Consider the following 57,500-nt stretch of genomic DNA (forward strand, 5'->3'; position numbering starts at 1 on the left):
TCTTTCATCCTCCCCTTCCGACGTACAGTTTGGTGTGCCACAAGGCTCCGCGCTTGGGCCCATTCTGTTTGTTCTCTATACACTACCGATTTCTACCATTGTGAATCATCATTCGTTGTCCCACCATAGCTTTTCTGATGACAACCAGCTGTATCTGTCGGGACCTCCGTCTCTCCTTCACTCTCTCGTTGACTCTGCTCAGGCCTGCATCTCCGATCTGAAGACATGGATGACTGAAAACAAGCTTAAATTAAATGAGGGTAAAACTGAAATCATGATTATCACCCCACAAAGACTTTGCCACTCAGTCTCTCTCAGTGGCACTGACATTCCTCTTTCGTCCGCAATCTTGGTGTCATACTCGACCAGTCCCTTTTCTATCAGCAGTATGTTGCAAATATATGCAGCAAACTGTTTTACTTTGAAATTCTCAGAATTGCGTCCATTTGTCACACCAAAACTATGTGTCTTTGTGCTGTCCCGCCTGGATTATTGTAATTCGCTACTTGTTGGTTCACCCAGCTACCTCATTGCTATAGGCTTCAGAAAGTCCAGAGCTATGCTGCTCATCTTGTCTTTCGTTCCTCTAAATTTGATCACGTCTCTCCTCTCCTTCATGATTTACACTGGCTCCCAGTACATGAAAGAATTATTTACAAAGTCGTCTCTCTTTGTTTCGTCCATTGAGGCTTCTGGTCCACAGTATCTTTCTGATGTCATTCATCCTTAAATACCCTCACGCCAACTCTGCTCTTCTTCTGACACTCGCCTGCTCAGGATCCCCCCTGCTCGGACCAAATCGTATGGCCAACACAGTTTTTCATACCAAGCCCCCTTTCTTTGGAATAAACTTCCTCAGCCTGTCCGTCACTCATCTTCGCTGCAATCTTTTAAATCCAGTCTGAAGACCCACCTTTTCCCCTCCTGAATAATTCTCAACAGCTCATCCCTTTCCAGTATGACTGTTGGTGAGCGAGTGAGTTTTGATAGTTTCAGTATTAGTTGGTTGTTTTTGATTGTGTAATATTTACGGCTGTGTGCTATGACGTGTGTGTGTGTGCGCGCGCGTACGCTTGTGTGTATTGTGGGTGTGTATGTGTGTGTGTGTGGGGGGGGGGGGGGGTATAATTTTTAATAATGTTTATCTTGTGTTCAATTTTTCCTTTTTGATAATTAGGCTGCATATAAATGCCTTGAGCGTATTTTCAAGATCAGGCGTAAATGCTCATAATAATAATGTGCATGTACAGGCCAAGTTAAAAGTGCCTCAGTTAATTATTTTTTGTTTTATTTCATTTCAGAGAAAGAGAGAATCTGTCTGGCTCATAAAAATAATGGGGGCTGCATGGCGCTAGCTGCGCGGCCATTGGTTTGGTCCATTCTATTTTAAGCATATAGTTGCTGCCTTGGTACAATCAAGGGGGGTTACGCTGTTATTCCTTCCATTACCTCACGAGTAATCGTCCCCTACACAGGCTATAATTTTTATAGTCGATTGAAGGTTGAAAAAGTGAACAGGAATTAATTTTTATTACGCCCGTTCTCACGACCGAAGGACTGAGTAAAGGATTTTTTTTTTAATGGTCTCAGTTAATTGTTAAGTCGGCGTGTGTTTGTGTGTGTTCTGTGGTTGTTTGGGAAAGAGAGAGACAGACTCCGAGAGAGAGACTGGGTGCAATCAGTGGAAGGTGTGCGTGTTTTGTTGTGTTACAGGTCTAATTACAGAGCTCACACATAATGAAGCGCGCGCACGCACACACACTCATGCTGAACACATCGTTTCTTTTTTCTCAAGTTTTATTAGTAGTTAATAAGATTTGAACTGCACTGGTTGCACAATGTGGTCCATCTTTGTAAATCAGTTCTGGTGGGATCGTTCCCTAAATTTGAAAAAAAAAAAAAAAAAAAAAAAAAAAATCGGAGAAAAAAAAAAAAGCACCATAATAATGGAATTCCCAGGAAGGCACCTTGCAATTTCAGCTTTGACCAATTGATTCCCTCCCCTGGATACATCACTATGGAAGAACTGATTTCTTTTTTTCCCCCCTTTTTTACATTGTCAAGGTATCTAACATTGATGCATCCGTCTAGTCATAACTTTGAAAAAAAAAAAAAAAATTCTTTTTTTTTCTGGAAAAATGTACCTTATTTCTTGGAATGTAGAGAAACACTTCTCAATCCAGCCATAATAACTGCTCTGAATATATATAATCAGACGTACAACTTTTCACCTATCAAACAAGATCTACGTGTACGATACAAAAATAGATGGTCCTCTGATTTGTGGTGTCAGCCCAGGATGTTGGCTGCAAAAGCTCCATCCTGACAACTTCACCCAACTAGTTACCTGTGAGGTGAACACAGGTAGTCACCGACTCATACTAGCCACCTGCCAGGTCAACACAGGTAATGATTGTCACCAACTCGGCAGGGAGCATGTTCACAATATCAACTTGTCTGTGTGTTATTTCAACACAGATTTCTTCCCAAATTAAACCAACGAAAAATGTTGCTACATAAGGCAGACTCCCCAGCCTGCCTAACCCTTTAACTCGTTTAAGGAATGGCCCGGAATCAGGCCTGGTGCTACAGCTTTATACTGTTTACTATAATTATATAGCTGCAATACAGATTTTCCTCTTGGGCACACCAACATAGCTGCAGCTGCCATACAGATACCTTTTGAGGGCGCACCCACGTGGCTGCAGCTGTGATATTCTCTTCATGGGCACACCAACATAGCTACAGCTGCTACAGATTTCTTCATGGGCACACCCAGATAGCTACAGCAGTAACAGATTGGCACACTCATATAGCTACAGCGATGACAGATTTTCTTCATGGGCACACCCATATCGCTACAGCTGCAATACAGATCCTCTTCATGGGCATACCCACAACGCCACAGCAGTAACAGACTGGCACACCCACATAGCTACAGCTGCTATTGATTCTCCTCATGGACACACCCATAACGCTACAGCTGCGACAGATTCTCTTCATGGACACACCCATAACGCTACAGCTGCAATAGATTCTCTTCATGGACACACCCATAACGCTACAGCTGCTATAGATTCTCTTCATGGACACACCCATAATGCTACAGCTGCTATAGATTCTCTTCATGGACACACCCATAACACTACAGCTGCTATAGATTCTCTTCATGGACACACCCATAACGCTACAGCTACGACACAGAATGTCTGTGACTGGAACCCATCCAGCAGTGCCATTCCAAGCTGCAACCAGAAGGATGCAACGAGCAGATGGAATGTCCGTCCAAAGGCACCACCCACACGACACACAAAAAAACATTACCATCAAAGGAGGACGTGCAGCAGGTGAATGGAAACGTCTCTGACCCACACCACCTTCCTCCCCATTTCCACTTGTCACTGACAAAAAAAACGTTTCCTTCACAACCGCTGTGGTGATGGCCACACCTCTCGGGTGTAGCCCACAAGAGACCCCCACCCCAAGCCCCGTCCCAGTAAAAAATTTCTGCCCTAACCACCTTACAACGCTTAACCTTTTTCCCCCCCCAACAAATATGTACACAGATATCACCCCCACCCCACCTAACCTCCCCAACTCCCCGAAACCTCCAAGGGGGTTGGTGGCTGCTATTTGTGAAGTGCAAAATGTTATGTTCCACAATCACCCTCCTCCCACACACCCAAATCATTTCTCGGGTCAACACACCAATGTTCAGCTCTTCCACAATAAGTGTCAGCGTTGTGTGTGTGTGTGTGTGTGTGTGTGTGTGTGTGTGTGTGTGAGGTTTGTGGGGCAGGGGTGGGTCAGTCGGACAGGCATCCATACTGGTCCCAAGATGTGGGATGTTGTTTGGGGGATATTTCGGTGATCAGTCTGGAGACTCCCAGTCCTTGTGTACAAGTTGTATATACAGACAAAACAGTAATGCTGCATCTGTACCACCTTTTTTTTTTTTTAAGTGTTCACAAAAAAAATACCAAAAAAAACAGCAATGCGCCCACCAAGTGATCTGCATCCTTTTTCTCTCGTTGTAGCAGATTGAGGATTAAAAAAAAAATTTTTTTTTTTTTTTTTTTTTTAAAAGAACTGTTATGTGTTCAAGGCATCCAATACAAATATAAATAAATCGTCTTTCCTTCCTTTCCACACACCGGAATATTCAAAGATAAACAAATTTATGCGACGGATGCCATTAACATTGATGGAAAGACGAGATATTGGTTTTCTCAACTCTCCCATACCTAGAGCCGTAACTCTGAAACCCTCCCCACCCCACCCCTCTCAAAACAAAACAAAAAACAAAAAAAAATCCCCACCTCTGGTAAAACCTGTGACCCAAAAACAAACTTGCACTTCACCACACAGATCCACTGAAGCACACCGCTTAATGGGAGATTCGCAATCAACTCTTGCGATAAAAGCAATGTGCACTTGAATGAAAGCTCCCTTTTGTTTTGTTTAGCTCAAGTGTATATTACATTATATCCTACTCTGGTTAGTTTTTACCATTTAAAAATAAACCAAACATTTTCAACTGTTAGCATTCGAAGGGGGGGAAAATGCCCAGTATTTCCCAATTCTCTGAATACTGCACAGTTACTGACCTCTTCTATGAAAAAAAAAACACACACACACACACGCTAAAAAAAAACCCAACAAAACCATATACAAATATAAACCCGATTATTGCTGTATTTCAAAACAAATGCTACCTGAAGTTTCCCTCCCAGCTTTCATAAAGGAACCTTCCAAATTCAGTTCATGGGAAAAAAACAAAAAAAAAAAAACCTTGTTTTAATTTTTTTTAACGATCCACATTTTTTTTCCAGCCAAGAACTGCCCAAGACCACATCTTGCAACTCAGAGCAAGCAAGAAGAAGGAGGAGAAAAAAAAAAAAAGAAAAGAAAAGAAAAAGGACAAAAGACAGTTACAACTTCACTGTGCATGCCGTCCCAATGGATATAAACATTCAAAGTCACATTTCAGAACCTTAAACCTGTACAAACCACTTCCAAAGACCTACTTTTTCACAGAGCCAAATCCATTCACAGGTCCAAGGTTGTATTATTCCTTTTAAATATTTATCCACGCTAACAACAAAAAAATATAATAATAATAATAATCGCTCATGGCATCTTGTATTATTTTAAAGGCTGTGTCAGCCTTTCACTAATCAACTCATGCATGCATCATCTGCATGTATCTAAAAAAAAAAAAAAAAAAAAAAAAAAGTTTTAGTCATCATCTTCCGCTGCAAGAAATGTCCCCCCCCCCCCAACCCCCCCACCCCAAAAACGAGCCTCCAGACTCTTGCAGAAGAAACAGACAGCATGCATCCCTGCTGTACTGTTCCCAAACATCTGCACGGAAACATAACTGATACATTACACATGTAACTGATATAGATCACCCTACCCCATACCACACGTTTTTACATCACTTATCACAATCACACATTTCACAATGTCACCATACCCCCTAAATAAAAAAAATCTCCACCACACAAATGCAAAAAAAAAACAAACAAAATACTTACCAAAACTGGTTCTGAAACTTATTGCCCTAAATCTGGCAGTGGCAAATTGAAGAATAATACGTATAAAAACCAAAAAGTATGATTGTTCAATTCCATCTAACACCATAGCTGTGATGATGATACAAAAAAAAAAAAAAAAACGAAAAAAGAAAGAAAAAAAATAAGACTTGTACCATACTCCACTGTTTCTTGTGAACAAGCAAACCCTTCCTGAACTGCTTCTAGGAGATAAAAATTTTTAAAAAATAAAATAAAACAAACAAAAGATTCTCATACGAATACTGATTATATGTTTATCATTTTCTACACAATTCAATTATTAGCACACCCTACTAAGCCACTGCCAGAGAGCAATTTTCAACCTTGCAGTCATGTACATCAACAACAACAAAAAGATTACCATGGAATTTTTCTCTTTCCAAGAGAAACCAACCACATCTATCATTGGAAACTAAGTAAATTAATCATACGTAACACTCCCAAAGGTTTCATTCTTTTTCTTCTCACAGCGCAAGACAACCAACCGCATGCCTCTCCAGCACCTCTCCCACAACATTTTCATGCAGGTTTTCTATGCACCATTTGCACATCACCACATCTAATCCTCCTCCCCCTTCTCCCATTCTAGACGTACAAAAGAAAAAAAAAAGGGGGGGGGGGCAGTCAGCTTAAAAAATTACACTCTGAATAAGATCTAATAGTAACTGAAAAGACAGACAAAAAACACAAAAAAGCACACATGACAGCACAGTCTCTCTCTCTCTCTCTCACACACACACACACAAACCCACCCTCCCTCCCATATCTGAACTGTAGGAAGGCACCTGCAACACACCTCAACTGCAGAAACATTAAAACAATACAAACTTTCAACGTTCAATCATTCAACTTTCAAGACTTCACCACTTGACTAGTCATTTCGGGAAGAAAGCAAATGTCTGACAACAACAACAAAAAAAACCCACACAAAAAACCCCTATACTCTCAACTGGGTTTGTGTGGGAAGTTGGAAGGAAGAGGGAAGGGGGCAGATTGGAAGGAAAGGGGTGGTGGGGTGGTGGGGGGAAAGCCTTGTGCAATAGGGGACAATAAAATGCACACACTGCCCAGTGTGGAAAGATGCACTAATCTAAGTATTATACTAATCCAATTATTTTGTTATCACTCTCAACGTTACCCTTTTCAATGCCTAAAGACCCTTGACAAGACATCAAAAACAAACAACAAAACAAAGCAGATAGTCATTTTCAGGAGAGGCTTTGTGTAAATGGTTGACCCAACGCATCAAGTCTAAATTTACTTTGAAAAGTGTGCTATGCAAACGCCATTCATTATCAATATAATCAACACAGAGAGTTGTGGGACTGGGTGTCAGGTGTATGTATTACCAGGGGGGAAGGAGGTGGGGTGGGGGCGTAGAGGTCATCAACACTGTGGTGAAAAGATCTTCTGAAACAAGACTTGGATGAACAAATATGATTATAAATAACAAAGCATTCAAACTTTGTCAATGAAAGTGCAAAACCGTACCCCTCACCAGCCCTACTTAAAATTGATCTATCCTCACTTCACACTGCAGTCAAATTATCTACCATACTTCACACTGTAGACCAAGACAACTGACAAAAAATAAATGCTCACAACATCCCTAAACCTTAGAATCCCCCGACACACACACACACACGCACAAATCACACACACCAACACAAAAATGGACAAAACAATGTCTGCTGTTGCTACTATGGATCCATCCTGTCACAGAGACCCCAGAACTGTGGAAATGTATGACACAAAATGCCCCAGCACTGCGGATTACACTGCCTCTGGTCTGTGTGCCTTTTTCAAGCACCGACAACAGACAGCATCAAGACCCACATTCCAGAACAAACACAAGATATTCCCACTCCCAAATTCGGATACAGCAATTCAACTGGTTTTCCACAGATGTACACCCAATACTTGTTTTCTGCACATGGGCTGTGTATGTAACACAGACTACATGTAATATGAATAGGACCCATCACTTTCTATACAACTACATGGATAGATAGAAGCAGCTGCCTTTTTTCTTTCTTTCTTTTTCTTTTTTTTGGGATAAAGACCAAAAAATAAAACAAAAAACAAAAAAAAAAGCTAATGTGGAAGGAAGCTGGATTGGGAATGGTGCTCATACCCTTCCACAAAAATTGAAGTCAACTCTTTTTCACACACGCTAGAAGACAAAACCCACCACATCAATCTCTCCCCAGGGTACTTTTTTGGAGGTCAATAATATGTCATACTGAAAAGTTAGTTTCATGGCAACTGTGATTGTATATGTATCACACAGTCTCCAAATTTGTATACCACTAAAAAAAAAAATCAAAAATATAAAATAAGAAAAAAGGGAAAAAGCTGACATACATTCACTTCGACTCAGTAGAGGAAAATGGCCGAGTTGATCTCTCACAAAAACAAATATAACGGGGAAAAAAGGCAAGTTATCACAAGCTTCTCAGAACAATGGATGCATACACAGATTTTTTTTTTTTAATCAAACAAAATGCAGATCTTTTTGTCAAGAGCATTCATCAGTTCTAGAGAGAGAAAAAAACTTGCCACTCTGCACTTATCAAGAATATAATGAAAAGGAATTGACAGAAACAAAGGGAACTGGAAGCAGAACACTGTCCAATACCCCTCCAAAAATAAAATAAAGCATCTCTGCAGTCAAGAATGCTCAATCTTTGGCCAAAAAAAAAAAAAAAAAAAAAAAAAAAAAAATCATTAAAAAAGAAAAAGAAAAAAGGAACAGGGAAATTCAAATCTACTTTTTCTCTCCAGTAAAATACTGAAGATAAACAGGAAGACAAAAGAGGAAAAAGAAAAAAAAAAACGGTAAATGGAAAAAGTTGGCAGTAAATGAGAGCAAACATACCAAATTTATCATCTCTCTCTTTTTTTTTTTTAACATGCCATACACAGACTGCTTTAACAGAGAATACAATTCATGTGCCAGTTTGTTTCCACTGACAAACCTTTCCATCAACTCTCTCTGCAGTCAAATCAGCCTGGAATAAAAACCGCCTCACCAATTTCTTCAGAGTGGCAAAAATGTTGTCCCTCACAATTCCAGTCAATCTGTGCATTTTGAAACTGCCAACTGCCAGGGACAGAAACAGACTGACTGCTGTATTCCGGCTGAATATCATCCACTATCGTCACCGCTTCCGATACTTCCAAATAACAAAACGTGGTCCATGCAACGACTGACTTTACTTGCACGTTCTGTCGGTTACCAGGCAAAAAATCGGAAAGCAGTGAACATTTCAGATTTGCATAAAAGGGATAAGAGGATGAAGAAATGAGCTGACAGCACACTGACATGCTGCCTTATTTTTTTTGTTGCTTGTACAGTTACTGCCCAGCCAACCAGAATCACTGCCATGCTGTCATCATCCTCTATTTGAGGACGCCCTCGCCATCAATGACAGTCAGCACCACGGCTAGTGTCCTCCACATGAACACACCACCACAGCATCCGGCACAGTTCCAGACAGAGAGGGCACTACCCCTGTTCCATTCTGAACTGAACTGTACTGTGCTGTACTGTGCCTACCACAGCACAGCGCTCCCCATTCTGTCTAGGGGGGCCATTCTGTTAGGGGGGTGGGGATTCCAGAGCAGGACAGAGAGGAGGTAGGCCGTTCACAAAGACCTGAACACACAGTACATCAGTACCGTTTAAAAAAAAAAAAAAAAAAAAAAAAAAAAACTTTTTGGGGGGTGGGGTAGGGGCCCATGATTTATGGCCTGACAAGACAATGAAAACGACTAATCATTGTATATATTTTTTGAAAAAAAATTTAACTGAAAGATTGTACGAGACAAGTTGATTGGAGTTGTACCCTGCATAAGGGCAACCCAGGATTATTTCAACAGAGTGTGCGAGCCAGAAAAACTTATGAACTATGGCTCAAAGTCATTGTCAATTAAGTTCACTATGCTCTGCATATGAAATAACAAAGGCCTCTCCTTCTGCACAGAAATGCTGTGAAGCTCTCACTGGCTTCAACATTCACCAATGGCTACAATTTATCATCGTCACAGCGAAGGTAAGTGACATACATAAACTATGCATTTTTCAACTAAAAAAGAAAACAAAACAAAAAAAGAAACACTTAGCTGATCCAGCGAAACAAATGTCACAAACCTCACACCTCAAAAATGTGTGTGCATTGTGATAGCATCTTTTCAGTAGATTTCTACGGACAATTTCTCTCACACACACAACATAAAATGACCACTGTCAGATTCTATACCTCACACACACACACAAGATGGCTGTCAAAAGTTTACATCACACAGACAACATACCTGCAATCACACATTTTCTCTCTTTAAATAAAAAAAAATCCATTCAATACAGCCTGAACGTCATTCTGGCTCATTACAAAACAGAGAGAAGACATTTAATAAACATCTTCCTCCACATGAATGAAATATTGCGGTGATAATACTCTGAAGATAATATTTTTGTTACAGAAAAACTACAACCATGAATTAAATCAAGACACTGTGTCTAGCAATACAAACGTACAAATCTGACAAACTTCTGGTCTGCTTAAAAAAAAAAAAAAAAAAAAAAAGACTCCTCACACTGCACCTTACTGTGACAATTCAACCAGAAATAAAAAAACCTCCCAACCTCTTGTTTGTAAGGGAGGAGAAGAGCAAACAAACGAAATCCCATGAGCGTTACTGATTGATAATTTCCAAGAGATGTGGCTGTCAGAGATATAATAGCAGCAGCCACTGCAATATAGAAGTAGGACGGCACCCACAAGTCCACACACACACACGAGAAAAACAAAAAAAACCCACAAAACTAACACATCAATAAGCTGATGACAAATGCCTCAACCTGATCAAACAGCAACAACACACAATGAAAGAGAGGAAGAAGGAGGTAAAAAAACAAAAAAAAAACAAAAGAGAAAAAAAAAAGAAAAAAAAACAAACAGGAAACACAACTAGACATCAATTATAATAATGATTAAAAAAAAACAAAAAAAACAAACAAACAGGGATTTGAACCTTGGAGGCCTGAAATGCGGCAAATACCTCCAGTCACCAATGAGCATTGTTCAACACTCGTCAACACACTGACACAACTTAGTTGTCAGATGATATATCATCAAGAAAGGAGGAAAAAAAAAAAAAAAAGAAGGATTTTGACATCCTCAAGATCCACAGCCTTGTAACCATGGCATTCAACTTGACTCTTCCAAACCATCCGCATGCCAAACACAACATGCACAGGCGGAAGATTTATATTATCAAATAAAAAAAGAAGAAAAATCCAGTGTCTAAGGTTAACTCCTGTAACCCTGATAAATATAATAAGCATGCTGATTTCAACACTGCATGCCCGCTAAACTGAAAACAGAAAAAAAAAAAATACATGGATTGTATAGTCCGCCAAAAAAGAAAAGTGTGGATTGTACAGTCCGCACACAGACAGTACGGATTGCATAGTCCGCACTAAGTCGTGGATTGCAGCGGCAGTGGTGTGCTCTGTGCAAGCAGCACACACGCACCTGACTACTGCGTAATGAAAAAAGGACTTGGGGACTAACTGCCCAAGGCAGCGGTATATACCTGTGCTACACCATCCACTTTGGACACGTACTCACAACTCACTCAGTCTCTCAAGCCCTTCAGAGGGCCGGCGTCCGACTCCATCATGATTATGTATTCAGTCATCGCGCACAACATGGAATTACGTTCACAGGGGGGACCGTAAAAAAATAATATTATATTTCCCCAAAAAAATGTAAATAAATAAAACGATGTGGGGCGGAGGTTGGAAGGGGATGGGGAGAAAAAAAAAAAAAAAAGCGGTGGGAAAAGACCGACGATTTCATTTTGGTTCCATGACTTTGTGGTTTTGACGAGATCATCAAGCAATAAATGCAACTTTGGTGAGCACGACGGTTGTGCAAAAACATCGCTTCGCACAAAACATCTCTTTGCACAAACCACGCGATTAAATAGGATTCTCGCGGAGAAAAAAACGTGCCTCTTTGATTCAACAAACCCGGCGGCAAGAAAAAAACAAACCTCACACGAGGCAGCAACATGGGTCAATTTCTCATCACGCGTGTCAATGTGTTTCTGATTCATTACTTTCTTTAGCACCCATCACGCAGATCTGAAGAAAACACATCGCATCTCAATCTTCTCTCTCATCTCAGACACACACATATGCAATCGGAATTTTGTGTGCAACAAAGTGTGTCTTTTTTTTTTCTCATTTCTTTTTTCCAATGATCTCACCTGCCAAGGTTCACTTGGATCAGCACACATACAAGTTTCAATGATAAATAAAAATAAAAAACAGAGAACACCCAAACCTTGGGGAGTTGGGGCGAGAAAAAGATGGTTTACCCTCATTCTGTTGATGATGAACATACATTATCTCCCAAGTGTGAAAAACGTTACACCACGTGGGGCAAAAAAAAAAAAAAGGGGGTCTCCTTTGCATCACTTCCATGGCCAATGGTTACCTCCCTCACCCCTCCTCTACCTGTACACTGCACTGTTTAACACTGCAATGCACAGGATTGTGATAAAATGAGTTATCACAGATATCTTTTTTTCCATCAAAAACAGACAAAACAAGTATGTGCGCTCCACAGTGATAAGAATTCTTCCACCTTGACAAAGTCAGTAACACATTTTTTTTTCTTCCTTTCTTTCCAAGGACACACACCACCGACATTTGGTATCTATGGTAACAATCGAATCGAAGGGGGAAAATGAAGGACGAATCTTTGATTGGGCGAAATCTTGTTTGTTTGTTTTTTAACCAATACAACGCAGCATTCCGACAATACAATACCATCTGTTCGTTAACTAGATATATACCGAAACTTATCCGCAAGGGGGGGGGGGGGGGGAAACAGAACACCGAAATTCTCTCTCCCATGCTCTTCGATTTTCATTGATGCATATTCAATCGCGGAAAAGATTCTGTGAGCGAGAAAAGAAAAACTTGGCGAGATTCTGAACGAATGCTGCTTTGGATAAAATGTAATAACTGAAATAATGAGATAAAGGTACGATGGAAAAAACCGGGGGCGAACATTGCACGCATGAATATACAATCAAGACTCTTTTGAACATATGAGAGTCAGTTGTGAAGACGTCAATGTCCAAATATGGATGGAAGAAATGATTATACAACATTAATTAATTAAAACTGCTTTCAATTAAAACCTGGAAGGTTTTTTTTCCCTAACTAGTCAAGTGGTATACAAAGGTTATATTTTGATATTTATTATATAAAAAAGGGCAATACACACAGTTTTGACCTGCTATAAGTACATCCATCTGTTGAGTACACCACCTTTTTTTTGTGCAGAGGAGAACAATAACGAAGTCCTCGTTCATAATCATATGTTTTTTTCTCTCCAGCAAGACAAAAACCAGTATAAGTCTGTGAAACCATCCTTGACAAGGAACTTTTTCAGTCAAGATAGCTTAAGTTTACAAATTTTGTTGGTATCTGTCACAACCTTGAGAGTTGTTTACTTAAACAAAACAAACACAAAAAAAACAGAAGAAAACATCAATCTACCAAATTCAGATTTTCTCTGCCTCCTCTGTTGCATAAACTAGCAAAAGGGGTCAAGAGAAGTTAACAAATTCCAGTTGGCTTCACAAACTTGATAGAGGTCAGATTTATGTTCCACTGTAAACTGACCATCTGATAACATTACCGACAAAACCCAATTTAATACTACACTGCTTGTGACCGCCTCCAAGTTCAGTTCACACTCAAAACTGGTCTCACAAACAGCAAGAGGGAGGGAGACGGAAATCAAATGATGCACGCCGAAACTTTTGTCCTTATTCTCTTTATGCTACTATTAATTTGTTTTCTTCTCACAACTACAAAGTGAAAACGGTCCGTTTAAAAACCGACCAAGGAAGCTGCCAAATACAGAAGTGGGTTCATTCATCACCCTCCTCTCTCTCTTCCTTGCAATAATCTGGCTCACATCCCCCTCTCTCTCTCTCTCTCTTGCTGGCTGAAACTCAAAGTTTCATCAGTGGAGTCTGGGCAAAAACACAAGCAGACTGGGACTGAACACATCCTCTGCACATTCTAAAACATCAACCACACAACAAGGTGAGCTGAACTCTGGTGCTGTCCACAAAGAGCAGCACATTCTCCTGTCATGTAAGCCGTTTGTATAAAGACTGCTGGCATCACAGCTGTTCCAGGGTTCGGACCTGGCTGTGCGGACATGAACCATGGGGTTGCGTGGAAACCCTTCTCTCTGCCACAGTGGAGGGACCGATGAAGCTTTTTAAGTGCACTTGGTTGGGTTGGCTTGTGTTGTTGTTGTTTTTGTCGAACATACAGCTGTCTCCTGATAGTGCTTCTTCCTTCCTGGCATCAATCACTTCAAAAACACTGTGCAATAATGTCGCTTTAACACACACATGCCACACAAAGCGCAGCTCGACTCCAACAGGAATGCCAAGTTCCGAGGGCCCCATGACATGTGACGTCGCAAGAAACTGCCACACACAAGCCACAAATTGCTTCACTATGCAGCAACTGGTTGTCACAGAAAACGGAACAGTTTCTTCATGACAGGCCATGACTAGCGCTCAAAACATAACTTTTTTTTTCTTCTTTTTTTTTCCCTTCTTTTATACACTTCAAAAACGTCTCCATGTTATTTTTGACTTTCCATAATAATGCGATTAATATAATAAACAGTTCATCAAGTTGAAGACGAGCGACTTGGTAATTACACTGCCTCCTCCCCCCCTCTCACCTTGGCTCTTAGGTGGGGGGGGGAGGAAATAGTGAGGGGTGGGGGTGGGGGTGTGAACAGAGTACGCACCCCCTCCCCCCATCCTCCCATAGGTCTTGGCCCGCACCCTCAGAGTAGTTCTTGGCAGAGGGCACGCCCATCTTCCCGCCGAGTTTGAACAAAGCTTCAAATTGCGTAACTGGTTCGAACCCTCCAAAACAGATGACATCGATTCATTGGAGAAAAAAAAACAAAAAAAACATCAAGGATATAAAAAGGAGAAAGCCGTACTTTTTTTTTTGCTTGTTTGTTTTCAAACAATGAAAAGAAATCCACAATAATCAAACATAGAAGAGAACTTGGGATTCTTTTCATTGGGAGGGGACGGTGGATGGCTACTCCACAAACCTGGCGGCCACGATGGCAGGAGTTGCATGGAGTCACCACCATCAACCTGCACACACACACACACACGCACACACACACAAGATTAAAAACCGCCATACACAGTCCTCAGAGAGAGAGGGAGAGAGTGATTCAGACAAAAGATGTGCGCATGCATGGGCGTGCGAGCGCGCAGGCGAGGAGAAGATATAGGAAGAAATGTGGAGCAGGAGACAGTTTCTGTGCTGCTCACCTCCGTGCGTGTGTGTGTGTGCACGTGCGCATGTGTGTATTGCATCACTTTTTTTTTCACAACAGATCTCCCTGTGTAAAGTTTCAGGCTGCTCTCCCCTGGGAAGAGTGTGCCATCACAGAACACACCTCCCATATCATTCTTTTTTTTTAAATTAATTTTCTGCATGCAACTGCATTTGTTTTACTATCAAAGTTGATTTTCCTCCATAATTTTGCCAGGGGGCAACCCTTTGTTGCCATCAGTTCTTTGACAAGTGCATACTGCACACATAATCCCAATTTATCATCTCATCAAACATATGTAAGCATCAATAATAAATAACAATAATCACTTGCACTCACCTGGCATAGCTCAGTTGCCCCACCAGTCACTGGTCTGGGCAGAGTTGCCGTAGTTACCCCCGTAACTGCCACCGTAATTGCCCCCATAGCCACCGTAGCCCTGGCTGTACTGTTGCTGGTAGCCCTGGTTGCCGTAGTTACCTTGGTTGCCAAAGTTCTTGCCGGCCTTGTTCTGGCGGTAGTCACGGCCGCCGAAACCTCCGCCAGAGTTGTTGAAGCTGGAAACAGTGGCAAATAGGGTTCACACTCACTATCGTATCACAAAATGTTTTTTTGTTTTTCAAACCTTTCAAGCATTTTCCCCCAAAACCTTTTGTAACATCCCACTACAACAGCTGCACAAATCTACAAACAAAATTAAGTTTACTGGTAAGACAGGGACAAAGATGGGGCAAAGCTTTCATGGTTCATGTGTGCAATTCCTGCCGATCTGAAAACAAGAACGAATCTGAAAACAGAGGAAAGGGAAGTGTGTGTGTATGTGCGTGTTCCAGTACAGATATGTTGATCCATAACATATTCTGACGGGCGCAATAGCCGAGTGGTTAAAGCGTTGGACTGTCAATCTGAGGGTCCCGGGTTCGAATCACGGTGACGGCGCCTGGTGGGTAAAGGGTGGAGATTTTTACGATCTCCCAGGTCAACATATGTGCAGACCTGCTAGTGCCTGAACCCCCTTCGTGTGTATATGCAAGCAGAAGATCAAATACGCACGTTAAACATCCTGTAATCCATGTCAGCGTTCGGTGGGTTATGGAAACAAGAACATACCCAGCATGCACACCCCCGAAAACGGAGTATGGCTGCCTACATGGTGGGGTAAAAATAGTTATACACGTAAAAGCCCACTCGTGTGCATACGAGTGAACGCAGAAGAAGAAATAACATATTCTAGCTCAACATAAAAAGTTCTAAATCTCAGGAGACATAACAATAAAAATCTATAATTATGTATATCGTACTAATTCTCATACAGAAACTAACCAAAACCCTTTCACAGACAACTTTCACACACATGCACGACTCTGACACAAAGGATGATAGACTAAAACAAACACAAGTTGACAGAACACTGGAGAAACTACTGATTGGGGGGGGGGGGGGAAGAAAGGGTATGGACAAGCTAATGTGGAAAAAGAGGTAGGTTTCAAGGCCAGATTTAGACGAGCTGAGAGCACAGATCTGATCAACGTCCACGCAGACAAAAGTTATGAGAGGCAAAGGAAAGCAGAGAATAACAAAGGACATCTCCCCCAGGCAGACAAAGAGTACTTGAGAGACAAAGGGAAGCAGAGAATAACAAAGGACATCTCCCCCAGGCAGACAAAGAGTACTTGAGAGACAAAGGGAAGCAGAGAATAACAAAGGACATCTCCCCCAGGCAGACAAAGAATACTTAAGAGACAAAGGAAAGCAGAGAATAACAAAGGACATCTCCCCCAGGCAGACAAAGAATACTTAAGAGACAAAGGAAAGCAGAGAATAACAAAGGACATCTCCCCCAGGTAGACAAAGAGTACTTGAGAGACAAAGGAAAGCAGAGAATAACAAAGGACATCTCCCCCAGGTAGAGTACTTGAGAAACAAAGGGAAGCAGAGAATAACAAAGGACATCTCCCCCAGGTAGAGTACTTGAGAGACAAAGGGAAGCAGAGAATACAGGACCCCTTCAGGCAGACAAAGAGTACTTGAGAGACAAAGGGAAGCAGAGAATACAGGACCCCTTCAGGCAGACAAAGAGTACTTGAGAGACAAAGGGAAGCAGAGAATAACACATGCCCCCCCCCACCCCCACACACAAAGCAACCTATGGTGAACGATCTTTCCTCTTTGCTGCTCCCCACATCTGGAACAACCTTCCTCATCTTATCCATGCATCTGATTCCATCTCTGCTTTTCACTCATCACTAAAAACTCGTCTTTTTAAAACCTATCTATAAGCACTGTCAGCTTCCTTCTTCTCCAACACCATCCATGTCAGCTCACTTTGGATGCATGAAGAGTGGGAGAGGGAGAGTGTGGGAGGGGTTTTGAGAAAGAGTGGTCATGAATGATTAATGTAATTTGTAATATTTTTCTTTCATGCAAAGCACCCTATGCTCTTAGAGAGAAAGAGCGCGATACATCCATTATCATCATCATTATTATTATAAACTGCCATCTCACCGTCGTGGTCCGCCCCGTCGGCTGCCCCCGGTGGGTCTGGAGTCGTAGGCCAGGGACTCCAGCCAGCTGGGCACCTCCTGGTTGGCCTCAATCAGCAGGTCCAGCATGTCCCGCGTGATGTTCTTGTTCTTCTCGTTGAAGAAAGACGTGGCCAGACCTGGGATTGGAACACACAGCCTTCAGTTTTTCCTCAGGCGGGGCAGGTGGGAATGGTTTCAAGCTTTCTTCAGATGGGAGAGGTTCGTGTGATGTTACACTACTTCCAAGTTTGGTTTGGTTTTGTTTGTTGGGTTTCGTTTTGCTTTTCTTTTGCAAGTTTGTATCTTTAATGTCTTTTTTTCTTTCTTTTCTTTTTATCCCTGATGATGGATAGGGGGTTACAGAACTAAGACAGGGAAAAAAAGAAAAGAAAAACCTTGCAAAACAACACAGTTCATGGTAAAATATTGCTCATCATTAACTGCTCACATCATCTCCTGTCCAACCATCCCCCAAACCCACCCATTCACACCTGACCGTGAACACCCATCTCTACCAGGTGGTAATGAGTGAAGTACACATGCACCACCAACAAAACAGGTGCATATGTACCCAGGTTTCCCACATAACCAGTATGAAGTACACAAGCACCTGAACCAAACAGGTACGTACCCAGGTTTCCCACACGACCAGTACGGCCAATGCGGTGCACATACTCCTCAATGTCACTGGGGAGGTCAAAGTTGATGACGTGTCGCACGTTGGGGATGTCCAGACCTCGCGCAGCCACCTGTCCACAATTGATCAAGTGATGTCAATATACAATCAAATATCAATAAACGTATCAACGAATGAAAGTATTAATTTGATTTCTATCGGGTGCATAAACATTTCCAAACTTCAGATTATGCGTTCACGGCATCAACCCCCCCAGCCCACCCACCCCCACACCACCCCCTACCACCCCATCAAAAATCCCAACACATCACACAGAAGTCTTGATCATAAAGTATTAATGGAGAAACAAAATTTCAAAATTAAAAAGGAAATTCTTTTCCTCTAAAATCAATTTGACAAAAAACAAGAACACCAGAGAATCGACAGACAGAAAATACGAAAAAACTTAGCTGTATGGAGAGCACAGGAACAGGAGTAATAATGGCTGCCAGAAAAAGAGGGCGCTAGCCAGCGGGACAAAGGGGAGGTTACCTACTTCCGGGAGGTTATCGGCCGTAGTTCTGTTTTCTCCGCATAGGCGGATAGTAGTTTGCACAGGACAGGAATGTCAGACCCCTGCCGGAGTCTGCACTAGTTGGGTCACGGTTAAGTATGTGTAATTAAAATCATATTTAAATCATACTGTAACATCCATGACCCACTGAAACAGACTCCAGTTGGGGGTCCGATTCCTGTCCTGTGCAATCTACTACCCCTGCTCATGTGGAGTAATCAAAAGTGGCTGCAGTAGCTAGTGACCTATTCTGCGTGCCTATGAAGTGTGTGAAATTCAGGGCTGTTGTCTCCACAGGGAGAGCAGTCACCACAGTGCAGCGCCAACCACATCGCTTTTTTTTTTCCTGTCCTGAAGCGCATCTGTTTCACTGTCAATCATTCCCTTCCACAATCATTGTTTCCAAGCAATTGTGCACCAGTGATCAGAGTGGAAGTTCTATCATGGTGAATCATGTAGGGGAATCCAACATAACATCTCATCATCCACTGGCCTGTGTGTTTACATTTGTGTACAAGAGTAGGTTTTACCGTTGTTCATTTCTTAAAAAAAATAAATAAATAAATAAAAAATCACGACCTGTCAGAACTACACCATACCAAACAAACTACAACTGAATCCACTCCCACAGCTAAAAACATCAATAATACCCAGTACCAGTGATCAGAGTGGAAGTTCTATCATGGTGAATCATGTAGGGGAATCCAACACAACATCTCATCATCCACTGGTCTGTGTGTTTACATCTGTGTACTGTTATTTGCTCAGAGAAGGTTTTGTTGTTGTTCATTTTTTCCAAAACAAAAATCATGATAATGGTAAGAATATCCCAGACCCATAAGAACTACACCATACCAAACAAACTGAATCCACCCCTACAGGTAAAAACACCAATAATACCAGGGACCAGTGATCAGAGTGGAAGTTCTATCATGGTGAATCATGTAGGGGAATCCAACATCACATCTCATCATCCACTGGCCACACTACGCTCGATGAACAAACAAACAAACAAAAAATCTACAGCTGTCCCCCACTCACAGCGGTGGCCACCAAGATCGGGCGTTCTCCATTCTTGAAGACACGCAGAGCATCCTCCCGCTCACGCTGGGAACGGTCGCCGTGGATACTGGTGGCTGGGTAGTTCTCACGGATGAGGAAGTCTTCCAGAGAGTCGGCTCCCTTCTTGGTCTCCACAAACACCAGGGTCAGCGACTCGGGGCCCGCTGTTGGAGTGAGATGAAGTTTTTCTACATCAGTGATAGCAGTGCATTTATATTCTGCTTTCAAACTTCTCAATGCGCTTTGCTCTCCCCTTGCTAGGGAATTTTGAGGATTCGGGGGTAATAAATTCTATAAAAAAAAAATTATGGCACAAGAACTATGGGGGGATACAGAAAGAAAGTAAACGTTTTTGTGAAGGAAAATGAATGTGGATTCAGCTCCTGGGCTTTTTCCCCAATTAGGTTGACAGCAGATAACTGTTCAGGCATGTAAAGTCGAGATAATAATCTTTGTGCAACAAAAAAAGCCTATTTCCACCTCTACATAATGACATCCATAAAGAAAAGAAACAAAATACAGCTAGAAATAGCATGCCTATTGTCAGATTATACCTGCAGAAGAAATTAAAACAGGCATTAAGTTTATAAAAACAAATCACAGCTCATGCACACAAGTAAGTGAATCACTGTCCCAACAATGACAAAAATGACAAAGATAGGTATAGTCAACGAACAAGGTCAATCACGGTCTCAGAGCTGAGCTGGCAAGCTTTTTGACAGCTAAGAGCTTTTGCAAGAGGAGGAGTTTGTATTATACTCCATGTTTGGTGTTTGATGACATTCACTCCTTTCAAGTTGCACATGGGCCGATTAAAGTGTCTGCTGTGCATCCGGCTTGCCATCTCTTCAAACTAGCCAACCATCTGATTTAGCGGGGGAAAAAAACCACGTTAAAAACAAAAAGCATGTCTTTCACATCCAATGCAGGTTCAACCCTGCCATTCGTAAAAATCGTGCAGAATTGGCAGTTGTAGATTTCCTACAGTCTGCACTGAAATGTCAGTACACTCTTCCCAAAAACCACGCCCTCTTCACAACCTCTGGCTGGCATTTGACCTATCGTCTTACATCACTCCTCTCCCTCTCCTCCCCTTCTTCCAACGCTTGCTGCATGTATTCTGTCAGTCATAGCCACTTGTTCAAACCACTGTCGGATTGGATGGACGGACTGAATTACCATCAAATGGGCTGTCAGTTTCATTACTGTCGTTGTCAATCACCTGTATGTTCAAACCAATCATCAGACAAGAGAGATCCTCCTCCATCGCTCTCACTGTCCACAATCACAAGCACAGCTTTCAGAATTGTGTAAATCTGCTGACTTTGACCACTTGCTTTGCTGGACAGTTTTCAATGCCTTTTTTTGCACATGATGCAAACCCCTTTTCCACGTGCTTATCACATGGTCAGTAACAAATCATTATTGAGTAGAAAGGGGTCTTCTACCTGATGCATGTTCATTTAAATAGTATTTTTATAATCCAGACACAAACTAACCATTCAGAGTCTGTTTATGTGAATTGAACCAAACTCCAATGAAGGAAAAATTGGAAAATATGCAGGACGTCAGTGGACATCTTCTAAGCACTATGGCAATAACTTTTTGTAGGACGTCACCTGACTGGTTCATTATGCAGACTGCTTGAAAAGGGATGTTTTAGTTTTATATTGAAGGATGTAAGAGAGGGACTATGACTGAAAAAAGGCAGTGAATTCCGTGTTTGTCCATCTGAGTGAAAATGGCTAGCGCTGTGGACAATTCATGGCTGGCTGTAAAAATAGCTATTTTTGATCCTCTGCTCCATGAAGATTTTTGATCCTCCACTCCAAGAGGATTCAAATTCACTCTTTTGTAGCGCTGTCAATTTTGTGATGTGCATTCAGAAAATGAACAGTGATAAATCATCCAACTCCAGCCAAGATTTAAATCAACTCTTTTGATTCAGAAAATGGTGACTTCTGTCAATTTTCTGACATTGTGATTATTAAAAAAAGAAAAGAAAAAATGAAGAGGAATGACAACATATCAAGAACAAGGGCTAAGTTTAACTGTATACCATCCTTGAACCAGACAGACAACTGAATTACTATCAACAGGATAATCCTAGAGAATGACACTGAAAGGGAGAGATGAAAGCAGCTCACAGCTGAAACTTCTGGCAGACTGGTTCATCAGAAACACTGTTTTATGTGAACGCTACAGAGAACCTCATGTGAACAAATGCAAGCCCAGTTTTCAAGCCCACAGTGATACAGTGTACAATGATTTGCAGTGATAACATTTTGTCTATTTCATGCAAGTATGTTAAAATAATAAAGCTACAATTTGATGAAAAGTTAGCAGCTCTTTATGTAAGTATAATACTTCTGTGCCTGGAACACAGTTGTTTAAACATCCCTGCTGTCAGCACCTCTCAATGTAAGAATTATACCTCTGCATCTCAAACATGGTGATTTAAACACCTGTGCTATCAGAAAAAGGACAGATCTACCTGCCTGGGCCAATGGACCAGTGATCAGAGTGGAAGTTCTATCATGGTAAATCATGTAGGGGAATCCAACATAATATCTCATCATCCACTGGTCAAGGCAAAAACATGGGGCTTCATAGGTATTACTTGTAAGCACCCACCTCACATCCTCCCCCTCTTTACTCACATTCACACACACACTCACACACAGTGTGTACTGGAAGAGAGAACCAAACACCAGCTACTGAAGCAGGACATTGTTTCATGGAGTAACTTCTTGCCACACACACACACCACACCACACCACATGCACCAACACCACACAAAGCACAACAACAACGCCATTACCGATACCTGAAGCGTTGAGCAGGTCAAGCAGGAAGGATCGCTTCTCGTTCTCCTCCACCCACACCACCTTCTGCGTGATGTTCTCACTGGTGCTGCCCACGCGACCCACCGCCAGGAAAATGTAGTTGTCCAGGAAGTCGCGCGCCAGCAGCTGTGGTTAAGTACATGTAATTAAACACTGTTTACATCCCCCACACTAAGCATCAACCAATCAAATCACTATTTACATACCCTGTGTGCCAACCAGCAGCAGCACATCCCATCAATCAACAACTGTATTTCCCCCCTCGCCCCATGGCCTGCCCACCTTACCCCTAACAACCAAGACACAAAAATTCATATGATTATCAGTCCATTCTGCAGGGGACACGAATAATTATGTCACAAAACTAATTCATGCACACAGAAAAATATCTCAAGATGATATGTATACATCCCCAACTAGCAGCAACTGCACATCATCTTTATCATGCCACCAACCTAGACATCTTAGTTATCTAGTTATCAAAATATTGATTTGTGTGTCAACCCGCTGACAGCAGCAAACATACACACCACAGAACAACAATGCCAACACACACACAACTACCAGTGTGAAAAATATTCATTCATTCTGAAAAACCAAGACAGAAACAAAGTAAAAAAAAAAATTTTTTTTAATACAATAAGGAAATTTTTTTCCCTAAAATTACGTTTATCTAACATACTGTGACCCACGAGTGCAGACTCTGGCATGGAATCCAATTCCTGTCCTGTGCAAACTACTACCCGCCTATGCGGAGGACACTCAAGTAGCTACGGCCGATGACCTCCCGGAATAGGTTACCTCCCCTCTGTATCCCTGACTTGCTTTTTCAACTTATTCAAATACAGGAAAACCAATCACTAGGTAGACCAGCAAGCTTGTTCCAACTCACCTGGATTTCTTTGGGGAAGGTGGCGCTGAACATCAGTGTCTGCCGTTTGCCAACAGGAGGCATGGTGTCCTTCTCAACGATGCGGCGGATCTGGGGTTCAAAACCCATGTCCAGCATGCGGTCAGCCTCGTCCAACACCAGGAACCTGCAGGCCAAAGTCAGCGACTTGTGTTAATGGATGTCCGGGTGCAGTGGTCAGAACAACACACGGATTGGGAGACTGACTCTGGAGGGAGGGTGAGGGAGGATGCGGGGGGTGAGGGGTTGTACCATCAGTAGCTAAGAGGCGCTGTTTTGTGTGAATGTGTGTGTTTTGTTTTGTTTTCTTTGTTTCTTTTTAGGTGTGGGACTTTGTACCACAGCTGACTCCAAGCATGACTTTAATAAGTTATTGTATTGCACTGCATTTAAACTGCACTGCATCATGTTGTATTGCATTGCATTCTATTGTTTTGTATTGTATTGTCTTGTGTGAACTTTGGGGCTGCTGTCCCCAGAGAAAGCAGTCACCACAGTGCAGCACCACCTTATCTTTTTTCCCCCCACTGTCCAACAGTGTTTCTGTTTAACTGTCAATCATCACTTCCACAATCATCATTTCCAAGCAAGTGTGGACCAGTGATCAGAGTGGAGGTTCTATCATGGTGAATCATGTAGGGGAATCCAACATCACATCTCATCATCCACTGGCCACTCTTCGCTCGGTGAACAACTTCCCCACCCACCTTTATTTTCACATCCGCACTGAGGGGAAAATAATCCGGATCAAGGCATGGCAGTATTGACTAAAACCATCAAACAGAATAAAGCCACTGACCAGTACCATTTTTACTTCCAAATCCAAGACTTTTTCACACCGAAGGGCAAAATGCATTTTATCCAAGACTTTTCTAGCCCTGGAAATGGCTCTCTTATTTTTCTAAGACTTTTCCCAACTTCCATGACTCTACAAAACCCAGCAATACATAAATCCATTGATACAGAAATACCACCTCCATACAGTGGGGTTCCAGCTGACCCTGGATAAAATTCCTCAATTCCCGTGCCCGCACACCCGCCCTCATCTCCATCACGTCCTTCCTCACAAACCCTAACCTTTACAGGGACCTCATGAACCTGCCCCTAACCTTGACAGGGGTCCCACACCACCACTCACTTGCAATGGTCCAGGCCGATCTTGCCTCTCTCCATCATGTCCACCAGACGGCCAGGAGTCGCCACCAGCAGGTGACACCCACGGTCAAGGTCACGCATCTGGGCACCGATATCGGCACCTCCGTAAACCACGCAGGGCCTCAGGCGTGAACGGTAAGCAAACTGGAATAGGTCACATTGCAAAGGTTCAAAACCACAGAAGTTTTTTGTTTTAATTGTTTTGAATATTTCAAACACTTAATGCCAAAAATTTGTTAAAGCTACTGGATCAAGCTCCCCGGAAAGACACTATTTTGAGTGGCGGTTTATGCCCCTTTCATCAATGGTCATCTGCATTCTGTCAGTGATTTGGGAAGCCCAAAATATAATACAACTGTTTCATTTCAATTACCCAGCACTATGAAACAACCTAAAGTCTATGTCTATTCATTCATTCATTCTACTCCCTGAGTACATCCATTTGTTTTTGCTTGCCAAAAGCAACAAATGGCGCAATATACACATCGCTTAGCACAATCAAAATGGTGAGAAAATCAGAAGAGAGCTTACCTTGCGGGCCTCATCGTAGATCTGAGAGGCCAGCTCACGGGTTGGGGCCAGGACCAGGGCGATGGGGAACATCTTGCGACGACCGTACCCACGGCCCTGCACACACACATGCACGTATAAACATCATTCTGCTCTTTTCTGTGGCGTCACATGTAGAGTAACAATGGACAAGTCAGCACTCCCCCAACCCCAAACTCTGTGAGTGAGTGCGCGCGCATGCATGTATACGTGAGAGAGAGAGAGAGGGAGGGAGAGAGTGTGTGTGTGGGTGAGTGTGTGTGTGAGAGAGAGAGAGAGAGATAAGAGTGTGAGTGTGAGTCTGAGTGTGTGTGCAAGTGTGTGTGTTCTTCATTGTCCTGTCACACTATGACCATCAGAACAGAAGCAGCAACTGCTGTCCCACTAGCTGGACTAGAATTAATAATTGCAGAGTGCGTCTAGCCCAAGTTACATCCCCACTCTCTCCAGGCAAAGGAGGCTTTAGGACAGTAGGTGTTGGGAGTATGCACTGTCAGTTCATACATGTGCATTAAGAAAAGCAGAGCATATGCATGCATCCAACTGCATTCTTTCCCCTCCAATAAAAAGGTTCCATCATTCCATTTTATTTCTCATGAAAGGATCAAGCTACTTACATTTAACCAGAATGCAAGAATTACATTTGGCTATACAGTTTACTGCAAAATTGTACGCTACAACACTGTCCAACAAACTGACAAGAAAAAAAATATAACACAGGACCAGTGATCAGAATGGAAGTTCTATCATGGCGAATCATGTAGGGGAATCCAACATAACATCTCATCATCCACTGGTCTGTGTGAACATTTGTGCTCATGAATGTGCTCAAAGTAGTTTCTGTTGTTCTTGTTTAGCAGTTGTTGTGGGGTGGTTGTTTTTTGTTGTTTAAAAAAATTAGAAAGTCATGATTATGTAAATAATATTCAAGACCTATCAAATTAACAGCATCCCCTAAAATAAAATAAAAATAAAAATAAAATAAAAACTGAACCCATTCTTACCAGTAAAAACACTAATAATATCCAGCACCAGTGATCAGAGTGGAACTTCTATCATGGTGAATCATGTAGGGGAATCCAACATAACATCTCATCATCCACTGGCCACACTACTCTCGTTGAACAAACAAACAAAAATCTACAGCTGTCCCCCACTCACATCGATGGCCACCAGGATTGGGGAACTATGTTCATGTATGTGCTTAAAGTATGTTTTGTTGTTTGTTTCATTATATAAAACTCACAATAATGTAAATAATATCCCAGAGTTATCAAAATTGCACATTTACACTGAAAAACAAAATACTACTGAACCCACTCTTACAAGTAAAAACACTAAAATACTCTGGACCAGTGATCAGAGTGGAAGTTCTATCATGGTGAATCATGTAGGGGAATCCAACATAACATCTCATCATCCACTGGCCTAGCGTGAACATTTTTGTTCATGCATGTGCTATAAGTATGTTTTGTTGTGTTGTTGTTTTTTAGTTCATCTGTTTATTGTTGTTTTTTTTTCGAAATAAAAATCACGATTATGTAAGTAATATCCCAGACCTATTAAAACTACACCATCCCACTGAAAAACAAAATACGACTGTTACCCAGGACCAGTGATCAGAGTGGAAATTCTATCATGGTGAATCATGTAGGGGAATCCAACATCACATCTCATCATCCACTGACCCACAACAGACTGAACATCCTGCCAATAAGGGCCCAGGAAGGCATGCCAGGAAGGTGTAGGGGGTGGGGGTGGGGGTTGGGGGGGTTGACCCTGATAAGATCTAATGGACGAAGGTAGGTTCAACAAAAAAATTGTGATTTTTTTTTCCCTGAATACATAAGTCACTAGCTATTAAGTGGTCGATAGTTGTAACAAATGACATTTTCAATGCAAGACTGCCTCTTATCACAGTTATAAAAAAAACACACACAAAAAAACCAGTCACTGTAAAGTGGCTGTTAACAACAGAGCTAGAGTATTAGAGGGTTTCCACTGATGTGAATAAACCAAACTCAATATTCTGGTGGATATCCCGCCTTCCACGTTCAAATTACACCACTTATTTGTTCTTGGTGGTTGTTTTTCAAACACCTAAGCTCTTTATTGAAGCATACTGGTAATGGGTTTTATTACAATTCCCAAGAGTTTTTCTGGACCCTGAAGTGCAGCACGTTTCAAAGAATTGGTTCTCCGACTCTTGCAGACTTGCATGACTCTATATAATTACCCAAGACTTTTTCTGGACCCTGAAGGGCAACACATGTTTCAAAGAATTGGTTCTCTGACTCTTGCAGATTTGCATGACTCTATATGAACCCTGTAAAGTGCACAACATGTGCCTGCAGTCTAGAAGCAGGTCACTACCACAGCAGTACTGCACTACAAGACTGATGTAGACCCAACATCTACAGCACCAGTGATCAGAGTGGAAGTTCTATCATGGTGAATCATGTAGGGGAATCCAACATAACATCTCATCATCCACTGGTCTGTGTGTTTACACTTGAGTTCATGTATGTTTTGTTGTTTTTAACAAAAATTGTGATAATGTATTACTAAGTAATATCCCAGACCTATCAAAACTGCACCATCCCACTGAAAAACAAAATACTACTGAACCCACTCCTACAGGTAAAAACACAAACAATATCCAGCACCAGTGATCAGAGTGGAAGTTCTATCATGGTGAATCATGTAGGGGAATCCAACATCACATCTCATCATCCACTGGTCTATTTGTCTACATTTCTGCGCATGCTTAACTTTATTAGCTTTTAATGATGGAGTCACCTAAATTGGCTGTCACTATCAGTGCTACACACACACACACACTTACATCGCACAGCCTGTCACTCACCTGGTTGGGTTGCTGGGAGGTAGGGGTAGGTCCATTCTCATACACCTGGTTCAGGATGGGCAGCAAGAAAGCTGCAGTCTTTCCAGACCCTGAGACACACACACACACCATTGCTTCAGGCATACATCTTTGTGACAAGTCATCTTTCACACACCTTGCTGCTTCACTCAGGCAGACATTGCATCAGTGATAAGGTCTTGGTCTGTCTCACACCGTATTTCACCATACATCTTAGTGATAGAACTTGTCTTTCTCTTCAATAATCAGATATACTATCTTGATGACGCACCTGACCTTTTAGAATACATCTGAAAAAGAAAAATAAGCAGACAACAGAACAAATCCCCCAAAATACATGTTATCAGCTGCCATCAGATAAACCATCCTATTTCTGTCATGTTCATTCTGACCAATCACCATTATCTTTCTGGTCATCATGTGGCAGACAGGCAGAAAACATGAGGGAAGACAATAAAAGCATTGCTGTCCCCCCCCCTCCCCCCCACCTCCAAAGAATACATTCTGTCCCTTCAGAAATGTTTCCACAGCTTCAAATGTTCTCATTTATTTAACACTGACACAGAGACACCATCTGCTGAAACTATCAATAAAAAATATAATAAAAATCAATAAAAAAATAAAAAAACTGAAAAACAAATTAACTCTAAACCTTTCCTCTTCCACCCTATTTTAGTGTGACAATGTAGTAAAGCCTTCCTTGAGTACACAAAAACACAACTGAAAAGATTTTCAGTCAGTGTTCTGCCGATACCCCCAGTTTCTGTGTCCCATGTCAGACAAATTTCTGTGTGGCCAAGAGCCCTCTCACCTCAGGGGGGAAATGCTGAACTCTGCATGGAACTTGTGAAGTCCCACAAACAGTTGACAAATCCAGATACACACACACTTCTAAACTGCACTTGTTTATCAGAAGCGTCCATACAAGTGTCACCCACACCTTCCCTCCTCTTACCCACCCCTTCTGAATACAGCCGTGACTGCCATCAGATAAGCCATGCTTGCTTTCCCCATCGTGTGTTAAGACAACCAACCACAAAACATCTCATCACCTGGCAGCCAGCCACTGTCGACACACCCCTCTCTCTCCTCCCGAGTTCAGGACAGGAATGAAGGACTGCGATAGATCTACATTCGTCAACCATGTATTCCTCCTTCAAGGTTTGTTTAAAAAATAAAAAGTTGGGGTGGAAAAAGAAAATACCAAGAACAAAAAAAAAAAAAATTCCAAATTGCCAATACAAAAATCTGTGTAATATGGAAATACTTCCCACCCATGACACCCACACACACAAATACATACATAGCAGCTCTCTAAAAACAAAACATTTATAAAAAAAAATAATAATAATAATAATAAAAATAAAATAATTTAAAAAAAGTTTGGGTTTCAGTTTCAAGGTGTCAAAGCATGTGGACAGATATGGGCCCCACATCACATCTGCTTTGAAAAAAACACAAGGCGCAGATGCATGACTTTCACATAAACCCATCACGCTGGCCAAGTGCCAAGCACGCTGGCCGAGTGCCACCAAACCTGCCACTACTAAACAAAATAAATCACACACACACACACACACACACACACACACACATACGCCCACCGCAAGCAAGAAACCACCCAACACCACTCCACCCCACCCCACAGGTACTCACCAGTCTGGGCACAGGCCATCAGGTCCCTCTTTCCCAGCACGATGGGCAGGGCAAACTTCTGCACAGGGGTGGGCTTGCTGTACTTGCTTAGCACAATATTGTTGCGGATGATCTCCCCCAGCTTGCAGTCCTCAAACTGGAAGCACACACAGGAAGGCACACACGTTCTTCATACATTACTTGATACCTTGAAGAGTTTGGCACAGGTATAGGCACGTATGTTCTTCATACATTAGTCAGGATACCTTGACGAGCTTTGCGCAGGTATAGGCACACATGTTCTTCATTCATGAGTTGAGACACCCTGAAGAGTTTTGCACAGGTGTGGTCAGCAAGATCTATCATGCGAGGTAAATTCTGTATTGGCAGGGCTTGAAATACACACACGTCCAACTGTCCAGGGTAACAAAAACCTACAGGTGGACGATAGGAAATGTTCTCTAAAACTAAAACTGTTAACTAAAACTGTTAACCATTCCTTTACTGCACGCTGAAAAAACCAACCACTGCTCAATTCTAACAGAAAATGAGACTCAATTACTGTGACTGTAAATAAAAATATCAAACTCATTTGAATCTTTTTCTGCCATCAGCTAAGCCATGCTTTTTCTTCAGATGGAGTCTGTCAGGGCATACTGGGTCATCCTATGGCAAAAAGGTGCACCTTACGACAATCACAACCTTTAGTCAGAGCACATTTCTATTTTTGTACACAAAACAGAGCAAGGACAGGCAGACATACGCAAAGATTAAGGGAAGAGAAAGAGAAGACAGAATGAAAATGCCCAAGATATTTCAATCACAAAGGACAAAAAAAATAATAAATAAATAAATAGTAGGTGGGAGGGTGGGTTGCCATCAGGTAAGCCATGCTTTCTCTTCAGACAACAGTCTGACAGGACACATTGAGTCATCATATGGCAAAGTGAAATACTCTGTTCGGCACTGCAGTATATTGTTAAAAAGACTGCAGTGAGGAGAAATTCAGGCTGCTCTCTTTCACATTAGAAACAACACATCCTTACAGAGTGGCACTACCCACACACCATCCCGTATTTTCCTGTCTTGAAATTTATCTCCATGTCTTTTTTTTTTTTGTCTTTTCCACCCCCCTGATGAAATTTGCATGAACAAGAACTCTTGCTGCAATCATTTGTACACAAAAAAGTGCCAGGATAGACAGACACATGAAAAGACAAGGGGAGCGAAACAGAAGACAGAACAACAATGCCCAAGATATTTCACACAGTAAAGGAATAAAATGGTAGGTGGGAGGGTGGGCTGCCATCAGCTAAGCCATGCTTTCTCTTCAGACAAACAGTCTTACAGGACACTTTGGGTCATCATATGACAAAGAGAAATATTCATACAGTTCTGCACGGCACTATATTGTTACAACTGACTACAGTGAGAAGAAATTCAGTCTATCTTCCTCACAGTAAAGACAACACATCCATGTAGAATAGTAATACCACCTACACCCAATCCCACTATTTTCCTGTCCAGAATCAAATTTGTTTCCATGTTGGTTTTTTTCTTTCTCCGACTGAAATTTAGCAGCAACAAGAACTCTTGTTGCTATCATTTGTATGAAGTATCAGCTGCATATGCAACTGGGTCTCTTTCACCATGTGAACAAATTCCAAAGTCTTCATGAACAAAGACAATGTCAGTATGAAAAGAGACAGAGAAAAAGAGGGAGAGAGAGAAAGAGGGGAGGGAGGGGAGGGGGATGGAGGAAAAATATTTTTCATTGAATATATCTTAATAAAGTCTTTTCTGCTGTCAACGAAGCCATGATTTTTTTCTTCAGAAAGCAGTCTGTAAGGATGCATTGTCGTCATCATATCGCAGAAAAATTTACAACAATCACCAGTAATGGGGCTATATCGAAGTGAAGATAAGATAAACAAGGGAAAAAAATGGTGGGGATGAGGGGGAGAGAAACAGAAAGGGGTAAGGGGGGCTTTGCCATCTGGTAAGCCATGCCTTGTCTTCAGACAACAGTCTGACTGGACACATTTTGGACATCATACAGCAAGAAATATCCCTCAATACGAATGAGATAATATCAACTTCAAGACTAATCACTACTCTCAGCCCTAATACATGTACACTGTCACAAAAATCAATTAAAGGTTACACGAAGTGGTTTCTGCCATCAGGTAAGCCATGCTTTATCTTCAGACAAGTCTGACAGGACACATTTGTCATCATACAGCAAGAAATATCTCTCAATACTCATGAGAATATAATATTAACTACCAAACTAATCAAGTCTCAGCCTTAATATATGAAAAACAAATCAACTGAAGGGGACATGAAGTGGTTTCTGCCATCAGGTAAGCCATGCTTTATCTTCAGACAACAGTCTGACAGGACACATTTTGGTCATACAGCAAGAAATATCCCTCAATACGAATGTGATAATATCAACTACCAAACTAATCAAGTCTCAGCCTTAATATATGAAAACAAATCAATTGAAGGGGACATGAAATGGTTTCTGCCATCAGGTAAGCCATGCTTTATCTTCAGACAACAGTCTGACAGGACACATTTTGGTCATCATACAGCAAGAAATATCCCTCAATATGAATGTGATAATATCAACTACCAAACTAATCACCACTCTCAGCCCTAATACATGTACACACAAATCAATTGAAGAAGACATGAAGTGGTTTCTGCCATCAGGTAAGCCATGCTTTATCTTCAGACAACAGTCTGACAGGACACATTTTGGTCATCATACAGCAAGAAATATCCCTCAGTACGAATGTGATAATATCAACTACCAAACTAATCAAGTCTCAGCCTTAAAATATATGAAAACAAATCAACTGAAGGGGACATGAAATGGTTTCTGCCATCAGGTAAGCCATGCTTTATCTTCAGACAACAGTCTGACAGGACACATTTTGGTCATCATACAGCAAGAAATATCCCTCAATATGAATGTGATAATATCAACTACCAAAGTAATCACCACTCTCAGCCCTAATACATGTACACACAAATCAATTGAAGACATGAAGTGGTTTCTGCCATCAGGTAAGCCATGCTTTATCTTCAGATAAGTCTGACAGGACACATTTTGGTCATCATACAGCAAGAAATATCCCTCAATACTCATGAGATAATATATTAACTACCAAACTAATCAAGTCTCTGCCTTAATATGTGTATATACAAATCAATTAAAGGGGATGTGAAGTGGTTTCTGCCATCAGGTAAGCCATGCTTTATCTTCAGACAAGTCTGACAGGACACATTTTGGTCATCACACAGCAAGAAATATCTCTCAATACTCATGAGATAATATAATATTAACTAACAATCAAGTCTCAGCCTTAATATATGTACACAAAAATCAATTAAAGGCGACACAGAGTGGTTTCTGCCATCAGGTAAGCCATGCTTTATCTTCAGACAAGTCTGACAGGACACATTTTGGTCATCATACAGCAAGAAATATCCCTATTATGAATGTGATAATATCAACTACCAAACTAATTACTACTCTCAGCCCTAATACATGTACACAAAAATCAATTAAAGGCGACACAATGTGGTTTCTGCCATCAGGTAAGCCATGCTTTATCTTCAGACAACAGTCTGACAGGACACATTTTGGTCATCATACAGCAAGAAATATCCCTCAATATGAATGTGATATCAACTACCAAATTAATCACTACTCTCAGCCCCAATACATGTACACACAAATCAACTGAAGGCGACACAAAGTGGTTTCTACCATCAGGTAAGCCATGCTGTATCTTCAGACAACAGTCTGACAGGACACATTTTGGTCACCATACAGCAAGAAATATCCCTAAATACTAATGAGATTAAATGAGCTACCAGACTTTTCACTATTCACAGCCTTAAAACAATACATGCACAATTCAATTAAAGGGGACACTAAATGGTTTGACTTTATGGCTTACATAAACAGACTTTAGGTAGTTATGGCTCGTCCAATACCTTTCAAAGCAAATAAATTAGTATCTTGAGAAAAAATGTACTTAAATATGCCTCGCATGGTTGTGGAGGCTGCCATTTTGTATAAGGTTGTAACGTCACAAGTCAGCATGCTTACTTTCGCTTTTGACAGACATGCCAAGCAGATCAAAACAAATTCATTTAAAAAAATTTTTTTTTTTTAATTTTAAAAAATACTGTGCAAGGATTTTGCAAAATAAAAGAAAATACCTCGTCTGTGCAAGGTCTGTGTTGGAATGAATTTTGGTTTACATCCTTAAAATTTCAAACTCCGGTTCACAGGAAAAAAGTTATAACAAGCTGCTGAAACTTCAACAACACTGACATATCAAACTGTGAGTGCAAAATGTGAGTGCTTATGTGGAAAACTGCATGTTTGCTAACTCCATCATGCCCGAACAAAACACCTGTAGTGAAAACGATCTGAATGTCGCAGCTTTTGAAAATGATGAATGTGATGGGCCTGCTGTTTTAATCACAGCTCATCTGTCATTCCCCACATTTGTTCTAACTAAGCCTTCCTGGAAGTTGGCTTTGCGATCAGTTGATGTTATGTCACAGCTGACCTCTTTCTGTTTCCTTTCAAGAGAGCCAAACCTAATATGGCGGTGCCCTGTGTTACACCAAGCTGATAGTTGAAAGCAATACAATTGCTTTAATGCACAGATACATTTTCTTCTGCCATCAGGTAAGCCATGCTTTGTCTTCAGACAACAGTCTGACAGGACACATTTTTGGTCATCATATGGCAAACAAATGTACTCCACTGCTAATAAGATCAACTAATCACAACTGTCCTGAGCCTTAAAAATGCAAACACACACACACACACACACCACCGAGAAGAGGTACGTACAGTCTCGATGTGGCCAGGAGGGCTGTCTCCAGTGGCCTCCACAGGGATGTCTTCATACTTGTCAAAGTTGATTCCAGTGTTGTCCCCACCAAACAGCTCACTGAAACACAACGTTCACACTGCCATCAAACAATCGTTTCACAAGTAAAGCCCTTTACAGGCAAGAAAAACATTGTACCTGTAGCTTCCCATCATGCCAAGATCCACTGCTGCACCATCACACACCAACAAAGCACTTGACCAATTCAATGGCGCACTGTCTACAATTTCAATATTTTGTCTTAGTTTCCGTTACCCTTCTCTTTCACAAATGAACATTACCACAACTGAAGATTTCTCCACATGAACAGAGTAGTAGTTTGCACAACAGGTATCGTACCCTGGCTGGAGAATATGTAATTAAAACGTTAAGATGCTGATCAAAGGGGAGAGACCTGCAGCAGTCTTCCCCCCCTTGTCATCATGGTTGCTGGTCTTGAGGTGGCTAACCTCTCTCAAAATCAACCCTCATGAACTAAACTATTTGTAACGACAATGATTTCTTTCAGATAAGAAGGCAAACCAAAGGTCCCATCTTCAGCACTGAAAACCCACAGCAACAAAAGGATTGCACCTGACAAAATTCTGTGGAAAAATCATCTTCAATACTAAAACAAATACACTCACAAACAAACAAACAACAAAAACGAAGGCAGCGCTGCAGCATCCCCTGAGGAAGAGTAGCCTCCAAAAAATATTCTGCGCAAGACAGAAATCTTCTGCAACAAAAAAATATACAACACAAAACCAAACCCAACTCACTGTTCCAGCCGCTCGTTGGGGGGCAGGGGGATAGACCAATCCTCCTTCCCATCCTGCGTGCAGTCCTGACGGTTGTCCCAGCGGTTGTAGCCCTGACCCACGTTGCCGCGGCGATCACGCTGACGGTCGTCAATCAGTGCGTCCCAGCGGCTGTTGGGCTGCGGCATGGGGGGACCACCCTGGCGGTCAAAGCGCCCACCACCCCCACCCTGCGGCCCCCAGCTGCGGCCGTCGCCTCCCCTGGACAAGAATAGTCAAGGATCAGGCTAGAAATTACACAGGCATACACATTATAGAAATGTCAGAATCAAGACTGAGGTTTCCTGTTTCACTGTCGAAAATCACAAATTACTTCGATAATTTCATGTAAAATTCTAAGACAGGCTACTTTCAAAATCTGTCCTTTGTCTACAGACTGAAGAATCTCTTGCCTGATTGTATTCAAAAAGATATGGAAGTTTTACACATGTGTACAGAAGAAAAAGTACCTAAATACCGGAGTATAGTAAAATCAAGGTGTGCGAAACCTACCATTACAAAAAAGGTTTTTAAGCTGAAGTTGCGAAAAGTCCAATCAGGGTATCCCGTGCAATACAGAACCACTTCCCCAACCCACCCAACCATTCATTCTTCTCACCGGTTGTCAGGGCGACCCTGGAAGCCACCCCCGCCACTGCCCCTCCTGTTGCCAAAGTTGTTGTACTGCTGAGGGGGGCCGCCGCCCCCGCCACGACCCCCACGAAAGTCGTTGTAACCTCCACGACCCCCACGGTCCCCTCCACTGTAGCCTCCACGGTCGCCGCCATAGCCACGATCGCCGCCGTAGTTGCCACGGTCACCACCATAGTTGCCGCGGTCACCACCATAATTACCACGGTCACCACCGTAGCCGCCACGGTCCTGGTTGCCGTAGCCGCCGCGGTCCTGACCTCCATATCCGCCACCTCGCTCCTGTCCGCCATATCCGCCTCTGTCATCTGAGGAGACAGACAACCTGTTCAGGTCTTTTCTTGCTTATTTCACATGGCAGGTGGAGAGAGACAGACACAGGAACAGAGAAACTTGGGGGGTTGGGAGAGGGAAACACTCACAAGACAGGAGGAAGAGGATGGGACGGGGGAGGGTGTGGGGGGAGGGGTGAACCTTTCTACTGCTTCAATACAGTCATCTTAGGAAACTGTATGCTTCCTTTGTAAGCTGCAAACTCCAACGCTTACCTTTTATCCATCAGAAGGCTTTAAGTTCATTTTACAGCCTACCTGCTTTATACTACTCAACCCAGTTTCTTTCTTTACCTTCTTTTTCTCAGAAAAAGTTTGCAGACTTTTCTGACATCTGAGAGAAACAGGTATGAACATGACCAGAACACTGGGCCATCTTTCCATGGAAAAGATTTTCACATTCACAGGCATGCATACCTGATGTCCACCTCTCCATACACTTGCTGGACTTACCAACAGTGGAGTAAAGCCAGTGCGCCAATCACACCCACAGTAGTAGTTTTTTTGGTTGTGCAAGTGCTCATTCACCAGCATTTTACACACATAAGCACCATTTTAGGTGCCCCTCTCCACCACGTGCCTCTCACAAAATTCAGTGGGAGAGAGCTTGAGTGGTCCCCCCCAACCCTAACATTTGACGCCAGTTTCACAAGAGAGGGTTCCCAGAGATGTGACCAAATAAAATCAAACTTTATTCAGAACTTTTCCAGACCAGATTAAAATTTTCCACACCAAACAATTCCAAACTGAATATCAAAAGGAAAAAAGTCTGCTACACAACTTAAAAGAGACTGGTGCACACCCCAGTCTCGATGTTCAATTTTCATCACTTTGTTGTTGTTGTTTTAATGCATCAGAAGCCTCTTTGTTGAAAGGCACTGGTGAAGGGTTTTCATCAGTATTCAAAGACTTTCTAAACCCAGAATTAAGGCAAAGCATATTTTTCAGTCTTTTCCAGCCCTGAAAATGGTTTCCTCATCCCTACCCTCCCAACTTTACCAGCCATGGAAAGGAACCTCTCAATTTTCCTTAGACTTTTCCAGACTTCCATGACCTTGTCCGCACTCTGCATGTACCTCTTACCATGTTCCCAAGCCTGTGAAATTCCAAAGCCTTCAACTTCCTGCTGCAGATCAATGGGAAAGAGTAAGAGTTCACAGACGTGCCGTGCCCCCACCCTCCTGACACTGACACAAGCAGTTTCACAAACGCTACAACTCTTTGGCAACCCAACCTACCTCGACCTCCCCCCTGAGGTGGGGGTCCATTCCAGCCTTGTGGGGGTGGTCCAGCGGGAGGGGGAGGCTGGCTCAGATTGGGGGTCAAAACAGGCGGTCCTGGCTGTCCGCGCAGGGGGGGAGGGATGTAGCGCTGGCCCGCTGAACAACAAGGCAGACGATGGAGCAGTGAGTTTGGTGGTGCAACTGAAGTAGGACTTTTTGAGTTTGGTGGTGGTGTGCTTCAGGTCTTTTGACTAATCTGAGTCTGAGACACAAGCAGTGAGTTTGGTGGTGGTGTGGTTCAGTTCTTTGAGTTTAAGACACTATGCAGTGGGTTTGGTGAGGTTCAGTTCTTTTGAGTTTGAGACATTTTGCAGTGGGTTTGGTGAGGTTCAGTACTTTTGAGTTCGAGACACTTTGTAGTGAGTTTGAGGTGGCGTGGTTTAGTACTTTTGTGTGGAGACACAATGCAATAACTTGAATAAGTTTGCTATGGTTCAGTATTTATGAGTTTGAGGCACTTTGTGTGAGTTTGATGTGGTGTAGTTCAGTACTTTTGAGTTTGAGACACTTATTTTGCAGTGATTTTGGTGTGTCATGGTTCATTACTTTGAAATTTGAGACACTTTACAGTGAGTATGGTATGTCGTGGTTGAGTACTTTCGAGTCTGACACTTATTTTGCAATGAGTTTGGTGTATTGTGGTTCAGTGCTTTTCAATTTGAGACACTTCGCAGCGTGTTTGGTATGCCATGGTTCAGTATCTTTTGAGTTTGAGACACTTTCCAGCTGAGAACTGTAGCCTTTGAGACCTCAGTAATGAATTATGATAAGCTGCACTGTTACTTTTTCCCTCTGCAAAGCAAGGCAGAAACACTAATACTGAATATTTTTTAGACTCTTTCCTTGCAATGAAATGTGTTGTCATTATCAGTAAATAAATGATGCCGACAATTGTTTTTCAGCACAGGAAGGCAAGAAACACTATTACTGAACTATGTCCTACCTTAATGCTACTACTCTCCATCCTCCCTTTAGTGATGTTTCCATGAGTCAAAGTGAATGCCTGACATGTGCACACATGAGCACACACTTGTGTAAGCTAACCAATAAAGAAGGTGGGGGTTAATATTACTGGAGGCGAGATTAACTGAACTAAATTAACAATGGACAAACAAACAGTGCTGCTCCAGATTCTTCTGAGTGAAGCAAACACTTTTACGTTTGCCCTTTACAAAAATTAATGAAAAATTTATTAAATTTTTTTTTTTTTTTTTAACACAGCAACAGCACAAGCAAACACTTCACAAACAGTAACACTGTTCACATGACCAGAAACAGAAACAGAATATATTTCCTAGTAATTGAGGTGAATGTGAAATGAACTGGGGGAAATAGACACACACATAAACAGCGCCAGCCCAATCTCCCACAGAGCCAGCCCCGTCCGTCCCCCACCTCGCCGTGGGTCCTGAATCCACCACAGGGAACACAGTGTGTGTCCTCTCCACACTTCCAAGTAATAGGACCTACTTGCTTAATAAACTTAATAGCAATAAACAACAGTGTGGAGTGTTTCAAAATGGGCTTGATCGTTTTAGCACATTTTGCACATGTTCATGTTGGGAGTAGGCAAAACAATGAGCCTTTTTGTTTTCCAACAAGCCAGGTTTCGTTCTTGTGCCCGAGTCTTGCAGTCACATCAAAAGCACATTCTGCACGATCTGCATGTTGTGAGCAGGCAAAATGAGCCACCTCTGATTTTCAAACAACATGCCTGGTTTCGTTTGTCTGGCGGCTATCCCTGCCTCAAGTTGTGTCCATGTTGCATCAAGTACACATATTGGGACACACTCACGAACAGCGCTGAGAGAGCATTTTCAAAGACAGCATAAGTTTAGAACACAGACATGATCAAACATAAACACTAGTGGTCTTCTGAGAACACAGACGTGTCACTAGTTCTACAGAGGCAGCTTGAAAACATAGACATCTTAATTTCACACACTGGCTGCAAGCAAACAGTGAGACACCAACATCAAACCTTTGTGATTATTCTGTGAAGCCCACTCAGAGGACACTTCAATGAAGTAAATTACGAATAAGAAAATAACCACTTAACCACAAGCTGGTATCATGCAACTTTTAAAAGAACATAAAAGGTGGAAATGGGTAAACAAAAAGGAAAACAGATATAGAGAGAAACAGACAGACAGAGCTAGGCTTAGGATGGCTCAAGTAACTCAGGATGGTTCAATTAACTGACAGAGAGAAACACAAACTGACAGAGCAAGGGTTAGAGTGGTTCAGTTAGTTCAGAGAGAAACAAACACAGGGAAAGATACTGAGAAAGCAAGGGTTAGGGCAGTTCAGTTGATTGTATGAATACTGAAAAACAAAAAGCATTCCATACAGGACTATTCCAAGACTTCTTAAGATAAAATTTAGCTGACGCTATTACAATTTATTTCTGACCAGCTACACTATGCAGTGCAGCAACAGTTCTGCACAAGCTAAATGTTCACATTCAATTCAGATACAAAACACTTTATTGTCTGCTTCAACCAAAAACAGAAAATTTTCCTTTGGGTCACACAAAATGCCTGCCAGCAAATATCAAAGAGAAAATTGATTAACTACACAAGTACTGAAGTGTGGATGAAAACTCAACAAGGTTGCTGGTCTGTCTAACAATTTTTAAATTAGAGAACATCCACTGACAAAACCCACATTACCAGTATAATGATAACCACACCATCCTTTTTTTGGCCTTTAATCCATAAAAACTGGATAACTGAGACTGTACCAACTTTTGCAAAAGACAAAATGAAGTCACTCCCAGTAAAAATACTCATCATTACCAGTGATCACACCTGCTTATGCATTCAGTCAGAAGTGTTGAAAATCAATAATAAAACAAAATTAAAAAAATATCTATACAGAAAAATGTTCAAATATGGAAACTACCCCATCCATACAAAAGCCAATTTCTGATCAAATATACTAAAGCCAATATCATATCAAATATTCTAATATTGCAGACAACCTGCAATCTTGATACAGTATCTCTGTCAATGCTCAATCTGGACATCTCAAATAACAGAATCTGCAACTAGTATAAGCAAATAAATCTACTTATAAAGGTACACACGTTCAAAATGCCTATAACAATGCAAAAATGTTAGCAAAGCATGTTCTATAAACACTGAACTGCCGCAAGTTAATAGCCGAGATGGGGGAGGAGCCAATGTAGGACAGCTATCATACCCGAGAAGTCTATTCTAACATTATTATTGATCATGCTGATATATACAAGACAGCCAGGTTATGAGAACAGTCGCACCGTTTTACATTACTGATCAATACCATCCAAGAGACAAGTGACATTTAAAGCAGAGGCAAGCCGAGTTCCAAATGCTGAACACAATGTACATCATGCATCCAGCTCCAAGAATAGAGTGCAAGATTTATTCAATAATAAAAATAAACAAGCAAAAACCATGACCAAAGCATACACTGCATTTTGTCTTGCGTCCATAGCAATCACAGTGTGAGACCTATCGTCTTTCATTTTCTTGAAATGTCTTCTCCCCAACCACAAAGCCTCTTTCTAATATTTTTTTTGTTGCATGTTTTAATTCTTCAAATGATCTCAAACATTGACCTGTCTGAACAAGAACTATACAATGGGCTTTACAAAATCACAAAACTATTTCAACTGAACATGGTACATCAGACATTTTCCCTCTTGCTAACTTTCTCTGATGACCAATTAAACCATTTAACTTTCAGTCTTAAACTTTTTTTTTTTTTTTTTTTTTTTTTTAAACAAAGCCGGATAGTCTCTGATGATAAATGCGTTCAAAAAGTGTATTAAAGGCTAGAGTTTTACACTGACACTCTCTGACATATCCACGCATCTTACTTAAAACATACTTTAAAAACCTCAACTACTTATCCATGACAAAGTCCTACTGAAACACCGATTTCTATTCAATGAAAGCCATTAGATATATTCTGTGATAACATCAGTGACGACATCAACGCAAGCAAACAAATGACACAACAGTCAGCGAATAGTAGCATAGGTGACATTCATATCACAATGCCACTTGTACAAAAGTCAAGCAGAAGAACCGTTTTATAACAGAAAAGAAAAAGTGGCAATGAAAACATCTTAAATCAACCTCAAGCTATACAGAAACACAGACAAAAGGAAATTTCCAGGCCAGGAATGAAACAGAAAGAAGAGAACACCACCACAGGAGTGAAGCAATACAAGAGAATAATAAATAATACACCACCTTGGTTGTAGAAAACCATTTGCTCCGCCGATGGAAACCGCACTGGGTGGAAGTTGCCAACATCTACAAATGAGAGAGACAGAGTGTATTTCAGCAACATCACAACCATCATGAACACTGGAATATATTTCTTTTGAACTACACTGTTCCAAGACTTCTAGCCACAAGCAGCTTTGATTTTCATGGAACTCCATACCACTTAGTACATCACTTGTTCAATAGTTGTAATTATTAATAAACTTGATGATAAAAAAAGAGAATACAATTAAAACAAAAGCAGACTGATCAGATCAGAATTGCTTTGATGTACTAATGTAACTCTCGTGAACAAGAGATATACACTTACGTACTAGGGGCAGTTCTCATTTTCAGGGCAGACACTAGTAACCTGCAGCTTCTCATTCTGAGCAGACTGTCCTGTTCTTTCATCTACCAAGTATGAAAAATAACACTAAAGTAAAATAAATGTACAGTAGAGGAAAATGAAATTTACAAGATTTGACAGAAACAACCCTTTGGTTTTTAAGAATATCCACTGGTCAGAGCAATCAATTCTCACTCGCCATGATGTTCTTTCCTTAAGTGTACACCTGCCACCAGTCTTATCACGCGGGCTACCAGCCGATTAATACAATACAACAGGGTTGCACAACATGCAAATAAAAGTTCCAAGTCTTGACAGGTCAGCAGAACATTGGGGGGATAAAAGAAGTATGGGGCATGTTAACTAAAAAGTCAGGTGTCTTTTGGGACATAAACCAGCAAAATGCAAGTTCAATTCTGCAAGTTAAATAATGTTTTTCTGTAATTCTGATCCATGCTTGTCTGTCTATCCCATATTTTGCAAGTGTACACTGCAGTATTTACTTACTCTACCACAAGAAAAAAAAAATCGCTTGAACTAATTGAAGTGGGACATGAAACAACTTTTCAGATATTTCAATTCTGGTTTTTAAACTCATGAAAGAGGAAAACAATCTGGATGTTAACAATTAAACTGAAATTAGTGAAAACAACAGTAAGACAGTATAATAAATCTACAGTTCTGTAAAAAGTCAGAAAATACCAAAACACACACCACCTCACACAAGATACAAACATCAGAAAACAACGCCTGAGTCAGACATGGCACTGGCAAACTGTATGAATCACACAACATACTTCACAAACTTTAGTGTGTAAACCGATTCAGACCCAGTGCAGAATGCACAAGATGAACACAAACAGATTTCAATGTTGAAATACTCAACAGTGAAACACTCAACCTTTCTTCAAACATTCACAAAGTGATCAGTCCAGAGATTCCTGTTAGTTCTCTACATGTGAAACACTCATCCTTTCTTCAAACATTCATAAAGCAATATGTCCAGAGTTTCCTGTTAGTTTTCAATCTCTAACTGTAATAACTTCCCACTTCCTTTCATACTGCCGCCATCAGACAATACATATCTTCCTTCGGTTTTATAAATTCATTTTCACTGAAATCAAACAAAAACACTGCATACAGTTCATCAGTTTATCATCTCATTCTGGTACAGACCAACACAGAAACGTGCTAGTTATTTCAGCTGCTGTGCACTGACGACTGCACGTAGCACACTGACAAGAGTACACATGATGGTGACACTGATACTAAGCAACTGACACACTGTTGTAACTGTCACATGTAAAATGAACCAACCTCTCAAACTGCCAAAGGCAAGAAATAATACATAATCAAACGGGAAGGCTAGGGCCACACATAGTGGAGGGTCACAGTCTTCAAGAATGATTCTTTGGAAAACTTGCCAACATTTCCTGACCAACACTGCAGGTATGGATCTGTACCTCTTGAAACCGGGACATATGAGAATACAGCCTTGTCAAGCAGTCCAAAACCAAAGTGGATCCCCCTGGCAATCCTATTCCTAACCATTATCAATGAAAAGTGATTTCTGAAAAACTGAATGTCCCTAATTCTGGGGCACCAATAGAGAGAAGAAAAAAAAAGAAAAAAAAAAGGAAGAAAAAAACAAAGTGAAAGGTGTTCTTACTGTTGGGTCCTGGTCCTTGGGGGAAACCTTGAGGTCCAAAGTCTCGTCCACGCCCTCCTCCACTGATGTCCAGACCAGCAAACTGATCACACACATAAAAAAAAACACAGAACACCCCAATTAAGGGCACTTTGTGGACACAAAACATTAAGAAATCATTTTACAAAAAAACAAGGGGAAAAGTTTTAAAACCAAGCTATTGTTAGCCGGAGATGTCTCATCTTTTTAGTCAACTTTTGAGTAGAGCATCTCTGCTGAGCTGTATATAAAAACATGATCATTTGACACAAGATTAAGAAAATTCCTTTTTCCTATTTTTCACAATATGCATTTCACACTCACAGTGTCACCCTTTAGACTTCTAGGTTCAAAACTGTGCATTCAGTGTCTGTCAACACTCCAGCTAAAAAAAACAAAAAAAACACAATAAAAGTAAAGTAGAATGCATCTGCTGAATAACATTAATTTTAACAGTACTGGTATTCAAAAACCATATGAAATATCTTTATACTTGAACATGATAAGATGCTTGAGGCCTTGGTAGTTTATGATGAAAAGGTCCAGACAGCTTAAAGACTCATGCATCTGTCATTCTTGCCAACACTTTGTACTTGCTCCCTCCTCCCTGTCTCAGTGTCTGGAAGAACTTTTGACACATAAAACCCCACCAGCATTCTCTATCATGACAATGCTTTCATTTCAAGTTGCATTGGTTTTAAAAAATTCTTTGATTTATCTGAAACTGCTCAGCTTCGACAATTGGTCAAGTTTACAAGTAGTACTGCTATTAGTGCTAACATTTTGTGAAAAACAAAATTCTGAAGTAGTCTCATCTGTGACATGGACACGCACCTTTTTTTGTTTTGTTTTGTTTTTTTGTTTTGTTTTTTGTTTTTGTTGAGAAAATCCGGTACCATTCCTTTTCTGACAACTTTACATGGAAGTTTTAATGACTGAAATTTATTTTGAAAACTGACAGCACCTAACAGTAACACACACACAAAATTTCCTTGTTCCACTTACTGAGATTATCAATTTTGAAGCATGCCATACCAATAAACTTTTCCTTCTGCTCATCAAATTGAAGATTCTGCAAAGTGTGAGACTGGTACATAAAATTCAGTTCAATATCCTCCCAAAAAAACTTCTTTTTTTTTTTTTTTTTAAACTTTGTCAGTGATAAATTCTGCAAGATATTTATCATGAATTGTAACTACCCATTCTTTACAGTGCTGTAGACTTTCAAAGTTGCTATTCCATGCAGATTTATCATGTGTCATTTACTATTTCCCCCTACTCTGACTGGTCTGCTCTATTTCTTTATTGCTGAATATTCTGTTTTACATGCGCAATATGCAAATACAACATGGTTTTAGAAAGTACAGTAGTTTTCATTACAGTACCTGCATGGACAGAATTATCATTATGACAATGACATTTATATAATATTAAATATAACCACTCATACACACTACTTTGCAGCCAAGGCAATATCCAAAACCAGGTGCTAGCACTAGAAAAGTCAACTAGTTGTCAGGTACGTTTTTTCTTTCTTAATTTGCTATGCATATTTTACATGTGCAATGGTGCGCACAGCAAATTCTTGTACAATACTTCAATAGGCATACTTTTGTCAAGTGAAGCCAGATATTTTCTTTGTACACCCACAAGCAGCAACAGATCATTCTCATCCTATAACTGAATGAGTTGAGTTGAAAGGAACTGGATCGAGTTGAGTTGAAAGGAACTGAATCCAGCAAGTTGAAAATAATCGAAATACTGGTTTGGACAGCACTGTTAACCATCACCCAGTGTGCATGGATTGAACTTTTATTGTTATCTGCGTTTCTGATAGCGCGTTGGGTTACGCTGCTGGTCAGGCATCTGCTTGACAGATGTGGTGTAGCGTATAGGGATTTGTCCGAACGCAGTGACGCCTCCTTGAGCTACTGAAACTGAAACTGGATCTGATAGCACTTTGTCATTAGAAAAACTATATTCTACATGCTTTTCTGAACATGCACATACTTGAAATGTTTTTGTAGCATAAAAACTTTCAGAGGTATCAACATTTTAAGTCAGCACGTTTTCATTCTAAAATCAGGCCATTCGACCTTGCTAAATTGAATCTTTTGCTATTATGGAGACACTTTCTCTCTCCAAGTATGTTCTTAAGGCGGCCCAAAAAATACAGCATAAACAAGACATTAGTGGTAATGTGTACAGCAAAGGACAGTCTGGCAAGTCTTCTTTTTAAAAAATTTTAAGTCTAAAAATAAGTTTGTGAAATCTGTGAAAATGCGTCATTTTTGCACGTTTTTAGATGCCGTTTTCTGGAAAAACTACTTGACACAATGCAATAAAATTTTGTATGTGAGCTTCATTTTTTTGTGTTCTTTCTAATGGTGTAATTAGGTTTTCAATATTTTGAAGTTCAAAATTTATCTGGTCCTACCCAAGTTTATCCAAATCCTAACTTGTTCTGAACGTAAACTATCGCGGCTCGACCGAGTGATGGACTTCGATCGATATACCGTCACAGACTAAATTTTGACAATACTATTTCTGTTTCAACGATTTAAATTGACGGAACTAAATGAAAACATTGCCATAAACTGATGTTGATCGTTTACTGGGAATAATATCGGGCTATTGTCTAAAATAAACTCAACTTCTAACAAAGTACGCCGCCATGTTGATCATGGAAGTCGTAGCGTGGGTGACCGGCGAAAAAAGAAATATTTTAAATCTGCAATAAACATGTCACTTCGATGGTAAAAACTCAAGTACATTGATTAACAAACATTACCTGCTGCTCTAGACCCGGTCCATTTTGGGTAGAACCATTAGGCATGTTATGAAGCTTTGATAAAACTCGTACCAAAACGAAGGAAGATGGAGACTGAGTGAAATAGTCCCTAGCAGAGCGACGTCACTTGGTCAGGAGGGATCGGTTATTATTTTGACGCCGCAGACAATTGTTAACCCCACATTGTGTAATTTTTTAGGACCATTCTTAGGGTTGTTGGCTATTCTATATTAACATTATCTAACTATCGAACTATTATTGGTTTGATAGAGGTTTTGCCACAAGTGCATGCATTACTTAAATGTTTCACAGGGATACCTGAAGAACAAATATTGCAGCCTGCAGTGATTGGCTTCAGTTTATGGAACCAATGAAACGGCTGCTAACAAAACGAGGCTTGGGGGTCAGATTGAGGACACCTACAGTGACTTCTTCTTTCTTCTTTTTGTAACACCAACATCGACTTGCCGATGACTGTTGTGGTTCATGCATGCTGGGTATTTTCGTGTCTCCATCGCCCACCAAACACTGACATGGGGTACAAGATCTTTAACGTGCTTATTTGATCTTATGCATGCGTATACACACGTACGAAGGAGGTTCAGGCACTAGCAGGTCAGCACATGTGTTGACCTGGGAGATCGGAAAAATCTCCACCCTTTACCCACCAGGCGCCGTTGCCGTGATTCGAACCCGGGACCCTCAGGTTGAAAATCAAATTAACGCTTAAACCACTCGGTTATTGCGTCCCTCAACTCAATTCATATTTTGACATGAAACTCGTTTGGCCTATTTTGATCCACAACAAAACCATTGATGACTGGTGATCATAAAACAGTGATGAGCCGCGTTCAACTGTTCCGGCGTCTTCAAAAAGGCAGAATTCAACAACTTGAATAAAAGAAAAACTGACTGACGCGCGAGGTGAACTCTGGAGTAGGTTCGTCTTTAATCCATTCCCTCATGGATGAACATATCCCCTCAAAAACTGTTCGAAACAGATCTACCGATAAACCCCGCCGGGCTGGATGACTGAGTCAACCCTCGGCAGTCACTCGGCATCAAATCAATGAAGAGAAAGCTTGCCAGGAAATTCAAGAAGAGCAAAACCTCATCCGACCCCTCAGTAAGACATACAATACCTTCAGATGAAGAGCAAAGTATAGCCTGATTACTGAGCGGCGCGCCTACTGGGCTTCATCAACAATATTATCGATTCCCCAAAAGCGACTGACGATGAGCAGTTGAGGGGACTGAGCAACCAGAAACGATTCTGGACTGCTACATTAAAGTCTCTCAGACGCGACGAACTGCAGTACAGGGGTGTCTCACGGTTACGAGATCACGGCAATACAGAAGTTGGTCTTCACAAGAGAAACGTGACGGCGGGCTGAATGACCAACCGCGTTACTAGTCCCGGAACGCCATCGGGAACCGGCCGCCCTCCCCTGCAATGGCCGAGATCACGATCGATGAGGAAGGGGTACGCAAATTGCTGAAGACTCAGTGAACATCAACCCGCCATATAAAGCAGCCGGCGGGACCAGACTCGATGAAATCCCAGCAAAAGTGTCATCAAATAATGCGCAAATGAGATCTGATCGCGCCCCTGCTTTCCATGACCCGATTTTCACTAAATCATTTGCAGATGGATGTGTGTAGTACCGTGACGACTGGAAAAGGGCGAACCGGTGACGGCAGCTTACTAGTATTCAAGACTGAAGGGCAGCCGCGTAATTCTCGCGGCTGCCAACAACAGATCGGTCTCCCTGACCAGCCGCATCAGCTACTCAGTTTCAGTTTCAGTTTCACTTTCTCAAGGAGGCGTCACTGCGTTCGGACAAATCCATACACGCTACACCACATCTGTTGAGCAGATGCCTGACCAGCAGCATAACCCAACGCGCTTAGTCAGGCCTTGAGTGCATGCTTACATATTTGTGTACCTATGAAAGTGGATTTCATTTAACGTAATTTCGCCAGAGGACAACACTCTCGTTGCCATGGGTTCTTTTTCAGTGCGCCAAGTGCGTGCTGCACACGGGACCTCGGTTTATCGTCTCATCCGAAAGACTAGACGCTCAGTTTGATTTTCCAGTCAAACTTAGGAGAAAGGGCGAGAGCGGGATTCGAACCCACACCCTCACGGACTCTCTGTATTGGCAGCTGAGCGTCTTAACCATTCTGCCACCTTCTTCCTGATACTACTGAGTGCCGTGTAAGATGCAACTTGAAGAACACATCATCGCAAGTAACATGCGCCATCTGAACCAACATGAAACTCTTAATTGACGACTCAGTTTTTCACCACCATTTCTGAGATCCACCGATTGAGATGTTTCGAATCGTTGGTATATATATATATATATATATATATATATATATATATATATATATATATATCTTTGTGTGTGTGTATGTGTGTGTGTGAGGCTCAGTTAATTAAGACTTTACTGGCACCAAACGGAAGAAATTGGTATGTCAGTCACTGCGGTCTGCCGGCTAAAAACAACAACAACAAAACTAGCAAAATGTGCTGCCAGTTTGCTTATGCACATTCACTTAACGCATGACCAAATATTGACATGTGTAATCTGATTTTATAATAATCATGTTACAACAGTGTCATGAAAAAAAAAAAAATCGCTTGGTTTGGACACAGAGAAATCGTTTTCACTCCACTGCCCAAGGGAATCAAATAATAGGAGACAATTGTAGTAAGCTGCGGTTGCGTCCCATTCCTCAACTGATCATGTTTGAAGGCGCTTTTATATTAAAAGGCATTCCCATGCATATTTTTGTAACAAATTTATGTGCACAATTCTTATTTGATATCATAAGAGGTGAGTACGAATTCTACTGTATCTTGATATTTTACTCGCGATCACGCATAATCATGGAGAAAGTTTTAACCGAGCTCTTTTTGCTTCTGATTATTTTTACGAGAAATAACATAGGCTTAAAAGGTTGTAAATACATTAATAGTAACAGAGATTTAGAAGTGGAAAGGCGATGGTAAATCAATGCACATTATTTCCGTTTACTGGTTTCATCAAACTTTGTGATGTTTTTAAGTTCTTAATACCTGTGTGTGTGTGCCAGTGTGTGTGTGTGTGTGTGTGTGTGTGTGTGTGTGTGTGTACGTTTGTGTGTGTGTGTCCAATCACATTTTGTTCAAGAAAGACAAGAATGTGGTTCAGTTCTCACATGTGTTCGTTTATTTGGTCATCCCGGCCTATCTGTATATGAATTTATCAGACAGTAATCTTAATGATGTACATCATCATGCATTTTTGTTTCTTTTGTATTTTCTATGCATGCAGAAAGAAATGCGCAGCTTTGTACTTGATATGTTTGATATTGACAATGACGCCACCAGTAGTGTGGTCTCTGTTTTTTTATTATTATTTTTTTTTAAATTAACTAATTAAATGATTTATCTTTCTAATGTTTGTTTGTTTATTGTAAAGTGTTCTGAGCTAATTTGTAGAATATTGAACCCCCAGTGGGTTCGAATCCATCTCTGGCCCTTTCTCCCAAGTTTGACTGGAAAATCAAACTGAGACGATAAACTGAGGTACCGCCGCCCGGGTGTGCAGCATGCACTTGGCGCACTGGAAAAGAACCCATGGCAACTGAACTGACGTGCAACAAGAGTACGTGTTGTCCTCTGGCAAAATACGTAAAAAGAAATCCACTCTGATAAGTACACAAATATATAAGCATGCACTCAAGGCCTGATAAGTACGTTGGGTTATGCTGCTGTCCGCAAATCGTTCCGCAAAATCAATAACAACAAGAGAGGCAAGGCCTTCAAGACTCACTTGTGATAAATCAAGTCCCCTAGCATTAATTACAGAGTAATTTCCCTTTTTTACTATCTGCACCAAAACGTTTGCAAAATAAATAAAACTTCCATGCTTAGCAAAAGAAGTTCCTGTTTGAACAAAAAATGATAATAATGACTGCTGTTGTTGTTGGGTCAGAATATCAGATCAAAGTGCCAAGTTTAGAGAATACAAAAAATATAAATATGACAGTAAATGCAGTTTGCATATAATTAGGCGTCATTTGTGTGTGTGTGTGTGTGTGTGTGTGTGTGTGTGTGTGTGTGTGTGTGCCCATCCCAGAGGTGCAGTATTGTTTTAAACAAGATGACTGGAAAGAACTGAATTTTTCCTATTTTTATGCCTAATTTGGTGTCAGCTGACAAAGTATTTGCGGAGAAAATGTCAATGTTAACTCTCTCCATACGAACGGCGAAAGAGACGACGTTAACAGCGTTTCACCCCAATTACCATCATCAAAATATTGCAAGCGGAAGGCTCTTATACTGAAGAGGTGAATGTTGACAAAGAATACCACAATTCTGACGACGGAAGCTAAAGTTTGGGTCATTCAGACACCCACTGGACATCCGAGGGGTCTGTGTAGAAGAGAAGAGAGGACTGGCCGTACTGAGTGAGTTAAAGTTTACCACACACACACACACACACACACACACACACAGAGACAACCGAACACCGGGTTAAAACATATTCACTTTGTTTACACAAGTGAGTCAAAAATTGAAAGTATGCAAGAAATATAAAGTACAGTGACAAACGAGGGTAGCTTCACCATCGAGGCAACCAAGTGTTTCTTCTGTATTGTTGTCTGTATATTTTGTGTAGTTTATTCGGGATTAACTCACTCAGTACGGCCAGTCCTCTCTTCTCCTCTACACAGACCCCTCGGATGTCCAGTGGGTGTCTGGATGACCCAACCTTTAGCTTCCGTCGTCAGAATTGTGGTATTCTTTGTCAACGTTCACGTCTTCAGTATAAGAGCCTTCCGCTTGCAATATTTTGATAATGGTAATTGGGATGAAACGCTGTTAACGTCGTCTCTTTCGCCGTTCGTATGGAAAGAGTTAAAAGGCTATGCCAGTCTTGAATAAAAGCTAATTTGTGTTTGCATTTTCTCCTGTCATTGCTGCTGTGTGCACATGTCAAATGATTGGTATAGGACGAGCCCGGCGCTTCTTTTTTTGAGGAAGCCGCGGTTTGGCCGCTTTGTTCCAGTATACCTGTTATTCACCTGTGTGCTAGCTGACGAGTCGGTAGCACAAGCAGCATTGACTTGAAGCTGTGTACCGAATGAATGGAGAGAATTACCACTCTTTACTAACTGTACCTTAGATTCATTTCACAAAGGTTCTTCTTCTTCTTCTGTTGTGTGGCCACAATCAACTCTCTGATTATTTAGCCACAGATTTGGGGGTTTCCGCAAGCCGGCTGCAGAAAAAAACAAACAAATAAATAAAAACAACAAACATTTGCTCCAAATCTATTTCCCTGATTGCTAACTGGAAAAACAAAACAAAACAAAAAAACAAACAAAAAAACCACATTTGCTCCAAATCACATTCACACACTCCCTCCTGCCCGCTAACTGAATCAGAGGGGGCGAGAAGTCACAGGCAGGGCATCCTAATGACGGCTCCTGGCACCCCCCGCCGCACGCGCCCTCCTACCAGCACCCCCCTACCCACTACCTACCTAACCAGACACTCTCACATTCATACAATTACGATACGGTTGGTGAGCATGTTTTGGGCCAACTGTACTCCTGAAGTCTCGCGGCTGTGAGGCTGTCCAGAGTCCCGGCACAGTTGAGGTGGGAGGAGACCCTGTTCTTGAAGCTGGTGGAGGAGTCTGCCTCTACTATGCCGTGGGCTGGGAGTTCATCCCACTCGCGGATGGCTCATGGAAGGAACGAAAAGAGTCTATATTGCTGCTTTTGATCTCAGTGCAAGCCTTTTGAACTGCTGGTCGTGTGACATCCTGTCTCTCACGGCTGCTGGTTTAACTCTCTCCATACGAACGGCGAAAGAGACGACGTTAACAGCGTTTCAGCCCAATTACCATCATCAAAATATTGCAAGCAGAAGGCTCTTATACTGAAGACGTGAATGTTGACAAAGAATACCACAATTCTGACGACGGAAGCTAAAGGTTGGGTCATCCAGACACCCACTGGACATCCGAGGGGTCTGTGTAGAGGCCGGCAGAGAGGACTGGCCGTATTGATTGAGTTAACCAAGACGCTTTTGTTAATTTGTACCTCAGTGGTCATTGACTATTTTGTAGAGCATTGTGACTCTAGATGCCTGGCGTCACTTCTGGAGAGATGGCCACTTGAGCTTTTGAAGCATATCTGTTACGCTTGCACGCCGATGATATCGGTTCAAGACGAATCTAGCTGCCCTTCTCTCGGATGTTTACTCTCAGTCGATTTTTCTTATGCATCCTGTCTTGTGAGGGTCCCAAACTGAGCTGGAGTATCCAAGCAAGGGTCTAACACAAAGGTTAGGTACGCTTTTTCTCTCACTGAGGTCATTGGAAGCAATTTTTAGATTTTGTCTCAGGAATCCGAGGGCTTTGCTTGCTTTCTTTGTGATGTTTTCAATGTGCAGCAGTGAAGGGGTTAAAAGCAAAACAAAAAACCTAACACGATGATGATCACAACTGGTTTCTACCACATAGGAGGGTGCAGCTGCAGTGTGTGTGTGTGTGTGTGTGTGTGTGTGTGTGTGTGTGGCCCGGCCGGACTGACAATCAGTGTTGCATTCTGAAACACCAATTTCCATTGAAGTGGGGTGGCTCCGGTTTATATAATTTTTATTAACAGACAGTTCATTACTGCCGTCACTGTCACGGGGATAACGCTGGGAGGGCAGGACTGAGGGACGGAGAGATCAAAAGTGTCCATCAGTCAGTGTCCGAACATCGCTGGGAAGTTTGCCTGTATAGGATTTGGTGCTGGCTCAGTTCATGTGGCTGAAAAGCCTGATTTATATTTCTACCTTTTTTTTTCTTTTCTATATTAACCCCCACCAAACCCCCCCCCCCCAAACAAAACAAAACAAAACAAACAACAACAACAACAAAACCACAAAACAAAGCAAAACATAAAAACCAAAAAAAACAAAAACAAAACAAAACCAAAAAAAAACACCCCCCCCCAAAAAAAAACAACCAAAAAACAAAAACAAAACAAAAAAACCCCAACAACAAACAAACCAGAAAAAAACAAAAACAAAAAAACAACAAAAACAAAAGCAAAAACAAACAACAACAACAAAAACAAAAGCAAAAACAAACAAACAAAAACAACAACAAAAAACAAAAACAAACAAACCAAAAAACAACAACAAAAAACAAAAACAAAAACAAACAAAAAACCCCAGCAACTTTAGACAGTCTTGTTTTAACTGAATGATTGGAACCGTCACCATCACTGACGAGACAGGACACTGAGAGGCCAGAGGGATTGCTGGGAGTGGTGGTAGTGTAAGGTGATTTTGTTGTTGTTGTTGTTGTTGTTGTGTGCGATTGTTGGTATTTGTATTGTATTGTATAGTATTGTATGACTCTTAGTTTTTGTCACAACAAATTTTTCTCTGTGCCGGTGAAATTCTGGCTGCTCCCGGTTTCCAGGGACAGCATGTCGCTATACTGACTGACACTGAGCGCGCCATCCATTTTAGTTTCAGACACACACACGTACACAAAGACACACACACACACACACACTCACGCGGCACACACACACACACACACACACACACCGGCAAAGAAGAGACAGACAGCTGGAGACAGCGAGAGTCCCAGTGTGCGGTATGCGCGTGCATGCTTACATCAGTGTGTTATGTGTGTGTATATGTGTGTGTGTGTGTGTGTGTGTGTGTGTGTGTGTACATTGCGCGCCGGTGCGCGCGCATAGTGTGTGTGTTTGTCAGTGTGTGTGTGTGTGTGTGTGTGTGTGTGTGACTGTGACCACGAGTACGGCGTGTGTGTTCAGTGGCAGCCGCCAGTGCCATCACTGAGTGCCCCGGCGGGCACTGAATCACTGAGTGCACGTGCACAGGTGTACGTATGTGTGTGTGTGTGTGTGTGTGTGTGTGTGTGTGTGTGCCTGCGTGCGCGTAGTGTGTGTATGCGCGCCAGTGCCGCGCGCGCATAGTGTGTGTGTTCGTCAGTGTGTGTGTATGACTGTGGCTCTCAAGGCCTGACTAAGCGCGTTGGGTTACGCTGCTGGTCAGGCATCTGCTTGGCAGATGTGGTGTAGCGTATATGGTTTGTCCGAACGCAGTGACGCCTCCTTGAGCTACTGCTACTGCGGCTGTTAGTGCCAATGCACGTGCACTGGTGAACGTATGTGCGCATGTGTTACAAACACGCTAGCCCAAACAAGACTGATAATCGTGAGTAAAAGAACCAAGAAGACACAGATGTTGAGGTAATCATGTGTAATCTGTCGATGTTGACACGTCAGGAATCCACGTTTAATCCTTAAACGGGCCTCAATTGATCTCACGTGACAAAACAACGAGATTTGAAGATCGCCTTGCAGAATACTTCCTGGAGCGTGCGTGTGTAACAACTGAATTACAAATTGTCAGCTTTAAGCGTGTATCTTGCCACCACGAATTTTGTGAGACGGAAGTTTACCCAGAAATAATAAGTTCATTTCAACTGCAGTCTTTTCTAAGTCACAGGGAAGATCATCTTGTTTTAGCGCCAGTTGCCGCGAAGAGAGAAAGTTGTCGTCTGCTTTGCCTTTGAGGACTGGAGTGAAATCAGAGAGGAGTTGACACTTGTTCGGTTTAGAGATTCAAAGGTAAAAAAATGAGTCATCGTGTTTTGCGTGCTTGGAAGTCTGTCACCTGTGTCTTTTTTAACGTTCGTTGACGCGTTTTTTTATTTTTTTTAATTTTATTTTTAAGCCAGTTGTGAATGCCAGTCAACACCAGCGTGAATATTAAAAAGAAATAAAAACCTAAAGAAGCACCACTCCAGCCGAACTATTATTTGCGTGCACAGAGAGAATGTCAAGTGCATGTATCAATGTATGAAATAATTAAGGAGACCACTATAGTTACAATATAAAAATAATTGTAGTAATGATGATACAATATAGTTGTTGCTAAAGTTGGACATAACCTAGTTGTACCATATTGTATTTATAAAACCAATAATCACCATGATAATTGTGGGTGAAAACAACACGAAAAACAATAACAGCAAAAACAAACTCAGAAACAGTTGCAAATTCCCCTGTGATGGTGCAGCTGAAAGATGCATTAACAGCAAAAACTTGCAAGAAGAATTTCTCTCCACACGGTGTCTTGTAAAGAAACACTGAACCACTGTTATGAGAGCTTACAAAATAAGGTTGTTGTTTTTTCATATTCCCTGCCCCATTGTTGTTATCAACTAATTAAATTGAAATATGAATAGAGCAGGTTGATAATTGTATTGCAAATGAACAAACAAAACACCTGATTTTTAAATAGAATGATTATTTAAAGCCTTTTTTGTGATGAGTCTGAAAATATTGTGCATGGCAGAATTTTCCTCTAAAGGGGGACAAGCATTGTACTATGTAACCAACATCATCTTCCAGCCACCTTTTTTTCTTTCTTTTTTTTTGTTCACCTGACCATACTTCAGCTGACCCCCAGCAGCAAAATATCAACTGATAGAATTAGCTGCTTGTCAAAAAGAGAAAGGGTTGAAAGTGCAAAAATGTGTGTGTGTGTGTGTGTGTGTGTGTGTGTGAGTGACGCACACACACGCACACTAAGCACACACACTCACACAGTGCATCAGTACATTGTGTGTCTGTGCTGTGACCAAACATATATTTTTCAGTGTGTGTTTCCTTACACATAGTTCTATTTTCATCTGTAGCTTCATTTTTATCTTGGTGAGATATGTGCATATATGTATGAGTCTGTATGCATACCAACACAAATGCATGTATTTGCTTATGTAAAATTGTGAGTGATGTCATATGACTCATACAAAACAGTCAAAATGTGTCATATCCCAAACTTGCCTTCTTATGTTCTGATCTGATGGTGATACAGAGTTGGTTGTAATTCATAACTGAATTTGATATTACAGCTTCAGTGAGGAAAGATTTTAAATTGCTTCCTCACATACTCCTACTAATCTTTATTCAATACCTGAGATAACATTAGGAACATATGTCTCAGGAAGAGAGAAATACAGTGTTTGTGTGAAAGGATATTAAATAAGATTCTTCCTTCTGCTCCTTCATGGTGGGAAAGCTTTTAATTGTTCAGCTTTACAAACCTGTAATTCACTACCTATTCAGTCTGTCAGTCATTCACTTGTCCATTTAAACACCTAAACACATCCCCTTTTCATGCAGTTTCTGCATCAGTTTATGATTAAGGCACCCCATCCAGTGTTCTGTGGATTGACATCAATTTTTTCCGTGTGTGTGTGTGTGTGTGTGTGTGTGTGTGTGTGTGTGTGTGAATACATGTGTGCTTGTGTGTCTGTGAGTGTGTGTGTGTGTGTGTGTGTGTGTGTGGTTTGTCTGACTGGCTTCTTATTGTAAAGCACTTTGAGTTTTTTTTTGTTTAAAAAAATTTTTTTTTTTAAAGCTCTCATACAGAATAGAAAAGAACAGAATGTCTATTACCAAGTGTACCAGGGTCACACTTGGAATATGGGGGGTGGGGGGTGGGGGAGCAGCACATAAATGGTACAAACATGAATCTGACACATTTATGTATGTAAGTGCTTGTGCATTCACATATGAGTGTTATTGTTATTACTATTGTTATTATTATTATTATTATTATTATTTTATTTATTTATTTCTGTGTGACTAAATG

The 57,500-nt window shown here is 41.3% G+C and overlaps 2 protein-coding genes across 2 annotated transcripts in view; one reads left to right on the forward strand and one right to left on the reverse strand.

The window, feature by feature from the left end:
- Positions 1–13,166: 13,166 nt before the first annotated feature.
- LOC143275328 (putative ATP-dependent RNA helicase Pl10) lies at positions 13,167–44,238 on the reverse strand. The gene is made up of 17 exons (XM_076579352.1): positions 43,996–44,238; positions 41,963–42,025; positions 37,677–37,817; positions 36,075–36,414; positions 35,438–35,677; positions 34,637–34,736; positions 29,773–29,908; positions 28,099–28,187; positions 25,215–25,310; positions 24,667–24,827; positions 23,511–23,655; positions 22,600–22,744; positions 19,752–19,936; positions 18,152–18,269; positions 17,501–17,657; positions 15,335–15,552; positions 13,167–14,807 (listed from the first exon to the last, which is right to left on the reverse strand). The coding sequence occupies exons 1-16, from the start codon at positions 44,141–44,143 to the stop codon at positions 15,345–15,347; spliced, it is 2,472 nt and encodes an 823-aa protein (XP_076435467.1). The 5' UTR covers positions 44,144–44,238; the 3' UTR covers positions 13,167–14,807; positions 15,335–15,344.
- Positions 44,239–55,190: 10,952 nt separating this feature from the next.
- The window catches only part of LOC143275528 (serine/threonine-protein kinase PAK 3-like), a 53,293-nt gene continuing 50,983 nt past the window's right edge, over positions 55,191–57,500 (forward strand). Inside the window, 1 exon segment of the mRNA XM_076579707.1 lies at positions 55,191–55,468. The gene's annotated coding sequence lies outside the window, so the exon portion shown is untranslated.

The sequence above is a fragment of the Babylonia areolata genome, chromosome 30, assembly GCF_041734735.1.
Source record: "Babylonia areolata isolate BAREFJ2019XMU chromosome 30, ASM4173473v1, whole genome shotgun sequence".
NCBI classification, from domain to species: domain Eukaryota; kingdom Metazoa; phylum Mollusca; class Gastropoda; order Neogastropoda; family Buccinidae; genus Babylonia; species Babylonia areolata.

Excerpts from the sequence above, each read along its gene's own strand:
- LOC143275328 (XM_076579352.1), bottom strand. The coding sequence starts at position 44,143 with ATGTTTTGTGTCCACAAAGTGCCCTTAATTGGGGTGTTCTGTGTTTTT. Across the intron at positions 24,828-25,214 it reads TCTACGATGAGGCCCGCAAG|TTTGCTTACCGTTCACGCCT; the intron begins GTAAGCTCTCTT and ends GACCTATTCCAG. Across the intron at positions 15,553-17,500 it reads CGACGGGGCGGACCACGACG|CTTCAACAACTCTGGCGGAG; the intron begins GTGAGATGGCAG and ends CACTGTTTCCAG.